The following is a 69,622-nucleotide window of genomic DNA, read 5'->3' on the forward strand; positions in this document are numbered from 1 at the left end:
CTCAGTATCCGCCCTCGCGGCACCATCGCCCACTTCTTCAACAGCGGCCGACGAACCGCTCTCCAGAACACGGGCTGGGCTGGCACCGGCAACAGCTCTCCTTTGTGGAGCCGACCTCCCAGAACGGATAGTATCGGCCATAAAAATCGGCCTCGATACTTGACGAGGTTCACTTACCCTCTCGTCTTCAGTCGCTATCCCCTTGCCCGTTATCAACCGCCGCCTCTTTCTCTCTGGCGGCTCCTCACCTTTGGAAGTCTCCTCCGTAAGCCGCGGGGATGGCACTGAAGGAGTCGCTTCACTTGCAGACGCCGCCATAGGCGCAGCCTCCTGCTGAGGAACCTCAGGAGCGCCATCGCCGAACGAGCCGCAGGGTATATCTTCGCCATCAGAGTCGGTCTCCGCCCTAGGCGAGGCAACGACCTTCTTCTTCTTGGGGGAGCTCCGACCTGCCAACACGAGTAATTTAGGTAACAGAATCTAAGGGAGTTTCTAAACCAAGGCCGAAGAATTACCTGACGGGCCGTACTGTTGAAGAAATGCAGCCCAGGTACGGCATTCCTCCGCATAAGGTATTATTCCTTCCACCCATGATTTAATATCATCAATAAACTGGGGTGGAGAAGCCCTCGCTACAAAAAAAAGAGAAAAGAATGAAATCACAATGGCCAAATGGTCAAGGTCACGAACAGTCATGAATCCTGCAAATAAAGGCACTCACGATCTGGGTTCCACCTTTCCGGGAATCCTTCAGGCTTAGACACCAGGTGCTCCGTCTTGATATAGAAGTACCTGCGCCAGAAGAGGCGGTTGGCCTTGTCGTCAGCCTTAACTACCAAACCCTTCATACCACGGCTTTTCAGTTGCAACACGGTACCCCTCAGGTAACCGGGGCTGAATAACTGTAAGAGATGGTGAACTCAGACGCCGCACTCAGCCTTAGCCGCGTACGTGGTCAGAATCCTGCACACCTTCAAGGTGTAAGGAGTAAGCTGGGCCGGGCACACATTGTAAAAGTGGCAAAGCTCCTCTGCTAGAGGGAAGATCGGAAGACTATAGCCGATCAAAAACGGGTACTCATAAAATTGCAGTACCCAGGCCTGTGCACATTGGCGTAATCCATCCCAGCCGGAGCCATTTCCACATGGTCCGGAATGTTGTGTGTCACTCGAAGGTCGTCTAGATGAGATTGCAGTAAATCGCTACACTCCCAGGGAAGGGCTGGACTTTTCATTTGAAAATCTCTTCGAATATGCATGTCCTTTGGGAGGACGTTGTCTACAGAAAGGGGAACGAGGGTCTTTTTTGCCTCCTCCCCCTCACCACCAGAGGAAGGCGGAACCCTAGATGGGTCAGTGTCCTGGGTCTTTTTACCACCTTGACTACATTTTACCATGATGACTCTGTTTGGGAAATAATGCACTAGCGACGAGAAATATGACTTCAAAGGAAGTGGAGGAATCCCACACGAAATAACGGTTACAGGAAAGGAAGACGAAGGAGTAAATCAGAAAATGCTTTCCAAAAGTTTGAAAGTTGAATCGAATCGAACCTCTCTCCTATTTATAGGGATAAGTTGCGCAGAAATCGAAGTGTCATGATTCAAAACGTGCACGGGAAACCAAAACGTCACATCATCCTCTGATCTGCCTCGGGGGCAAATATAATAATGACGCATACAGGCTATGACATCATTCCAAAAAAAAAGCCACGCGTCAGTGGCTCAACAACGTTATACATTTTACCACAGTCGTGTTGCCGCCCCTGGTCGAGGTCAAATTCTCCGAAGCCGAGGTTTGCATTTCCGCCCATTGAAGATGCCCACCAAATGCATCTCCAACGAGCGGAGGGACTAACTGTATAGGGTCAAATTTGACCGTCGGCATCTCTACGCCAATGGGTACGCCCAGTGAGTATACGCCAACTAACGTAAGGGTACGACTCGGACGTGGGGACAAAAGCGACATCGTTTAGGACTCAGTATCTTCACTAGGAAAACGTTATCTATTTTTGTAATTTTTTTTATTATTTCGAGGAAGGTCTCCTATTATATAAGGAAGACCTTCACATTGTAAAGGGGAGGACTCTGAAATAATACAACTCTCTCATTTTCTCATACTCTCTATTGCTATCTCTAATGAATACTTCCTCTTGAGTTCATATTATCACTATTAGATCTACAACAACAACTTCATTTTTCATCTCTAGGTCTATTATATTTGATTACGATTTACCCTTTCTTACTTTTGATTGTTTTTAAGCTTGCAAAGTATATCGATAACTTTTGAGCCAAACAAAAGTCATAACATCAGAGTATATACTTATAATTAATAAAATATATACAACAACAACAACAACAACCCAGTATAATCTCACAAGTGGGATCTGGAGAGGGTAGTGTGTACACAGACCTTACCCCGACCTTGGGGTAGAGAGGTTGTTTTCGATAGACCCTCGACACAAGAAGATGAAAAGCAACAATAGAACAATAACAACAACATAACCAGAAAGATAGTACTAGCGAGCTACGAATCAGAAAATATACTTGGAAAAGCAATATCAATAATCAGTGCAGCGATAAGGTCCGAGAAAATAGTACGATCACAACATGTGTTGGACTTTAAAGGCATTGAGTTTCAAAGACTTTAAGCATTGGGCTTTAAAGTATAAGAGTGTGAATTGGAAATGGTGGGAAATAAAATGGAGGGAAATGAAAATTTGAATGAAGTGAGCTTTGACTTGCACTTTGTCCCTCATTGGTGAGGGACAACTACATTTGTGTGCTTATATATAAAATCACTTCTTAAAGCTCTTAAAACGAGTTGAAGAGAATGATCCCTCGCGCCGTCGTCGTCGCTCGCTCGGCTCGGCTTCGGATTTGGATTTGGAAAATGATCGATCGATAAGATTATTTTTGGACAAAATTTATTTAATTAATTATTTAATAATTAATTAAATGCCAGATCACTACTGAAGATTCAGAAGGATAGTCTGGCCGCGGTCCTGGCGTAACCGCGGTAGGACCGCGCCAGAACCCTGCTGCAGATTCAGAGGGCCACTCTAGCCGCGGTCCTGGCGTAACCGCGGTAGGACCACGGCAGGCCGCGTAAACTTCTGAAAATGCACCTTTTCCAGAACAAACATCACACCTCTTCCAATAATTGCCTATAAATTCTGAGGCATGGCTTCGTTTTTAACACACCAAAAACATTACAAAACTTCCTTCCTTCTGAAAATACTGCATTCTAATTCGCAGTCTCTCTCTCTCAAATTCGTAAGTGTGATTTTGCTTTGTTCTTTAAGTTCGTTGGTATCCTGCAGTTTGTATTGCCACTGTTGCAGGAAGGTTTATTCCGTTTTATCCTGGGAGGATTTAATCCATTACCTTGGCAACGTGTGAGGGGGTTAAAATTCCTTAAGGACGCACAAGCAAATTGTAGACTCGGAATATTTCTTAATCTTTACTGTTTTTCCAATTTCTTTTATTCTTCTAACAGTTTTTCTGATTTTGTATTTCAACACAGTAGCAACAACAAGCTTAAGGAATTTTAATACTAACGTTTCTGTGTTGAAATATATATTAAACTGTTATCTATATTTTGTATACTAGTTTGGAGACTAAAGCCTTCGTGCTTTCTACTCCAATAATTGTTCTGTCCGGTTTAAAGTATATCAAAACATTACCGGAATAATAAACGTACGGGTTTGAAGTATATAAAAACTTCACCATTGTTACGTGTTGTATGTTTGGTTTGGTATTCAGTTTGAAGATATCAAAACTTCACTGATTTAACAAAGTTCTGTTTTGTTTCCAACTTTACAGAAAAATGACGAATGAAAATCAAACTAATGGAAATGTTGCGGGAATGGGTGCTACTGTTACGAGTGTTGCTGCCTCGTCAAGCCGTTCAACTCCTGCTCATGCCATGGCACCAGCAGAAAAACCCGAAAAGTTTTCCGGTATTGACTTCAAACGTTGGCAAATGAAGATGCTCTTCTATCTTACTACGTTGAGTTTGCAGCGCTTCATCAAGGAAGATCCTCCGGTCCTGGCTGAAAACACTCCAGATGACGAACGATGTCTTGTAACTGAAGCATGGAAACATTCTGATTTCTTGTGCAAGAACTACATCTTGAGTTGTTTGGAAGATAGCCTGTACAATGTCTATAGTGTCATGGAAACATCAAAAGCGTTATGGAATGCGCTTGAGAAAAAGTACAAAACTGAGGATGCCGGACTTAAGAAGTTCGTGGCTGCAAGGTTTTTGGATTTCAAGATGATTGACACTAGGTCGGTCATAACTCAAGTCCAAGAATTACAAGTTATTGTGCATGACCTCCTTGCTGAAGGTATGGTCATTAATGAGGCCTTTCAAGTCGCCGCTTTCATTCAGAAGTTACCTCCGTTGTGGAAGGACTTTAAGAACTATCTTAAACACAAGCGGAAGGAAATGACACTAGAAGACTTGATTGTTCGTTTGAGGATAGAAGAAGACAACAAAAATGCTGAAAAGAAGTCATGTGGAAACTCGACAATAATAAGGTCTAACCACCGCTCTGTAGAACCTGCCTTTAAGTTCCGGGGGCACCTTCTTGTCACAAAAAATGCCAGATGTTAACCTCCATTTCATCCAACCTGCCCCTATACGGTGCGTGACATCCTCGTCGATATCCCTGTTCCCTTGGATAATCGACCCAAGGTACTTAAAACGTTCTTTCTTTGGGATGACTTGTGAATCAAGCCCCACGTCGCTGTCCACTCCCCCCGTGACATCACTAATCTTGCGCTCCAAGTACTCAGTCTTAGTTTCTTCTGTGTTCACCTTACGTTAAGTATTTGATAACAACACGATAGGGGTCCAAGAACTACAAAAAAAATCAAGAAACGTGCAGAAGCTAAAAGAAAATAAAGAAACGAAAGAGGCGGAAATTAAAGATAGATTGAATTCAAGAAAGAGTTTCTTGAATTCAAGAAGTCTATTCTTGAAGGTTAGTCCTAACAACAACAATTAGCTAACGAAGAACTAATCGCCTTTGGTAGAGGTTAAAAATAAGAGATAGATTGTGAAACCCGACCCTTTAGAATAACAACAACCATAAGCCTAAACTTATCACCTTTCTTGAATACCTAGAAGTGATCTAAGATTTCGAAGAATTCATATTACCACCTTAAGTTGAGTCTTGAAGGTTGAAGAATAAATCCAAGAGTATCCACACACAAGAGTGCAAGAAAAATCTCAAAATTTTTCTTGATAATAGTCTGAATAATCTAAATCTAAAAACAAAGAAGACACCCCTTATATAGGTAGGAGGGGGTCACGAAATTAAGGCTAAAAAAATAAGGAAATAAAGTCCTAAACTACTTTGGATAACAAGTTCAACTACCTTAGGAAGAGGAAAATACTAGGAAACTAAAACCAAGCCATTCTTGGAAAGTAATTCCAACAATCTTAGGAAAAGGAAACCATAACCTTAACTAACTAGAACAGCAATAAATATAGTCCCAAAATATATGGAAATAAGTCACAAACCAATCTTGGATAGAATCTTGAAAATTTTGAAGGAAATTTGCAAGCAACTTGCCACCAACTTGCACTCAACATCTAGCACGACTATTTTACCTTTCTTGGACAACAAGTAAGTCCTTTTATGTTATAAAAAGTGGATTTACGTAGTACTTCATGGGCTGCAAGTTTGGACACATTTTAGGTGCCAAATTGGTTCAAAAATGGATTGATTAGGAGATTTTTCAAAGGATGTCTCTTGGGATCCAATACTCCTCTTCTTGGACATAAATTTGAGCCATAAAACAATTTTAACACCTAGCCAATTTACAACCTTTATCCTTGAGCTCTTCTTCCTCCCAATTAATAATTTCTCTATTTGCACTTGAAGCCTGACCTTTTTTTGTAACTCTTTAGCTTGACATCTTGTTAAAGGCTCTCTTTGAGATTTCAAAGCTTTATTCTTGTCCTTGAATTGATTTGAGCTTCCTAGGATTCTATCATTCCCCTCTTCTTGAAGAAAATTCGTACTCGAATTTCGACCTTGTAAGAAAAGAAGACAAGCACTAGTAAATGGCATCCACTAATCTGAAAAAATGGTAAGAATAAAATAAGATAGTGACCATGTGTCCACTTAACCCAATTAAGCCTAATAGGTGTAAATACTCCTTTATAAAGCATGTGGACATCATCATCCCAATAAAATTTATGCCTACTTAGATTTGTCCCATAAAACCTCTCTTAAGGTAGTCAAAAAATGTGCATGACAATAAAATTACAAAAGATTGATCACGCATCCATTTAAAACAAGTATCTCTACCACATGTATCAAATAAGACACTTTTATGATATAGCCAAGTATCAATTACAAATCTCATGAATTCTTCTACATGTAAGCTATTCAACGAAGCATATAAATTCACAAGAAAGTCAGAAGAATAATTCCCAAAATTAAAGTTTCAATACATTCAAGCCCAAGATTATAATATTCCCAACATCAATGGATTCTAAACAATTGCTCAAACTGTCACAGAAAGAGTCATAGATAGGTTCATGAAAGAGTACTTGATTACAAGCGTCACAATAATCATGCATATCCTCTTTACTAGTAGCAAACACTTTTACAAGCTCACAGTCAATATGGCTTAAAGAATAACTCCCCATCACACAACAAAAATCATGTTCTAGCAATTTATCACATGAAAGCTCACTAGAAACTTGAATAAGAGAAGAAAAATATTTAAATCATTCGCAAGCCTTTTCTCATAAGTTTCATGCCTCCTTCTACCAAGTTGGAATTCATAATCATCTATGTCATACTTAATTTCAATGGAAGCAAATTACGCTTGCACTTGAACTTAGATATTACAGTTAGTGACTTGATATGCATCAAATATCATCATCCACAAAAATTATAAAGTCACCGACATAAGAATTAAGAGTATAGTTCATTACCTCCAAAAATACCTTAGGTGTTCTAGAAAGGCCAAGAATACGAATAAACCAATTATACATACCATACTTGGACTTATCTACTAATGGAACAACATCACCTTGTATTCTTTTATGCAATGATTCCAGCTTAGCAATGGCTTTAGGGAACTCCGTGTCATAAACCTGTAAATAAGAATCAAAGTAGTCAAAAAATACGATAACAAAGAATTTAATCAAGCTTTTATCTTCCACCATCCAACAAGAATTGATTTCTCCAAATTCATGTTGGAATCCAATTGGATCCTTTGCTACCATCTCTTGCGCCTCACCTCCCCTTTAATAAGGTCTTTAAACACGTAACTACACAAAATTACAAGAACTAAAACAAGAAAGAGTTAATGGGTTAGGAAGTAAAGAATTTTTTTTTCTTGCTTACACTCTCTTTGGCTTTTATCACAAAACTAATTTTTTCCTCGTCCTTATCCTCTTCTCTCTCACCAAGGTTTTCTTCTTTTTCTTCACTCAAACCATCTTTTTTTTCTCTCTCTCTACCGCGAAGCCTTTTTCTATCTCATGGCCTTCTCTCTCTTCTTTCCTCTCAAGCTCACTCTTTTCCTCCATTGACATCCCACTCTCTTTAGTCAACACAACCTCTCCTTTTTCCTCCCTTGGGATGTCAACATACACTCCCTTACTCCTCTCATTCTTTTCTCTCTCATATTTTTCCATATTCTCTTTAACAGTCTTTTCATCTTCACAAATTTGGGAGGGAGTCAAAGGCCCAAGAATGAGTTTCTTCCCGTTAACCTCAAAAGAGTATCAATTTTTTTCCATGCTATATAAAGCTCTTCTATAGAAATATCATGGCTTTCCTAACAAGATATGATAACTATTGATGGTTAATATCACTGTCACGACCCTAAAACTGACCTGGTCGTGATGGCGCCTATCGTGAAACTAGGCCAGCCGACACAACTCCTGAATTAACCATTTAATCAATAACAATCACTTTTAAGCCTTTAAAAAATCAGATATATCATAATGTAAGTCTAAATGAACAGTGCGGAATAAATACACAAGCCCGACATCGGGGTGTCACAAGTCACGAGCATTTACTAAGGTCTGAACACAATTAAGAATCTAAAAATGTACTAAATACAGTCTAAGGAAGACAAGAGGGAGAAAAGCAGTGCTGCGAACGTCGGGCAGCCACCTTAGTAACTCCAATGACTCTGCCACTAAGCAATCAACACCTGCTACCGGGTTCAACTTTCAATAGTTTCAAACGAGTGAAAAACAACAGTAAGTAAAAATGATAGAACGTCAACAGCCCCTCGGGAAAACATGTACCATAAACCGCCCCTCGGGCATAATATCAACAGAACCAGCCCCTCGGGCTACCTCAAAATCACTCGTAATCAGTCCCTCGGGCATAACATGAATCAACAACCGCCCCTCGGGCAACATGGATCAAGAACAGCCCCTCGGGCTCCAATAAGAAACAACAACAGCCCCTCAGGCTACAACATATCACACACACTGGGTACCCGCGTGTGTACAGACTCCGGGAGGGGCCCCTTACGGCCCAAGCGCAATATCAAGCCATCTCGTGGCATAATCAATATATCACTCACTCAGGGTACCCGCGCTCACTGGGGGTGTACAGACTCCGGGAGGGGCCCCTTACCGTCCAAGCGCAATAACAAGCCATCTCGTGGCATAACCAGACAGGTTCTCGGCCTCATATCAATCACAAGCCACCTCGTGGAATAATAAATCAGGCCCTCGGCCTCTCATATATCACAAATCAGTACCACATGCTGCAGCGCGCAGCCCGATCCCACGATATCCTCACAATACAGGCCCTCGACCTCACTCAGTCAGATCTCACTCAAGCCCCTCGGGCTGACAGTAAAACAAGTACTCGGCTCAAAATCATTTTATGAAATCAAAAGGAGTGAATAAAACCGAGTTATAAAAATAGTAAAAAAATAGCATGACTGGGTGTAAACATTAACCAAAATAGTGAGGTAAAACATTAGTAAAATCCCCTAAGGGTCCAAACAATCGGCACAAGGCCCACACACGGCATTTAGCCCCAAACACAATATTATTTTCCAAAATATAACAATATCAAATAGTTTTCAAGTAAAATACGCGACTTAATAGTCGTACGGGATGGACCAAGTCACAATCCCCGGCGGTGCACGATCCCACGCTCGTCATCTAGCGTGTGCGTCACCTCAAAATAGCACAACGATGTGAAATCCGGGGTTTCATACCCTCAGAACAGTATTTACAATCATTACTTACCTCAATCCGGTCCAAACTCTAGCTCGCGATGCCTTTGCCCCTCGAATCGGCCTCCGGATGCTCCAAATATAGCCAAAATCAGATTCATACCATCAAAATATGCTAAGGGAACAAAGCCCATTCGAAAATATCTAATTTATACCAAAAATCCTGAAATTGGACAAACCCGGCCCACGTCTCGGAACTCGATAAGATTTACGCCAAAATGATCCTCATCCTTCCCCAAGTCTATACATATCAAGAACACTGAAATCGGGGTTCAATTGACCCCTCAAATACTCATTTTAAGGTCTCTTAATCTCAAGCCCTAATTACCCATTTTGCACTGATTTTTCCCAAAATTTCACCACTAATTAGGCCTTTAATCACATATAAACGAGCTATGAAGTCAAGAATCTTACCTCCAAGAGATTACCCTTTGGTTTCCTCAAGAATCTCCCTCAAAAGCTTCAATCCCGTTCAAAAACAGTGGAAAAATGAAGAAGGGTCGCGGATTGGCTATTTAATACTGCCCAGGCATTTACCCTATGCTATCGCGGACAATTTAACGCGATAGCGAAGCGCAAAATTTTCCAGTCCTTCTTTTACCCTATGCGATCGCGGCCATTCCTCCGCGATCGCGTAGACCAAATTTTTCCAACAGCCTTCTCCAACTCTTCTGAATATCCTCTAATATAATGGTCATAACTTTTTGTACATAACTTCAAATTATAATTGGTTTAAATTTATGAAAACTAGACATCAGGGGCTACAACTTTCATTTTTGAATCATCTTCAAATTCCTTATAGATTGTGAGATAAGCTTCCAAAGTCGGGTCAGTGCAGCAGAAATTTTACTTTATGCGATCGCGTGAAGACTTACGCAATCGCATAGCACAGCTCCATTTTTCCAAATTTTCTCTATGCCAACGCGGCCAGATCTATGCTAACGCACTGTACACCCTTGAAGCCAAAAACCAGCAACTAGAAATGGCCTAAAAATGGTCCGAAACCACCCCGAAACTCACCCGAGGCCTTCGGGACCTCAACCAAACATGCCAACACATCCCATAACATCATTCAAACTTAGTCGAACCCTTGAAACACCAAAAACAATTCAAAAACACCGAAATCACATCAAATTCAAGCCTATGAACGTTGAAATTTCTAAATTCCACCAACGATGCCGAAACCATCCAAAACACTTCCGATTGACCTGAAAATTTTCACACACATCCAAAATGACATTACGAACCTGTTCCAACTTCCGGAGTTCCATTCCGACCCCTATATCAAAATCTCACCTATCAACCGGAAAACGCCAAAATCTCAATTTTGCCAATTCAAGCCTAAACCTTCCGCGGACCTCCAAAATACATTCCAATTCGATATCATATACTAACAAGATAAAACTTGGTCAAATCTTTCGAACTTTAAGCTTCAAGCTGAGGATCATCCTTCCATATCTATTCCGATTAACCTGGAATCCAAAACCGACGATTTACATAAGTCACAATACATAATACGGGGCTAGTTATGCCCGAGAACTGGCGAGCGAAGTGCAAAAGCTCAAAATGACCAGTCGGATCGTTACAATCACACAAGATCACATCCGCATACCTTCCAATAGAGAATGGCAATAACACTCTTTTATCTACCTTTACTCATTTTCACATGTAGGGTTCAATATGCTCAACACAAGGCAAGTTCAATTTCTCAACCATATAAGTGCTAATTGAGTTATAGCCAAACTCTTTATCAATTCTAAGGGCACAAATCCCAGACACCACTTTTGTTTGAAAAATAACTTTATTGTTGTCTTCCTTCAGTTCGGTATACTGAAAGTTCGACTTTTTAAGTTGTTGAGTCATAGTTTGCCTCCTTTCTTCATAACTACCTGTTTGAGACATCTTGACAAAAGATTAGAAGAAATATGTATCTCTTCAATTTGGCTTTTTCCCTATAATGCTCTCACCTCTCTTGCCTTTTTCCACTCAAAGCAACTTTTAAGAATAAACCTTACTAGTCACAACCCTTAGTGATAAGAATAGGGGTTAGAAAAAGAAGAAAAAAAAGTGAAGGACAAAACCTAGGAAGAATATGAATTGGTTAGTCGGGAAAAAAAGAATTTTAGAAAACCCAAAACCCACAAGAATAAGAAGTTTCTTTAAACTTCTAGAACAAGGATCCCCTTTTCTTATTTCCTTTGTTAATTTTTGGAAACAAATTAAATACAAAAGAAATTTCTTGGAGAGCAAGCAATTCTTTTCTTTTTTAACAGATTTTGGTTTTTTTTTTTTTTTGCTTTTTTTTCTTATTTTTTTTCAAGTTACTATTCACGATGCTACAGTAACGTTTTTTTTCTTCTTTTTTTTTTTGCTCTTAGTATTCAAGAAATTCCAAGAATTATTAAGAATGACATCTTGATAGAACCGCTCTGATACCACTTGATAACACCACGATAGGTGTCCAATAACTACTAAAGAAAATCAAGAAACGTGCTGAAGCTAAAAGAAAATAAAGAAAGGAAAGAGGCGTAAATTAAAGATAGATTGAATTCAAGAAAGAGTTTCTTGAATTCAAGAAGTCTAAACTCTTTCTTGAAGATTAGTCCTAACAACAATAATTAGCTAACGAAAAACTAATCGCCTTTGGTAGAGGTTAAAAATAAGAGATAGATTGTGAAACCCGACCCTTTAGAATAACAAGAACAACAATAAGCCTAAACTTATCACCTTTCTTGAATACCTAGAAGTGATCTAAGATTTCGAAGAATTCATCTTACCACCTTGAGTTGAGTCTTGAAGGTTGAAGAATAAATCCAAGAGTATCCACACACAAGAGTGCAAGAAAAATCTCAAATTTTTTATTGATAATAGTCTGAATAATCTAAATCTAAAAACAAAGAAGACGCCCTTTATATAGGTAGGAGGGGGTCACGAAATGAAGGCTAAAAAAATAAGGAAATAAAGTGCTAAACTACTTTGAACAACAAGTCCAACTATCTTAGGAAAAGGAAAATACTAGGAAACAAAACCAAGCCATTCTTGGAAAGTAATTCCAACAATCTTAGGAAAAGGAAAACATAACCTTAGCTAACTAGGAAAGCAATAAATATAGTCCCAAAATATATGGAAATAAGTCACAAACCAATCTTGGATAAAATCTTGAAGGAAATTTGCAAGCAACTTGCCACCAACTTGCACTCAACATTTAGTAACGACTATTGTACCTTTCTTGGACATCAAGTAAGTCTTTTTTATGTTATAAAAATGTGGCTTTATGTAGGACTTCATGGGCTGCATGTTTGGACACATTTTAGGTGCCTAATTGATCCAAAAGTGGACTGATTGGAACATTGTTCAAAGGATGTCTCTTGGGATCCAGCACTCCTCTTCTTGGACATAAATTTGAGCTATAAAACAATTTTAACACCTAGCCAATTCACAACCTTTATTCTTGAGCTCTTCTTCCTCCCAGTTAACTACTTCTTTATTTGTACTAAGTCTAATGACCTTGTTTGGTAACTCTTTAGCTTGACATCTTGTTAAAGACTATCTTTGAGATTCCAAAGCTTTATTCTTGTCCTTGAATAGATTTGAGCTTCCTAGGATGTTAATGATATTCGTCCTCAAGTTCAAGATTCATGCACTACTAGTATACAATTATTTTACATTATAAGATTAAATTAGCCTAAAATGGGAGGTATTAATTAAAAAAATGTAATAGCATGCTATAAATTGTACTATTATACAATTAAATATATTTATTTTATGTGCCTATATAGGTTTAAATGTAGCGACACCAAGAGGACTGGACCAAAAAAAAAGGAGGCCACGTGAAAAGGAAAGATTGGATAGAACGCTGAAAAGGAAACTCTGTAAAACGGAAACACCAAATGCTGATAAGAAGCAAATTGTGAAGAGCAAAATCAGCAGCAAAATGACTTGGCTATTAGAGCCGCCTTTTGTTAATTCTTCAATCCCTTTTCACTCTCATCCCCACAATCTCTATATCCGAAACAACTCTTTTTCCAAACCCATTTCTGCCGCCCCCGGAGCTGTAAAGCCTCTGTCGCCGGAGCCGGAGCCGGAGCCAGAAAGCCTTGCATTATCGCTTGATGGCCCAAAAGAACGCCGTAGAGTTGTCCGGTTGGCTTGGGAGAAGCTGGTTCGTTGGTCTCGCTCTTTGCGCTCTAAGGTCAAAACTGACGTCCTTGAACGTACTAATAAGGTACTTACCTCTTTTACTTTCCTAATTTCTCTGCATTTTTCACTTCAAGTATATTGTATGAAACACGTTTTTTTTCAAAATTTTCCCTTATTTTATGAATCTTCTAGTTTTATTTTGTTGTAACTTTAAGATACCGGTGCATGATTATTCCTGTGTGAACAATGAACTTTTTCTTGGTAGAAATAGGGGAAACCAGAATTGACCTGGAACTTATTGCTTTTTATGTTCTAGTTTTTTCCCTAACCTAGTATAATTTCTGAAGTTTTTATTGCGAGGGATAATCATTTCAATTTTATTTTCTGCCTCATTGCCTTTTTATTATTATTGTTTTCTTCAATGGGAAGATGAGAAGAGAAACTAGTTAGTTAGCAAATTTCCTGTAGTAACAGATTTCCATATACCGGAAGTGAGAATGACAAAATGAGAGAGGAGTAAAAGTATCTCTCTCCACTGCCTATCAGTCTATAATGAGCAAGAAATAGAAATTCTTATGACTGATAGTATTTCCTTGAGAACGATTTTCATTTTTACTTTCTTATCCATTTTCCTTCTTTTATTCTTTTCCCCCCTAAAAGCAGAAACAATTTATCAATCCTACAAAGAAAAGCAACATAAAAACAAAGGTCTACAACTCTCCATTAAGAGCACTGCTGTATCAACATTGATATTAGAGCCACGAAAAGGTGGCAGTAAAATAGCTTAGACTGACTTCTAATCGACCTAAGAGAATACCCCTAAGCTAAATAGTAAATACTTGTTTGGCTTAGTTCTCATATCTTCTTACAGAACTTGTGTTCGTTGCTAATATTATGTGTTCTGGAAACATTGGTATCTTTGCTTCTTATTGTGTTTAAACATGGCAGTGTTCCTTTTTTTTTTCCCTCTTTAAGTGACCTATTTGTTTGACTTCTTTATGTTATGCTTCAGCACTGTACTAATTTCCATTCCCATTTTATGCACATATTAAAATGCTTACTCTAGAACATGAACGTTTTTCTACTTATTTTCACTGGAGGGTAGAACTACTTTTGAATTTTTTCTGCCTAGATATGAAAGCAAAGTGTAAAAAACAGAAAGGTTTCCTCTAGCCTCCGTTCACTTATGGTTTCTAATTCAAAGAATACCCCTGAGAATCCACGACGAAAAGGGGGTATCCTTCTATCAACTTCAATTAATCCCTAGATCATCAAGTAATTAGAAATGAAATGCCTCCCACCCCTGCCGCAGAAAGAAAGAAGAAGTAGAAAAAACTGTGTTATTAAGTTTACTGGCTTCCTTTTTTTTTCTTCCATTCCCCCTTGTTGATGGTTCTTGGGGTAATGTTAGTGCTGATTGATACAATATTTAATATCCTTTGGTCCTAGATAGTGGTTCTTGGAGGTGGATCTTTTGGAACAGCAATGGCTGCTCATGTTGCAACGAGAAAGTCCCAGTTGGAAGTGAATATGCTTGTAAGAGATCCTCAAGTTTGTCGATCAATAAACGAGGAACACCGTAACTGGTGAGCTTTTGACATTAATTCTGGTCTTGTATAAACTTTAGGTTTTTAACATAACCAAAAGCATAGCCGTCACCTGGATCCAAACTCCCAGCAAATTCCACTCAGTCGTCCGATAAAAAAGGGTGGTGAGTGCAGAGAGAAAGAGAGAGAGAGAGAGAGAGAGAGAGAGAGAGAGAGAGAGAGAGAGAGATGTTCTTGATCTGTTGGGTCGTCATGTTAATCGGCAAAGCTTACCAGTTTAGGTGTTTCTTATCATCTTTTTGCTTCGTAACCTTTTCCTTTCTCTTTTGCTACAGTAAATATTTTCCACAGCACAAGCTACCAGAAAATGTCATTGCAAATACAGATGCAAAAGCTGCTCTGCTAGGTGCAGATTTTTGCTTCCATGCTGTACCTGTTCAGGTATATTTTATGTTTTCTTAGTTCATCGTTTGTTTATAGTGCAATGAACTCTGCTGGAACCATGGAAGCAAAATTATTATCTCATGTCCTAGTTCTTATTTGCTTGTATTTGCAGCTGAAGATTGTCCATTTATTCTGAATTGCTTGATCTCTTATTTTGCAACTATTGACCTTGAGGTGCATTTACCAATTATATCTTATTGCAGTTCAGCTCATCATTCCTTGAGGAAATTGCCAACTATGTTGATCCAGGCTTACCTTTCATATCTCTCAGCAAAGGTTTGGAGCTAAACACATTAAGAACAATGTCTCAGATAATTCCCAAAGCACTGAAAAATCCTCGCCAACCCTATGTTGCTCTATCTGGTCCTTCCTTTGCACTAGAGCTGATGAATGAACTACCAACAGGTTGTTTGGACTGTTTTGAGTGTTTATTCTGTCATTGCTTGAAGTTCAAAAATAAGTCTTGCTTTGCTTGTGCAGCAATGGTAGTAGCTTCAAAAGACAAAAAAATGGCAAATTCCGTTCAGCAACTTATGGCTTGTAGAAACCTGAGAATCAACACATCAAGGTATTTCAATCAGTGGTCAGAGCAGTAACATTTTGATTGCATGTCTATCATAGAATCTTACCACTATGGCTAGGGGACTTTTTGGGTGGATTGTTGAAACTTGAAGGATCATCAGCTGGAAATAAGAATTCTTTTGTTCTATAAGCAACATTATGAAATATTATTAAGTATTAAAGTTTGATTTTAAAAAAATAAGGAATTCTTCAAAGTTTTAATTTTTTTTATAAAGTTTTAATTGTTAAAGCTCTGATGTCTTTTGTCTGATTGGATCTCATCTGTTTAGGAGGAGCATATATTTGAAACTATTATGGATTGTATTGAAGTTCTGCTGATAAATGAAAAAAAAAAAGGAAAAGAAGACTGCTTTCTTCAGCACGCAATGCTAGATCCACTGTCACCCTTTCTTTCTTTTGGAGGAAAGGAGAGTTGTGCAGAGAGTTCTCCTCTGTACAGAATTAGATACACTGTAATTATTGCAATTTCTGCTGTTGGAGTCCAGGGGGGATAAATGGTCTGGTTGCACCTAGTCCTGGTAACCTACTATGTATAGAAGTGTCTGGAGTACGTTCGAACAAAGTTAACATTTGTAAAGGTTTTGCACTCCAAATGCTTGCTTGTAACTCCTGATGTTACAGTGATGTTACAGGGGTTGAAATTGCAGGTGCATTGAAAAATGTGTTGGCAATTGCAGCTGGCATTGTGGAAGGACTAAATCTTGGTAACAATTCCATGGCTGCTCTTGTTTCACAAGGTTGCTCTGAAATTCGATGGTTGGCAACAAAGGTTATTTGGGTTTCATCACATCTTAAAAGTTTCTGCATTTTCTGTCTATTATTCTTCAACATGACTCTCAAGCAGCTATTTGACTGATTATTATAATTCAAGCATCAATTCCATGTATGAGATAGTAGGCACTGTTATAAAGGTTTCTCGTTCTGTTCCCAAGTAATTTTGCTGCTATCGATTCAAGCATCAAGTCTACATAATCATATTTTCTAAAGAAGCTGTGATTTTGAACTATCAGCTCGATTGTCTTTATCCTAAAATACTGGTTGACACTAATCTCTTTCCATTAAAGATGGGTGCAAAGTCAACAACATTAACTGGTCTATCTGGAACTGGAGATATTATGCTCACATGCTTTGTGAGCCTTTCAAGAAACAGAACAGTTGGAGTTCGTCTGGGTTCGGGCGAAAAACTTGACGATATACTTAGTTCAATGAATCAGGTATAAAAAATCGAGCTGCTGTGTCATTTTGTGGTCTCGTCTGTTCTATCCCGTAACAACTACTACATGTTTAGGTAGCTGAAGGGGTTACAACAGCTGGAGCTGTGATTGCTTTAGCGCAAAAGTACAAGGTTAAAATGCCAGTTTTAACAGCAGTTGCAAAGATTATCGACAACGAACTAACGCCCACAAAAGCTGTTTTTGAGTTGATGAATCTCCCTCAGGTTGCTCCCGTGCTTATTAATCAATTTCTAAAAGGGACTTTTTCATGTCAATATGAATCTAGAAACACTTTTATACAACCTGTATTACTGACACCAATTGTTTTGATTCTAATGTGCAGGTTGAAGAAGTTTAAACAAGGCACTGGCATTAGAAAGATGGCGATAGCTGCTGGGTGAAACCTTAACGCAAATACAACCTGTGAATGACTTAGTTGCTCCATGAGGCTCAAAGTCAACATGTTTTCATAAGGATCTTTGCCTGTTTAGCGGCTGCACATTGCAGACAGTCAGAGGTGGACATAGAGCGGGTTCCATGGGTTCAACTTAAGTCTGAATCCATTGCTTTCGACTCGCCATAAGTACATATGCAAAATTGTTGAATTTTGTGGGAGTATTACATTCATTCTAAACCATCTGACTATAAATCTTAGATTCGTCTCGGCTGACAGTCTCCAAGTTTTATGGTGACCATATCTGTCTTTGAGTTCTTTCACCACGTTATTAGTTATACATGCCCAAGTATGATTTAAGAATTCTGAGTCAAGCTGGAGCTTGTAATTAGTCATCAATAACACTATTTGAATGAATATATTTGAAGGAACTTAAGATTTGTAGTCTCAAAGTTTTTGCATAAGAGTGTTCTGTCAGCTGATCTTTTTTTCTTTTTGTAATCTGATAGTACGCTAATGTTAGTGTGAAACCTTAGGACTATGCTTTCACATGTTGAAGGCAAATATAACTTGTAGTATTAGTTTTCCTTAACCAAATCATGTAGGTAGTTATGTTTTCTCCTTTGTAATAATCATTTTGAACATTAGTAGTTGTCATTCAAATTAGTTTAATAAATCATTTTGAGTAGTAGTAGCTGTCATTTAAATTTGAGGCCATTATGTATCTTTTGTTATGATAGACCAAATCAGTTTAGAAGTATCAAGACGCATATTATTCTGTGTTAAGTGATTTTATGACATTCGATGACAAACGTCTTTGTTTTTTTCCGCTTTTCTTTGAATTTGGAAGTGAAAGTTAACCATAAGGCTGTAATGCGTTGTACTCCTATTCTTTATAAATGTTTCTCTCAATATATGATTTTCCTGTCCGAAAGAAACCATTCCTGTGAAAACTGAATTAGCCAAAAAAGAAATGTTTTTTTCTTTCCTGATCTGCCTACACTATTCTACCAGGTAAAAGTGCTATAATGGTGGATTGACCTTAAAAAAAAAAATTTATCACAATATTTTATTTAATTATATAGGTTAAAAAGTCAATTAATGGAAATCTGAAATATAACAAACTATTTCTTAGATTTTGAAATCACCTAGTGTTCTATCCGTAACAGAGATGTAAAAGTGAAAATCTTACATACATTTATTTCCTAGCGTCAATAATTTCAAAGAAAACCACGCATATCTATATTTTTTCTTCTTTCACTTAGACCAATATTTACAACACAAGAAACAAAATAAAAGACATTTTCCGCTTCTCCAGATTGTCCGTGACATTTGCACAACTTAGGAGGATGAGATGCTATGCGTTTCCTTTGCTTCAAATCCCGTGAATTTTCCACTCTGAATCCAGTCCAATCTCTTGTATTGCTTAATTCAAAAATCAAAACTTTTATCCAACAAGGAAACCATTTTGAAGCTCTCTTAGCCTACTCTAAAGAACCTCATTTTCCTCTCAACACCTCCAAATTCACTTTTCCTGCTCTCCTAAAAGCTTGCGCCTTTCTTCCAAATCTTCTTACTGGGAAAACAATCCATGGCACAATCATCAAAATGGGTCTTCAATATGACCCTTTTATCATCACTTCGCTCACTAACATGTACGTCAAATGTGGGTCACTTTATAGTGCAGTCCAAGTGTTTGATTTTATTTCTGAATGTAAAGATTTGGTTCAAGATGTAACTATATGGAATGCTATGCTAGATGGTTATATCAGAAATGGGCTTAATGAGGAGTGTATGGGTTTGTTTAGAAGAATGCAAGAGCTTGGTGTCAAGTCTGATGAGTACTCTCTTAGTATTATTTTGGGGTTGTTTAATGGTCGTGTCGGTTTTGCCAAAGCAAAGGAAGTTCATGCTTATGTTGTTAGAAACTCTTTTGGTCATGATCCTTTTGTGGTTACTGCATTGATTGATATGTACTCTAATTGTGGTAGGCCAAGAGATGCTTGGTGCATTTTTGAGACTGTGGAAGACAAAGACAATATTGTAATGTGGAATGCATTAGTTCGGGGATTATACGAGAATGGATTATGGAGAAAGAGCTTGGAATTATATACTTTAGCTAAGAATAGGGGCTGCAAACTTATGTCAACGACTTATTCTAGTACTATAAAGGCTTGTTCTGAGGGTGAAGATATGGATTTTGGCAGGCAGCTTCATTCAGATGTTGTCAAGATGGGTTTTGAGGATGATCCTTATGTCTGTACATCGGTGTTGTCCATGTATGCAAGGGTTGGAATGTTGGAAGATGCAGACAAGGCTTTTGATTCTGTATTAGATAAAGAGGTTGAAGTGTGGAACTCTATGATTTCCGCTTATGTAGGCAATGGCAGAGGCGATGATGCTCTGCGTCTGTACAATGAGATGCGATCAAGAGGCATTCCTTCTGATTCTTTCACCCTGTCAAATATTCTTATATCATGCAGCATGACCGAATCTTATGATTTAGGTAGGGCAATTCATGGTGAACTGATAAAGAAACCAATACAGAATAACATCGCGTTGCAAAGTGCTCTAATGACTATGTACTCAAAATGTGGAATGTTAAATGACGCTCTTGAAGTTTTCAGTAGAATGGAGGAGAAGGATGTGGTTGCATGGGGCTCAATGATCTCAGGTCTTTGTCAAAATAAGAAATTCAAAGAGGCATTGGATATATACAAAGAGATGGAGACTGATAATGCTAATCCAGATGCTGATATAATGGCAATGGTGATAAATGCTAGTGCAGGACTAGAAAGCTTACAATTAGGTTGCTCTATCCATGGAATCACAGTCAAGACTGGAGTAGAATTAGATTGTTCAGTAAGCAGTTCTCTTGTAGATATGTATTCTAATTGCGGCCACCCGGAGATAGCTGGAAAGGTTTTCACTGGTGTTCCTAATAAGAGTTTGGTGCTTTGGAACTCTCTGATCACTTGCTATTCGAAAAATGACTTACCGGAGCTCTCTTTAAATCTTCTTCCTCAACTTGTGCAGCAAGGATTGTATCCGGACTCTGTTACACTTACTAATGCCCTTGCTGCTGTTTCATCTTTAGCGATACTGATTCAAGGAAAGGCAATTCATTGTTACCAAATAAGGAATCAAATTCTAGAGGACAATCAAGTGGAAAATGCACTAATTGATATGTACATAAAAAGTGGACGCTTAAAGTATGCAGAGCGTATATTCCAGTACGTATCCACAAGGAACTTAGTAACATGGAATACGATGATTGCAGGGTATGGATCTCACAGTGAGTGCAGTAAAGCTATTAACTTATTCAATGAAATGAGGAAATATGGAGTCAAACCTGATGGCATAACTTTCCTTTCCTTAATTTCCTCTTGCAACCATGCTGGTTTAGTGGATGAAGGCTTTAAACTATTTCACTTAATGGAAGAGTACGGAATAAAACCTCAAATGGACCACTACATAAATGTGGTGGACCTTCTAGGCCGTGCTGGACGCTTGAATGATGCATATAATTTCATACAAAATATGGTGGTGGAACCTGACCGGGGCGTGTGGCTTTGCCTTTTGTCTGCCTGTCGGGTCCATCAAAACGTAGAGCTTGGAGAAATAGCTGCCAATAACCTTCTGAAGATGGAACCTAACAGAGGTAGCAATTACATTCAACTTTTAAATCTCTATGTGGAAGCTGGACTGAGGGAAGAAGCAGCAAGTTTGAGAGCTCTGATGAGGCAGAAAGGTTTGAAGAAAAACCCTGGATGTAGTTGGATTGAGGTGAAAAATAAACTTGATGTTTTCTTCTCAAGTGACTCATCATCCCCAAGGACAATTGAGATCTATGAGACACTGCAAAGTCTCAGAAGTATCATGAAAAAGGAAGGAGATTATGAGATTGAGGCAATATGAGATAAGCACAGGAAATATTTTTCTTTACCTAGTTAACGGACATGTGCGTTAACTAGGCCGTAAGAGGGAACTTGCATTTTCAAAACTGAGGTACGCTCAAGTGTCACCCTATTGGAGCATTGATTTGCCATGTTGAATGATTAAGACTGCTGATCAATCTTACATTTCGCGATACATTAATATTATTGACAGACGATGCACCAATTCCCACCGGGAAAGCTACAAGCTTGGAAGTCAGAACTTCCTAAGATAGGGGATTGTTGTGGTCTCTCCTGCTCTATTTCCAAGGGTAATTCATTTAACAAGAGTCACTGTCACAGGCAGAGGTGGACTCAAGATTCGTTCTCACTGGCCACAAGACAATAAGGGTGTGAATCCAGTTGGTTCAGTCAGTTTTAGGTCAGTTCGATTCAGGTTACTAGATTTTCAGATCGTAAGGAGAAACTTTTGCTGAACCGAAATACGTTCAATACAGTTTGATTTTTATCTCTTGGTTCATGTTCTATTAACCGATGTTGATAGAAGGTAGTAGATATCCGATGAAACAGTCGAGGTACACACAAGTTGGCTAGACACTAGCATTATAAAAAATATTAGAAGACAAATGATAAAGAAATGCTTACAACCCAGGAAACCATGCTCCTCAATCAGATAATTTGGTGGAAGAATAACTTTATTTCGAATATATTCTTTGTTTACTTAAATTGTTATATTAAATTTCTTGAGATATTTTTCCATATTAAATCTCAAAGTTTAGACAATTCTTCGCAGTTGCCGTTTGTTTTGCTGAACTCTTTTTTTCTTTGGAAGATTGAGAAGTCTGCATACAAGACGGGAAGAAACAAAGTGGTTAGTTTCACGTTTTTGAGTTTCACCAACTATAATAGTAAAGTTACAATTATTTTTTGTCACATTAAAATAACAAAATTTACCCGCTAAAACTTAACCTTATAATAGTAGAATCAGCTTGATGGGCATGTTTTATCGTTATAATAAGTAAAATTTGTGATTTTATTGTTATAGTTAAAAAAAAAAAAAGTTCAATTACTTTAATGTGAAAATATTTTGTGAATTTACTATTATAGGGTAAAATTTAGCGACCTTACCATTATACTAGGTAAAATTTGCTTAATTGACCTTACTGTTATACTAGATAAAATTTGTTACTTTCACTTGACAAATAATAATTTTGTGATTTTAATATTACATTGCCAAATTAGAAGCAAAATTCATGTGCCGCAGGAAAAGGGTCCGCCATCAATTACAAATTGCCTTAATTTGAAATTGGAAGTAATGTGTTCAACATTCCGACCAAGGGTCACCATAATGTGAGTCTTTTGGAGCGACTGGTAAAATTGAAAAATAAAGCTTACAGGAAAAAGAACAGACAACAAAACAAACAACCCCCCCCCCCCCCCCAAAAAAAAAAAGGAAGGGGCGGAAGAGAGCCTCAGGAGCGATACTGCGGAGAAATGACGAACAAGATTTAGACGCCATCGGCGAAAGAAAATCACCAATCTTTCAACATTAATGCCTTAAAGTAATGACATCTATCTACAAAGAATTGATTACTTCTCTTAAAAGAAGAAATTCAGTGTTTTGACCAGGGGAAAATTAGTACTACACATCCCGTTGTCCTTGAGGAATCTAATGATACAACACATCAATAGAACTTTCAATCATATATTTCAGTCGGAACTTTAGCCGCCTGGGGGGAAAAAAAATTTACAGGATTACCTCAAATATGCTGCTGAGCCTAGTTTTACTTCTGTAACTTACATTCCAGATGATGTTCGGTTTACTCTTTGCGCACCCAATCTAGGAGCAGGTTTGGTACCTCGGCCTCGCCCAATTGAAGGTCTCGCTGTGGCAGTTGGTACAGGAGCTGCGATAGCAGCCCAGGGGTCATTGTCATCAAGTGCTCCACTTCTTTTCACATTCAAAGGTTTTGCCGAAGGAGCTGGGGCTGCTATGGCAGCCCAAGGGTCGTCATCATCAACTGTTCTGTTTGCCCTCGAGTTTGATGGCTGAGAAGTTGCTCTTGGAGCAGGAGCAGCTACAGAACCCCACAAATCTTCATCATCATCTTTACTCATCTTAGAAGTGGTTTTACCCCTCAAACCAGTAACTGAAACAAACATTAAAGAAAAGAAATTAGCTGACCTGACGATCAAATGATATGCTTCCAATTTCTTGTCTTTTATTTCCTTTTCTAATTCCATCATTGTGGTTCTCTCCCTCTCTCTCCTTTTTATTGCAGCAGTCAAAATCCTCCCAGTCATACCCCAAGGGATTTTAGATTCTCACCTATATTGCTCGGACTCTCCGAAAATGATCACCGGGTGCATGTCGGATACTCCAAAAGTAGTGTATTTTTGGAGAATACGACACGGGTGCGGCAATATTTTGGAGAGTCCACGCAACATAGATTCACACTGTATGTGGATACGCATACGCTTGCCTTTAGTTATACACGAACCAAGGAGATTCTAGAGACGTATATATTAGATGTAAGCTTTTGTTTCCACTCAAATTTACCAGGCATTATTACTACCTTGTGGTTTTGGTTGAGAGACAGGACGTCTTTGAGCAGCTTGAATATTTGCCAGAGAAGGAGATGGTTTTGGCTCTTCTTGTGGCTCGATGTCATCCCAACCATCTTTGTCACTGCCATTACCCTCATGAATTCCATTTTCAAGTTCTCCCCATCCATCAGTTGACGTTGGGGATACAGGTACAGGATGATCCGCCGCGTCTGCTCCTACTCTTATATGGACCGGTGTCATACTTGAACTATCTGCAACTATGTGATTTGGAGAATCAATATCAATAGCAATTCCAGAGACAAAGGCATCATCATAAGCATAAAACTCATTTTTGAAATAAGCAATGTGACAATAATCTCGGTTATCCACTAAGGGCAGTAGCATAATTAAAAAAAAATTGGCACGAGGCATACTTGAGCTAGCATCGGAGACTGCAGAAGCAACAGGCACACTAGCTGGAGCATTGGAACTCTGTTCTGAGGCTTTGCCACCTTTATGGGTCAGAGAGCTCATAGCCCAACTGCATCAAAGCAATGAAGGCATACTATTGAAGAAGACAGGGAAGAAAAATGCAAACTGCATAATGGAAAAGGAAAATTGTACAGCTTATGTAACCATCACATTGAAATTCCACAACATTTCATAACATCGTCATTTCTAGTAGTAATTCTCACTAAAAATTCACTAATGCACAATCAATGCCCTTCAAATTGACATAATCACAGCAAAACACTGGAATTACAAGTTAACATATTCTTTCGCCATACTTATATCCAAATTCAGGTGAATAAGCTTTAAGATTTGATTGTTTCAGCTTGTATCCAAATCAGAGTTATGGTGGTCAAATGTTGAAATAGAAGCAAAATAACACATAAGAACAGAAGCATACCCAAGCAAACCCGCATTTCCAGGAATTGATGAAGTTCCCATGCTTGTAGTGCTGGTATCTCCGGTGCTTGTCTGTATATGCCCAAAACAAAAATATTATACATGGTCAGGGTAAGGGAGGAAGAGAAGGAGGTTCGCATATAAGTGAAAATGCAACAAAAAGAATCAGTGATGAGGCACTGATGGGAGGAGATATTGACTACCATGAAAAGAACAAAATTCATACATATAGAAAACTCATGCAAGCCAGTAATATAGTTCTGGAATAGTCATAATAGCAGAAATATATGTTGAGTTTACCCAAAAAGCCCACCAATGTGGTAAAAGGTTAGAGTTCAAGAGAAATAAACAAACATGAGTAAGTTGAACGTAAAAAAAATATTTCTGAACAAACGCGAAAATTTTCATGCAACTGAAGGAAGACTAATGTCGAGGTTTATACAGGTAAACTGCGAAAATCTCCCCCACAAATGGCAGAACGACACGGCCCGCTGAACGGTATATGACCGCATGGATTAACAAGAAGAAGAAACTGTTGTTCTTCTGGATAAGAACAAGGGCAGTCTATGCCTGCTGAACAGTTCATGACTTCTAAGGGGAAATCCTTTTTCTTTTTTGCCCTTTATGTGGTTGCGCAAAAGTTAACCCACAAGGTAATATCATCTAGTGATCTCTCACCATAACTTCACAGAAAGAAAGCTTTTAAACACAAGACTATAGTTAGAAAACATTATGTCCACAAAAGAAAAATCAAGAAGAATATATACCTTATCATGGTGTTGCTTGACTATTTGCAAAAATTGGTCAACTGCTTGGAATGCTTTTGATCGAACATTGCTGTTTCATCAAAAAGGGAGCAGTGAAACCAGGAGTGTATGTGCAGAGATACACAGAACGAGTTGCAGAAATATTCGGAATGAGTCATCTATCTATATTATATTAAAAGCACGAAGGTCCTTAGCGAAATGTCGTTCGCCTTTTTTACCCTTTAAATTTTAATTATTCACTAGACAAAATAGTCATTTAACTATTTTTCTAATATTTCAGACTTTAAAATTAAATAATTATTTTATTTAATTTTTCCTTATTTAAATTGCGTAGGGATTCCAAATATTTAGGTTTTAAAATCCATTATGATTTTTCTAACTTATATAAATCCTTTCCTTATTTGAATCATGTAAAATAATTATAATTCTTTCCATATTATTTTTTCTAATATTTAGGACCTTGCAAATTTGATAACTACCCTTTGACATGACATTGAATTTTACAATAATTTGATTCTTAAAGAAGGTGTATTTTTAAAGCTCTTGTGTTACCTTTCAAGATAAATTTTGAAAACTATGCGTGCAACTACAAAAAAGTGCCAATTTCTTTTTAAAATTTAAAAAGTCTAATAATGGTTTTTAAGCCCCCCAATTATGAAAAAAGAGAAAAAGAAAATTATATGTTGCTCCATCAAAGTTAGACAGGTAACTTTAGTTCATAAGCATGTCACTTTTTCACTTCTTTTTTTTTTTCTAATTTTTTATTTTCATTTAATATATATTAACAAGAGTGATATCTCCTACTACTAATTATGGATGAATTTTTCGGGTTGATTTCTATAATAAAAAGTGTGAACTATATCTTAATTAGCTTCTTAAGAAACGAACTATTAAATTTTATAACACAAAAAAATTAAATAGTTAATGTTACCAAAACCATTACTAGGATATGATTATATAGAATATGAATTCATCATGTTTGTAATTTATCAGAATTATAAAATACTCATATGCTTACTCTCGTGCTTTATTAGAATATCGAAATCACGTTAAAATTCTCTCAACACTAAGCATTTTTCTTAATCTTTTCAATTACTTCTCTTAAATACTTTTGATTATATCCTATAATTTTAATTACTTTATAAATTCATAAACAAATGTTAATGAAAATTCAAACACAAAATTAAAAAGTGAATTAAAGATGGGTTATTTTACTTTTTGAAAATAGACTTTCCTTTGGATAAAAATGTAGTTAAATACTTAAAATTTTGGAATAAATTAATATTATAAATTGAACCAAAAATAAAACAATTGTTTTCTTTAATGTTGAGAACAAGATTATTTTCTCATTGAAATAACTTATTAGCAAAAGAATTAAATTCAATGTTTGTTCCTTTTAATGTATTTTCGGAACATGTTAGAGACAATATAGGGAATATGCACGAAACACATTGTCTATAAAGAACTATTAAGTGAAGTAATATTACAAAAACATATAATTAACTCAATTTATTATTCATATGTGTAAGCTGATATCAAATCACTTTGAATTTAACTAATATATACATAGGAAAGCTACAAGGACAGGTTATCGATAGAAGTCAATGGCATGTTCGATTACGGAGAAGTCAAAAGTCAAAGATTCACTAAAACTAGATACAACTATTTGTCACATATAAATTATATTTTGTATCTTTATTTGTCATAATTTAACTTGTGGAATTAAAATAATATATTTATAAGTTGATTGAGAATTTTTACAGGACGAGTTTCTTCCTTTATTGAGTAATTAGCTATATAAGATCAATAGCTAAGCTTGTTTTGTAATTTTTTCACTTAGTGAATAATAAAATTTAATTATTAAAAAAATCTAAATTAGATCAACAATCATCATTTTCAAAAATTTATACCTTTTTTTTAAACTTTTATTTTATAATTCAAATGAATGTTAATATAAAATATGCACAGTTTTTTGAAAAAAAAAAAAATTATACTCATACACGCGCAACGCGCATATCCTAAAACTAGTCGCTCAAAACACAATAAAGGTTGAGAAAGTAAGATCAAGCAAATAAACATCAAATAATCTTCAATGCCATCTGGGCAGGGGAAAATAAATACTCCCTCCTCCCAATTTCTAGACACTTTCCAGTTTGCGACATTCCAAAAATGTTTGATAGCATTCCATCGATATTATTTGATCCAACTTTTAAGAATTCACATTAATTTATCTTTTCAAAATTACCTTTATATGTGATGTTTTCTTTATAAAATTAACTTTTCAATCATTATCCTAATAGCCTTAAACTACCAGAATAATACAAAAGCCAAACTGATGGAATAGACGGAGTAGAAGAAATGGAAGAAGTTTTGAAGTCCCATCTGTAGATTCAGTTTGCCTTTGGCACTAGCACAGTAGCACACAAGCTAGAGGCTTCACAAAGTAAACACAAGCTAAACTTTATTTTTGATAACCAATAAATCCATATTGTTCCAGGCTTCCAGCTTCAGAACTTGGTGGATAGTAAAACGGTCCTCTACTGCAAATGTCTTGTTTTCTTAAAGTTTTACCAATACGGCAATGTCTATAAGCATCACGACAGCCAAAGAACACATAATTGTGTCACTAATTTAGATTGGAGAACTGACTCAACCAGTCTAAACATTAATGTATCCACAAAGGATACAAGCAATCACAGCAATGCAATACCAATAACCTAAACCAAGGACTCCCATGCGTAAACATCCAAACTGAATACAAACCACAGAAACACATCCATGGAGTTCGAGCATATAGGCGTCCAAAGTAGCTCCTGGTATCAAGATCACTAATTCATAGCAAGCAAGACCAACAGAGAAGACAGCCAGGGACCATTGCCATTTTAAACTGCTAGCTCGCTTACATTCCTAAATTTTAAGCATTAACCAAAATATTCTTAAACAACATCACAGAGTAACTATTACAAACTACAAGCTGTATTTAACTACTTTGAAGCATAGTTACATTTTGATATATGAAGAGCAATTTCTGACATCTTTTGATATATGAGAGCAACCTCTAACATCTCAAGAAAGTAAGAATAAATCATATTTAGACCCAGCAAAATAACTCCATTATAAGGAAAAAGCGAAGAGTTTCATAAATATTTTTCCTTAACAGTACGTGCTAAAATAATGTGGAAGAGAAGTGCTAAAGTAATGTAGTATAAACATAAGGATTAAGAAAACAGCAAACGTAAACTACTAATACAGAAGGATACCTGTCTGGATCAATGGTAAGTACGACAATATTAGGTAAAATTCTAGTTGCAATCTCAGTCACGTCATAATAAGAACTAGTAGCACTCAACGCCATGACACCTGCCACAGAATATTTACATTCATTAATGTGAATAGAGGAAAGGAGGAATACAAATGGCAATCAAAGTTAAATAAGTTCGTCGCAAGACCAACAAAAGTTCTCACAGAAAAATATCAACTCAAGAAGATTCATTCAGCTAATCAATATGAAGTCAAATGCAAAAAAATGTATGTTCCTACCTGCTCCTCGAGCGGGTGAAAATGTATCACGCAAGGCACGAACAGTGAACGCATTTATTAGAACTCTTTTCCTCGTCTACACACAAAAGAACCACCAATTGCCATCACAACGGAAAAGAGGCCTTGGAAAAGTATTAAAATGGAACTGTAATAGAATCTGCCCATTAATGTTTTCTTTACACATAAGAAGTGTTATCAATATAAAGCAAACCCCTTAGACATTTGAAAAAATCTATTCACTTATATGAATTCTGCACTTGTATGAGAATCAGACAAGCAACTTCTTACCCCCTCATTGAGGTAACTGGCTATGTTTCCAAGCAATATGGTAGTGTTTGTTCTAATTGCTGGTTCTTCATCGACCTAAATGAATAGCAAATAGAAGAACAAGAAACTATGAGGCAAAGAATTAAACTAGCACAAAAAAAATACTTAGTAGTTTTGCACCTAAGATGCATACCTGTAGCTTGGAGAGATACTTCAACAAAGACCCCGATATAGTGCGATGTGACAGCTACAATGAAAATTGAAAGGATTAACATCAGTTCGAAAGATCCTAGGAAATAACACAAGATGCAGCTGCTTATAACTGGTAAAGCATGAAGATTTTAAAAACAATAATATATCCATGTCAGATACCATATGATAGATCAAGAGTTGGACATGTGCTAGAAACACATTAACCAACTTCTGAGTCGTTTTTGTTGTAACTGTAATTAGCATGTTTTAAAAATGACCTTTTGCCTTCAATGCAAGGACGACATAACATATGATCATTTTAATTTTGTAAAGGATGGATACAAATTTAGAGAAGAAAGAAGCATAGGTTAACAGATGGAAGAAGTGTGTCATGCAATATTGATTGTTTGTTATGCAACATGCATGTTATATGCCGATATCACATCTTCTTTTACCCGAATTCACATTTTTTAATCCAGAATTGTAGTACACAATCCAATAACCATTCTAAAGATCATCAACATCTTACTTCTTTTGTGGCACTCCACAAAGGCGGATCTAGGATTTAAGTTGTATCATGTATGAGTTCAACCTTTAAGATTTTTTGCATTGAACCCATTGTATTATTAAAGTCAATGTTATCAAAGGCAAAAAGCGGAAAAAAGCTCTACGGTCTTTTGGGGCTTTAAGCGCAAAGCACAAATAAAGTGTGGGCTTTAACGAAGAAAGGCGCAAATACAGAAAAACTACAAATACGTATGTGTAGTTCAAGTATAATATCTATAAGCATGAATACCAAATATATGGACAAAGAAATTGAAAAAAAATTACGATAAGGTGAAATATCAATTGTTTAGTGTCACCTCTTTCGGATTACGCTCGTTAGCAAAGAATAATATGCCTTAGAGCCTTGATGACAACACTGAAGCGCCCATTAAGCGAGGCGAATCGCTCAATATGTTTTGAGCCTCGCTTCAGGGCTTAAGCGCGCTTTAAGCGCGCCTTTGATAACACTGATTAAAGTTACGTGTTCATATTACTATTTATTGCATTATTAGTGAATTTTTATACATAAGTATGCTCCGCCTCAAAAGTACTAGGTTCAGTTGAACCCGGTGCCGATATATTGCATCTGCCTCTGGCACTCCATATAGGTAGTGCTTTTCTTTCATTTTTCTTTATAACCGAGAGATCCCCGTAGCTAGTGGTGCAAGGTTCGAAACTCAGTGGATAAGTGACCCCTGCCTCTACCTTCTCCACTGTAATACCAGGTTTTTGTCAATAGGTTCGAACCCGTGACAGGCGCCTAACCCAGACATCACGCCCTGCGCTCTAGACCAAAGACCTGGGGGCGTAGGTAGTGCTGTTAGATGACCATAGATATTTAGAGTGGAATGTGGAAGCTTAGAATCAAGAAATACTGATTGCCCAGACGAAAACTACCTTGAGGAAAGTATCAAGTTATCAAGCAAATAAATGCTTCAGTTAAGGTACCAAGTTATGTGTCAACATTTAGTTCTGACCCATTTGTAAAACTTAACCCAAAAGTTGAAAAGTTACCAGCAATTTGAAATAACAAAAAAAAAGACATATGTTAGAGAATGCACATACCTTAGGAGCTAACACAAGCATAGATTTAAGAGTCAACTCCCGAAGAAATGAAGATGTGTCAGAGAACCCAGTAGCCACATGAGCATACACCTGATCAAAAGTATTATCAGCCATACCCACGGTATTATCAGCCATACCCACGATGTAAGTGCAAGAGGTTTTTCGCCTCTTGGACATGTGCTTCAAAAAGGGTAATTGTGTGCTCGAAATGTATAAAAAAATGCATTCACTAGTCCCATACCTGCTCATCAACAATTTGTGAAGATAATGACTCCCCGTACTGATCAATGTGCTGCAGTAGACTGACTCGGATAGCGCGATCATTGGCAGCAAAGAGTTTTACAATAGTTGGTAGCACCTATATTAGAGGCATAGCATTGATATGTAAGTCAAAAGAAAACCCGCGAGAGAAGATGTGATCATTTTGCTGGATGAAGAAAATACTTAATATCACGAAGGAATGGGAGAGAAGGAAAGTGTTCAACCTTGATACTAAACTCTTCATTTGAAAGCCAAGAACCCATTTTTAACAATGCCGTTAAAGCAGGTGCAGCAGCTGAACCAAATTCTAATGCAGAAGCTAGCAAAGGAAGCAACTGCAACAAGACATTGTTTGATTTGCTTTCATTTCACACACGTCACACTGAACCAAAATGTATCGTGCTAGAAAAAAATTGGGAATACCTTCTTCAGCACAATTTCACGCGGAAGTTGCTCTGCAAGATTCGGAAGCTTACGGAAGAAAGTGTCCTTTTCAACACTGTCTTTGAGATTAAGAATTTCCATGAACTGTATGGTCTCCAATAACTTATTTTGGAAATATTCTGCCGATGTATGATTAGCAACATTAGAAGAGATACAGCATGTGAATGATACATTAGAGAGAGCAGAGTAATGATAAGACTTCAAGGAAGATACATATAAGAAGAAAAGAAACAAGACTTGGGATAAACCCAGAGGGATAACTACAAAAGCATACCAGATGAGCAAAAGCAAATTTTGTTCACATGCTGAATGAACAATTGTATTGAAAAACCAGCAAATTAAGAGGAACATAGGCATAGAAAATATTGTTCACATGATGAATGAATAGTGGAAGCACCAGCTGATTAAGAGATATAATACAGGCATAAGAAGCTGAACTTCAGTAAAACAACTCAAATAAAACTAATCTCATTCAGCTAGACTAAAGTCCAGAAAGAAAATACAATAGAGTCAGAGACAACTAACTAAAATGAGGAAACAGAATAGGGTTCAGAGAAGAAATTAAAACTCGAGGAATAGACAACTTGGAAGATAAGATGCAACACACGCAGACCAGGAGAGATATATACATTTAAGCAAATGTGTAAGTAGAAATTCCACGTTCATTTAGCTATCTCCACTGGCTATAAAGATTTACAACAAAAAGTCTCTGTGAGAATGTCAGTAGGCCAAACCAAAATTGACGCGATAAAAGGAATAGGTGACATGATTAACTTTGTCAACGATAGATATTAATTAAAGGTTAGGACCATGCCATGACTACCACGTAATAAAATCTCCACGTACTCTTTAACCATGAAAACAACATAACAAATACAGCTGCTGTTTCATGTGAGCTATGCAGAATAAGTTGAACTTTTCTTCATATGTAGTGGAGGGTAGGGAGTTAAAAAAATCACAACAGACTGCAAATACTACATTCTACCTCCAGACAACTTTGATTGGCAGATTAACCAAAAGTGATCGCTAGCCATTTTCCGATTTCTAGAACGATAAACCCACTTCAATGTGAGTCTCTGATGGGAAGCATTAACTCAGAAGCAAGTCAAAGCAAAGTATCAGACGTATCTAGAGCTAACATCCGCAGTTAGAAAGACTTAACCCAGACCAGCACAGCAATTATATTGCGTGACATATATTGATGCAAATAGAGCAATCATCACATCCATTGGGAAAAATAATAATTAACAATATAGCAAGTTAGAGTTAATAGTGATACCATGTAAGCAGTTCAGAGAATTAAAGAAGGAAATTTAAACACCAAACTCAAATCAAAACAAGGATAATTACCACCATTCTCCAGAAGTTTTGATGAATTCAATCTGCGAGCAGGCATAGAACTTAAGAGACGTTGATAATCTGGAAGTAGAGACTGTGAGACAGGAACATAAGCCAATTGTGACCAGATACAAGAATATAACAAGAAGAGTCAAGAGAATACAAATGAAAACCAGAAACTTAGCAGCAATACCTTTGGAATGGACGCAGTATTCCGCAGCTCCTCTGTTTTGCTCAACTTTGTACAAGAGAAGAGTTCATAGATGAGACAGCCTAACAATACCCCCGGAGCAAAAGATTAGTTCATGGTGATAGAAAAAAATTTAAGAACCTATGCAGCATTTCAAAGACTAGCCAAAAAGCTGACATCCATTTGCATCGGAAGATTGTGACCCACCCACCCACCCACCCCCCCCCCCCCACACACACACCAACACACACGCCCCAGAAAAATAAAAAGTAAACAAAAACTCAAAACGCATCGCAACAACGATCTGAAAGAGGGTATGGAATTTAGTCATTAACCAAGAAAAGGTTGATAGTCTGAGTGCTTTCTAGTTTTAAATGAAAAGGCCAGTAACATTGACAGGCCACTGGCCACCACAACAATATTTAAAGTTTAAATGCCCAAATGTGAAACCTAAGTGTAGAAATATAAACTAATGACTTGTCAAATTAAAGAAGATATCTAGCTTGCACGATCTGAAACCACAGATACGAGACTAACCCAAACCCCAAGAATCTATAGCCCAAGGAGGAGATTTTCTGATTGACGTCCAATCAGACTTGAGCATCTCCATGGGTTTGTACTGTGCACCAATAAGCCAATCATATTGCTGAAAACAACAACAAAAGGTAAAAAAATAAATGAATAAATAAATAAATAAAGGCCAATCACTGAACTGCATTGGCAAAGAGGAGAGGAAATAGCAATAACTCATTAGGCACTGCAGAACAGATGATGCTGTGACAAATTGTATAAGATAGAATCTAGTTCACCCAGCAAAAACGAAACAGTAGAAGAAGAAAGAACCCAGCTATATATCTTTTTTATTTTGATAACTGAGAAATTCCCGAGGGCCAGTGGCACACGGTCCGAAAAGAACAACCCAGTTATATTTTAAGCACTAAATATAGCATAACACAAATTTTTCAACGTAACAGCACAATTTTTTTTAAAGTCATAAATGTTACAGCACAATTTGGTCATTAAGAATCAATGCAACCGAAGAAAACTGCAAAGTAAAGAAAACTACTATTCTTTAGCTAAGAGGAAAATAGGAAAGGATATTCATATTTAAGGATAATTAGTTCATTATGTACTTCGCTTGAACAGAAGAAAGTAAGTAGCTAACAAGTGGCAGGGTCTAGAAAGAGCACTTGTTATTCTGTTCAGAATTTAAATTGAGATAATATGATATGAAAACTTAAAAAGAACTCCACTAATTAAATCCTGAATCAGAGGTTACCAGCATTGGTCCAACAGAAGACTCATTATTCCCATCAAACTCAGAAAGAACGTCAAAGGCATGCAACTTCCAGTCTAGAGTTTGAGTAACGACGACACTAGCCACGCAAACATTGCCATGAACCTGCGAGAGTAAAGCACGCGTTGAAACAATCCATCAAATACAAGAGTAATCAGGTAGAGTTTGGGGTGGGGTGGGGGGGGGGGGGTTTGACAGGCTCTGGGAGACTGAGACACACCAAGGACCAAGGGTGGAGATTGAGGCAGCGGATGGCTTACCACAGCTTTTCAATTTTTTTAACATTTGGTCTCTAAAAGTCTACGTCTTTTGATTATATTCCTTGAGAAAATACCCTAGCACCAAAAAAAAATTGAAAATTTTCCTGTAAAGTCTCCCTTCCTCCAATATCCAGGTTCTGCCATGTCCAAGGACTAAATTATAAAGCTTAAGGATACATCTATCCCCAGACCCCACCTTGTGGGACTATACTGGGTAGTTGTTGTTGTTGTTGTTAAGGATACGTCTAAACATTTTACCTTATCAAAAAAAAAAAAGATACATCTAAACATCTAATGTACAGAGCCGCTGCAGTTCAACCATTTCAATATTCAGATGCATCAATAAACAAACCTATGGAGCAATATCATATTCAGCCAAATAGTCAAAACTCCCAAATCACATCCAGATAACATTGGTACATGTGATCCTTCAACAGGGAAAGCAAATCAATTCCATTAGATATTGACTTACAAGTTTACAGTCATTATTCAAGAAGCTAACAGCTTTGGCTATTCGATGCAATCCCCATGCGTAATACTCATCTCTGCCACATCAAATGAGATGCATTAAACAGACGTCAAAAGTAAATAGCATGTTGAAGAGACATGGGGATTACAGTGGTATCCTACACGCCAACGAATTTACAAGATCAAAATATGAAGGCATAACAACACACAAGCACACAACTAAACAGCCAACCAATCAACAGTCTGTCTCAGTTACAGCTAATCCAACAAAAACTGCCGCAATACCATGGTAATTAATAATATCAATTGAGATGAACCCTTCAAAAGTTGATTTGTTTAACATCATTTGACCTCAATTCACCAAAATTAAAATAACTCAAACCAAAATCAAAAATCTCAAACCAAAATCAGATTAAAAAGATAGTAGCATGCCCATAGATTTTTTTTCTTCTGATAACTGAGAAATCTCGAGCCAATCGCGCAAGGTTCCGGGCAGTGGATAATGGGTCTGCTCCTCCACCCTTCTCCACTTAAATATCAGGCTTTTTGTCTATGGTAGGGTTTGCCTAACCGATACATCACATGTTGCACCCTTACCACTAGACTAAGCCCCCGTGGCAGATACCCTTTTTTTAGTCTGAAGATACCTAATTCACTTCAAATAATTTTTCAAGTTTAAAGAAAATGACAAACTACTTCGCTAGCGTTTGCCCATAGATCCCAAATTTATTTTGAAAAATTTGATTTGGATGAAGTTTGGTTTGAAGATGAAAATGTGTTTGGACATACGTTTTCAAAACATATTTCCCAACTTTATTTTGGAAAAACATGTATATAATTCCCAAGTTTTGGGATTTTGGCCCAAAATCAGCAATTGGGGTGATATTGGGATTTGGGGTTTGGGATTTGGAATTTTGCCAAAATGTGAGCAAAATTTATGGCCAAACATGAGTTTTGAAAATAAATCCCAAATTTATTTTGGGAAAACTCATGGCCAAACGGGGCCGCTTCCCCTTTCCTTTTGGCTTTCCCATAAATGAGTAAAGTTTGTGGACCCCAGAACTTCCCAATCTAATATGTATTTTCAAGTATTGACTCGATAATCTTAGCACTAGATCTCTGATTTTAATATAAATACTATCTTACCAGTTCAAAAAAAAAATATTGACTCAATAATCACTCCCAAGTGAAATAAGATTAAAGAACGGATAGAGCAGGTAACATTATTTGTAAATGTTAAAACAAATCTATTTTGCAAATACTATTGTAATTGTTAATACAAATCTCTTTTGTGACTCATTGTGTCTTGCATCTCTCGGTATAACTATTTTGCATGCCTCTTTTTTTTTTTTGGAGGAAGTAATGTGTTTCATTAAAAAAGCATCAAGGGGATGCAAGGTCACAAGAGGCAGAATTACAAAAGAACCAAATACAAGAGTGCATTGTATGCCCCAATGCAATGTCTCAATCTAGAACAAGAGAGCTAACAAATTCCAAAAAATGGTCAGTACATTACTGGGGATAACTTTGTTGCATGCTCAGGTTGAATCACCTTCTCCTATGCCATAGAGTTCACAAGATTCATGAATCATGAGCAAAACGTACAACCAACATGCACAACCACAAAAACAAGAAACCACTTCAATTGTTCTTGATATTTTGATTTCCAAGGCCATAAGAAGAAGAATGATAAAACTATATAAAAACGCATGGGTGAGCTACTATGATAACGACAAGTTGCAAAAAAACTTCCACTCCCTAGCATCCTTGCATAAATCGAATAAAATCCAGTACAATATTTTAACACCAAAACAAAGGGAACTTTACAACAACAAAAAAGGGAACTTTTAGCACTTCTTAAAACCGCCTGACAAACAATTATGTGGGTCAACATCTCAACCATTCTTTTAAATAGCAAATGTAACCTTGGTCAAAGAGGAGAAGCAACTTCTCAGAAAAATACCACTAGATACACGATTGTCAGTCTAAAACCACATTCATTCCTCATGAATCTGGGCTAGATGCCAAATAAAAGAATATAGATTCCAGTTATAGGCAATAAGCACATATCATATATTCCTATAAATTGCTGTCACGGAACTACCATATTTCCCCATTATTAGAACACAGAGAGTCAGGCAATCAAGCATCGGAATCGTAGAGTGGAAAAGAAGCCAAAGTACATTCATACCTCTGGGTACCTTTTAATCCTAATTCCTTTAGCTTCTCCGAGAGTGGCATGACAGGTTCAGTAACAATATAGATGGTAACCTTGGTAGTAGAACCATCAAAATTTTCTGCTTCGGTGCTGTGAAGAAATGACAAAATATTTGGATGCCTAACCTGAAAAGAAAAACAACTGGCATTTAGAAGAACTCTGATGAAAGGGAAGAGAGTACTCCAAATACAAGAGAATGCAAAGTCTAATTGTACTCCCAATATACAACCAATAATTAGCTTACGGTGCGAAGTCGCTTGACTCCATTTCGGCCAGCAGCTAAATGTCCATCGTTTGCATTACTCCCCGTAAGTGCAAATATTGAGACAGGAGTGCCATCATCCTGATATAAGAGAAAAGATCAACTTCCCTATTTGCATGCAGAAGAGGATGACATTCATTTTTTTCTTTTTTGGGATAAGCATAAAAGCATTCAATATGCTACCGGTTCATTAAGGTATTTAAGTAGAAGGAATCTCACGGGTCACAATTCTATCACATAAGGATTTATTATTCATGGCTAAGCAACATGTATTGATCCATACAGACTTAGTCGAAATAGAACATATTGGAAGTAACTTTTCAAGAAAATAAAATAAAATAGAAAACCTTAGAAGCAAAAGATTCATGTAGGCGATATCAATTAATTGAGATAAGGCTTAATCATGGTACACGTACTTTCAGTCCAGTTTTTGCTAGGAATATTTACTCTGTTTAGAGAAGGTATGTCAATAGAAATCTAAGAGAAACTCTTGAAATAGAGAAACCTAAACTATTGCAGATTGAAATGAAGCGGGTACAAATGGGTTTGGAATGGATAGTGAGGATTCGTATATCCAATTCCAACTAGCTTGGGGTTGAGGCACAGTTATTGTTGATGTTATACAGCAACAAGGATTATGTTGCATACAGTGGCGGATCTAGAGGGTAATGTGCGGGTTCCCGAGAACCCAGTAGCTTTTGCACAGTCCTTGTATATGTATTGAAAAATTCATTGATATATCTATAGATATTTGATTGTGAACCCAATTGATAACTTGAGATCGTTATAGGAACCCATAAACTTCAAAGTCTGGATCCGCCTCTGGTTGCATAAATACCCTTTCTTATGGAGCTCACTCACTAAGCTGTTATCCTTCGGCTTCTCCTCTCTTTCTTTTTTTACCTTTACTTCTGAATGGAACAGGGGAAGAGACTGACGTGTTTATTCCAGAGAATTTCATAAGAATAATCAAAATAATATAATCCAATCTTCCATTAAAAAAAATTGTAATATGGTAGCGAAGTATTGTTTATGATTAAGATGAAAACCTTTTTTTATTGTTCCTCGATATGATCCATTTAACAAAGGATCATACACTTTAGGCACGTATTCTTTTTTAGTACCATCATTACACAATCTAGTTCCTGAGATATTATAAAATGAAATTGTGATCTATTTCTATTAGGCAGAGGCGCATCCAGGATTTCAAGAGAATGGGTGCACCCAGGGCGAAGCTATGTACGACGAACTGACCACCATTCGCCGAAAAATTATACTATGTGTAGGGTAAACTATTACTTGTTGTTTATTAAAAAAATAGACTTTGAATACCCTTGCATAGCCCACTGGCAAAGAGTGTTAAACATGTGAACACCCTTATTGAATTTTCTGGCTTCACGACCGTTGTTTTTTTTTCAACCCAACTTCACAAATCAAAGAAAAAAGATAAAGAAACAAAAGAAGAAGTGAGATTGATAAAGAAACTAGAAAATATGTGACTTTTGTTTGCAAAAAAGTTGGTATTTTGCTGATTTGCAGAAGACTTAGAGCGCTAGAGAGTTTTGTGTGGAGAGGTATTTTTAATTTAGCGATTTCGAAAGTCTAACTAAAAGACTAAATAAGCAGTTGTGTAGTAATAAAGAGAGGAAAAGAAAAAAAGAACGTGCGTGCTAAAGAGCATGGGAAACTTTAAACTGCGGGCCCAGGAGGATGGGTATGTAGCCAATTTATTAATTAAAAAGTGAAATAATGGATAATGTTAAAAAGGGAATTGCAGGGATTCGAACCACCTACCCAGTAGATAGAAGGTGCACTTCTCTACCGGTGCATTACAATGTTCACTTGAGTATGGGTTCACCCATACAAATTCAAGTATTTTGTGCTGAAATTTACTAATGCTATACAAGGTTTAGGGAGAGGAGGATGGATTCACGTGAACCCACCCCCTCCCATGTAAATCCGCCCCTACTAGTGGGGTACATGAAAGAAATAGGTTAATTAGTAGATTGTGTCTCACGCATATATCTTTAATAATTCATATCATATTAAAAAAAAAGGCCATAAACAAAAGAAAAAATTATTGCAGTAAGAAGTGATAAACACCCAGCATCAGCATAAATTCTTTCTGAAAACTATGAGAATTCATTTTTGAAAATTTCATTTCCAGATAAGAGGCTTTATTCATGGACCATTTTGAGAGAAATAATTTTCCTGTGGATCATGTATCATTGCAGTAATGAAACATCTATTAGCTGGATCCTAGTATTGGATAAAATCAAGAAAAAGAAAATACAGGCAGACCAAATGATTAAGAATTATTTTTTTCCCTGCACACCTCGTTTCATGCATAAAATTGCAGAATGAACATATTTGGAGATTTTAAAGGCGACGTTATAAAGCCTCTCTTGTGTCGTCCTATAAGTGTTAAAAAAAAACTACACGCAACAGTAATTAGTAACTAAATCAGTAATCATCCAGAATTCACTTATGTCTCATTGAATTTATCAGAGCACCAAACTTCAAGAAAAGTTGGGGAGATGAGATTACCGAATAAGAAACAAAACGTCATCTTTTTAATTGTATGCGTGAGTTTCATGTAATTTGGAAGAAATGTTATTCTGAAAAGTAAGAAATGGATAAGGAACAGGTAATGTGCCATCTCACTAGATACAGACCCGATGCATCACTTTCCTTTGACCTCCAACGACTTCAACAAACTATCTTAGAAGACATGTTCAGATCAAAATGGCAGCGAAATAATTTAATCATTGATGAGAAAGTTAAAATATCCCCAATGGTTAGGCATCAACACATCCACCAAAGGCTCCATAAAAAAAAACGACCAACATCGTAGCAACGACTAATGGACAGTGGACTTACTGTACAATCTAGCCTAATGTAGAAGAGAAGCTACTCATTTCGCCCGTCTTAGACATTTATTGTCACATCTCTCAGAATTTTCGGTTGAAGAACTTTAATGCCTTAAAAATAAAAACGTTTCTTTCTCAAGATAGGCAGGCAAGGAAGGTCAATTCTCTCGTGGTCTCTGGTTGGTCCTACGCGATCTAAAAGGAGTGCACCAACGGCCATGAAAGCTTCCTATCAGATATGCGCAAATGAGGAATATTGATCGAGATTTTTTTTTAATGGCTGAGAAATCTATCTAGGGCCAACCCTTAGGACCAACCCGCAGCCCTCAGAACTCGAGGACAATGGGCCACCGGCCACCCCTCCTTCTCCACTTAAATACCAGGCTTAGTTCGCATTGCGCAGGGCTCATATTTGTGACCTAACTCACAAGTTCCTCAACCTTTGCCAATTGAACTATCGATCTAGATATTATCTTCAAATAGTTACTATATAAAAGGTTAAACCAAAATTTTCTATATTTCTTTTTTCTTAAGCCTGTGACATGCGATGACAGGGTGTGCCAAAACAAGTTATCCATATCATGTACATGAATATGGAAAAAAAATATGAAAATTGACTAGAAATCTCAAATTCAATTCCAAGGCTGGAGTTCCCAAGTGGAGCCATTTTTCGTACAAATTCTTTATTTCTTTTTTTTTTTTTTTGGGGGGGGGGGGGGGGGGGTTACCGCTAAAAATGAAAGCNGGGGGGGGGAATAGGTTGAAGAAATTATTATGCATTAGGAAGCTAAAAGAACCCTCAACATTTCCTAGAGTACATAATGCTAGCAGAGAAAACAGCAGAAGATGTAGAACTGAGTCAATTTCACAAGTCATAAGTGTACCATTTGGAATGGTAATCATTCCATCACTTGAGTTACATGGATGAATATGATCTCCAAAAAGAGCAAGCACAGGAAACTATCCCCAAAAACTGTCTACACAAATAGAATTGGGGATCTAATGATGCATGGGACCACATAACTGGCTTGAAGATACTATTAAGTGCTTCGCAATATGATCACGTGTTTTTTCTTCATTAGGCAGCTTAAAGAAGATCTCTCAGTCAGACTTGTTTATCACAAGTATAAGACAGTTTTCAGCAATCAGATAATGCACTTGAGCAAAATGCAATTCAAGAGATGTCCAAATGAAAACCAGAATAGATCTACCCAACCAGCTGTGCCACCCTGAGTATAGTGGGATACTGCTTTTTTATTATGAATCAATCCAGCAGCTAACCTGTAACTCCTAAGAACTAGCAAAGTAACAGAAATAGAACATATGTATACTCCTAAATTCTGCCTGAAAGATCTCCTACGTTGCATAATTTAAAATTCCAATGCGTACGTAGTCTTAGTACGATCCATTATGTAAAACAAAATTAATCTTTTCCTAAGCATGTTCAGAACTAAACGTGATAAATTCCACAATTAAAACTCAAACACTTGCGGAAGGGCAGCGCACTGATAATAGGAAACTGGTAATAAAACATCAAACCAAAGCAATTATCAGCTCGGATAAATGAAAATGAGATAAGATAACTGCATAATTGAGTAGAGGAAAACGGAGAGAACTAACCTTGGAGGTGCCACGGTAGTGAACCCAAGATCCCCAAGCAGAGGAATAAGGTTCGCCGATGTTGTAAGGCAGATCCTTGAGTCCCGTCCCAGATCCGCCGACGACGCCTTTCAAAAACTTGAACATCCTCTTAACTTCCGATTAAACGCACCGATCTCCGATCGAGGAAAGAGGGAGACAGGCCGGTAAACGAGCGAGGATTGATCTGCTGGTTTTGGAGAGTTATTTTGTGCAGCGAAGGAACTGAAAAAGTGAAAATTGATATGCTTGATTCTGTGCTCCGTGGGTCTATGACAGCCTATGGTCGCTCTGATCCTGCACCGTCAACGTTGTCGAGGGAAAAAAAATTACAATGTTCTATTTATGGTGAATGTCTATATTTAGAAAGATTCTAGGTTTATTACTTGGTGGCTAAGTCACATCACACTATAAATAGAGGGTTCTATTCCATTGTAATTCATCCCAAAGCAATAAGAACTCTCTCTCTCGTTTTCTCTGTAATGTTCTTCTTCTTTTATTGTTTCATAACACGTTATCAGCACGAGACTCTAACCAATTGAGTAGAAGCTTTGAGATTGAGCATAATGATTGTCAATTATTCCATTAACTTCCTTCATGATTAAATTCTGGATTTAAGGTAAGTATTTTACTTTATTTTTCTCTTTTAAATTCTTGAAATTCTATAATTTGATTTTATATACAAGCAAAGACAACAAGGTTTGATTATAACTCTAGTGGAGTTTGTAAGAAATTATAACCACCTGAAGTGGTAAAATTTCTATACCTCGCCATGGTCAAATTCATGTATGATTGTGGGCAAAGAATTGAAAACTCGTCCCATTGAATTTGCTCCATTTTCATTCCCTTAAGAGAATGTGATAGTAGTATGTGATAAGTCTGAAAGAAGACAAAATTATTACTATGAATGTATCAATGGATATGGACGTGGCAATAGACGAAACTATAATCGTCATTATTGTGGTAATGAGAACAATAAGAATTCTCAAAATAATCCTTCACTTTGTAAAAGTAATATTTGTCATCGATTTGACGTAAGATTTCGTAAAGCGCATACAGATGACTATGGTCCATTCATGATGTGAATGTGAAAAAATCTGATTTATGAATACATATTCATTCTTGAAGAATATGAACGTGCTAGTGGTAGTGAATATACCACACTCACCTCTAGAATGAGGTTTGAGTGGAAATAAGAAAATAATGCCATTATTATGGCATGAATGATCATTGGTCACATAACTATTGTACGCCAAAATATTTTGGCGATGTGATTATTAAAGGGCAACGGTAATGCAAGGAACAGATCTTGTATAAAATTGTGACTATGACCATAATGGTATAACTTTCCCTTTAAAAGAGATATTCACCATGTTGATGTTGATGAATAAGTGGTAGTACCAAATTAATTGAGAGCTCTTGAAGAGCCAATTATTACTATTTTGGAGAAATAAAATTGTCTTAGTAAGTCTCAAAGAAACTTATTTAGTTTCTAAAGTATTCGCGAAAGCGGTTGGTTATATTGAGACTATAAATAAAGGAAAGATTTAATATTTTCTATTACTACAACTTGTAGCAGGGTAATATGTATGTGAAAAGTTACCCGTTTTTCTCCAGTTTGTACTACACAAATAGACAAATAACACAAATGAAGTGGATGTTTATTGATATAAAAACTCATATCATAATAAACTTGGAGTTTATTGCTAATTGCACACGTCATGATGTAAATTTGAAGTTTATCAATATTGATAATTCATTCAGTTGGCATAATTGGTTTACCCATATCAATTTAAGTATGATGTGCAAAAATAAAAGAGAATTCGCATAGGTAAATATTAAATAACTAGAAAATTTTTTACGAATTCTCTTATGTTGCCTGTTCTCATTAATTAATATACCAACTAAAATTAGGATTGAATCCCATGAATGCTGGAAATATCAAAGGTGAATATTGGCTCACTCACTTGCCATGTATACCACATAAGGTGCATCTATGAGATGGTTACATGTGCGATTATTATTAACCCGTAACATAGTGTTTGCGAGGTAACTTGCTCAATGATTTGATTTAGAGCATAATTTCCAGATTTTTTATTAAAGATAGTTCATCTTGATAACTTGGTTTACATCATAGTTGGTTTAGCAAAATGATTTATTGAGTGCCTCCACTTAATAGCTAAACAATTGCTTATAAGAACAAAGTTATCTATATCAGTTTGATATAGGTTATATACGAAAGTACATTACATTCTCCCCTCACAAGTGGTTCAGGGTCAGGAACCAAATAATTATCTTATTATTGATGTGCGGTGTATATTTTGATTAACACCATAATGCACAAAGATGGATTTCCAAAGTTGAGGAAGTAAGTTAGTTTTTCTAACATGAGGGGGAGACATAATAAACAATTGAGAAAAAGTTACGTCGAATGAATTATCATTTCTACATCTATATCCTCGAATAAGATAATATGAACTTGAATCATAAAGACAATTCAGTTTCAATATATTGCAAAGCATGCCAGACGCATTTACTGACCCAAACAAAGTAACTGTATTCTCGTTGTAAATGCTCATATTAGAATAAGTTCTAGAAGGACAAAGTCTATGGTACGTTTAAAGCGTATAGACAAATCGGTTTCAGATAAACTTCTTGATAAAGAAGATAAGAAAATGATCATAAATAAGGCAAGTGATCTAGAATATCACATGACATAACACTTCTTAAAATCTCATGAGAGATTCAGGTACCTGAATATATGAATGAAGAGATCTCTATGTTATGTCTTTATGAAAAAATAAGGTGATAGGAACCGATATAAAATGTTCGTCGTCGACATCTATGATAGCGCTAAGTATAGATGAGGATCTTAAGTCTGTCGCCTACAGGCACAAAAATATTGGCCAAATGGAAGAGACACAATTCAAATAGAATTGGTTTCATAAAAGACATGTAGTTTTGGACATATAGTTCAAACACTTGAAAGTATTAAGTCAATGATATGTGCAATTAGTTTTCGATATCTTATTTGTCTATCATGACATGAAAACTTGTGCATCTAATTAAAGTATATTATATGACTTATATGACTTAACTTATATGACAATCCTTGAAGGATTTAAATCGGTTAAAGCATATACAATGGTCTTTAAGTACCACATCCTAAGTGCAATTCGTGCACATATGTATCTTGCTATAACTATAAGCATGATAATATGATAGCGAGAATCTCTATGGAGATATTGAAAAGGCCATTCAACGGCATTTTATGAAGATTTCAAGGTGCAACATATTCATTCAAGTTCATATGACCGATTTATTTATCAAATCTGTACCAACGATCTATTGAAAATGGTGCACAAGATTGGAATGTGAAGGCTCAAGGATGTGAATTGATGCTCTCATCGGGGGAAGTTAATACGCATTGTACTTTTTTTTTCCTTACAAGGTTTTGTCCCACTGGTTTTTTCTTGCAAGGTTTTTAACGAAGCAACCAAAAGACGTATTGTTAGATATGTGTACTCTTTTTCCTTCTCTATAAATTTTTTCCCACTGGGTTTTATTTTAGTTAAGGTTTTAACGAGGCACATTATCTGTTGAATAGACATTCAAAGGGGAGTGTTATAAATAGTATTTTATTTATGGTGAATGTCTATATCTAGAGAGATTCTAGGGTTTATTACTTGGTGGATAAGTCACCCTCTCCCTATAAATAGAGGGTTCTATTCCATTGTAATTCATCCCAAAGCAATAAGAACTCTCTCTCTCTCCCCTTTCTCTGCAATGTTCTTCTTCTTCTTTTATTGTTTCATAACACTATCTATATTTTTCTATTATTTGTGTGGCACTTTGCTTGGCTGACTTACAAGTCTGTCTAAGGCCTCTTTTTTTTTTTTAAGATTAAGACGTCTGAATCTAAATACACATCTGAATATCAAAATGTGTATTAAGATTAAGACTGAATCTGAATACACATCCGAATATATTAAGATGTGCATTAAGATCTGAATAGAAATAATTAAAACTGTTTGATTTTTAACATCTGCATGTATAAAATTTATCTTTATTTGAAAATTAATAAACATAAAATTCAAATGAAATACTAACTAATCTAATATTCTATCAATAAAATATATAGTTTTTTAAAATATAATAGTTGTTGGTTGTGATGACTAACAGGTGAATGCCGACTAGAGGCGGTGGTTGGTGGTAGTTTTGGTTGATGGTGGTTCATGCTAGTAGCTAGTAATGATTGGTAGTGGTGGCGATTATGTGTCACGACCCTAAAACTGACCCGGTCATGAGATGGCGCCTATCGTGAAACTAGGCCAGCCGACACAACTCCCGAATTAACCATTTAATCAATAACAATAATTTTTAGGCCTTTAATTAATCAGATATCTCATAATGTAAGTCTAAATGAACAGTGCGGAATAAATACATAAGCCCGACGTCGGGGTGTCACAAGTCACGAGCATCTACTAAAGTCTGAATACAACAAGGAGTCTAAAAATGTACTAAATACAGTCTAAGGAAGACAAGAGGGAGAAAAGCAGTGCAGCGAACGTCGGGCAACTACCTTGCTAACTCCAATGACTTTGCCACTGAGCAATCAACACCCGCTACCGTGTTCAGAACTACCTGAATCTGCACACAAAGTGCAGGCAGTAATGTGAGTACGCCAACTTTGTAAGTAATAAAAGTAAATGAAAGTTGAGCAGTAAGAAAACACGTAAGCCACGTCATAACACTGCAGCAAAAGCAGTACGTTTCCAAAACGGTACAGAAATCGTTTACTTCGTAAATCATACTCAGTTTCAGTAAAACCTTTTAAAACCAAATTTCAATAGTTTCAAACGAGTGATAAAACAGTGAGTAAAAATGATAGAAACGTAAACAGCCCCTTGGGCAAAATACCAACAGAACCAGCCCCTCGGCCTACCTCACAATCACTCGTAATCAGCCCCTCGGGCACATAACATAAATCAAGAACCGCCCCTCGGGCTTAAATATGAAACAACAACAGCCCCTCGGGCTACAACACATCACCCACACTGGGTACCCGCGCTTACTAGGGGTGTACAGACTCCGGGAGGGGCCTCTTACGGCCCAAGCGCAATAACAAGCCATCTCGTGGCATAATCAAACAGGCTCTTGGCCATATATCAATCACAAGCCACCTCATGGCATATTAAATCAGGCCCGCGACGCGCAGCCCGATCCCATGATATCCTCACAACACAGGCCCTCGGCCTCACTCAGTCAAATCTAACTCAAGTCCCTCGGGCTGACAGTAAAACAAGTACTCGGCTCAAAATCATTTTTGAAATCAAAAGGAGTGAATAAAATCGAGTTATGATAATAATAAGAACATAGTATGACTGAGTGTAAACATTAAACCAAAACAGTGAGGTAAAATGGTGGTAAAAGCCCATAAGGGTCCAAACAATCGGCACAAAGCCCAGACACGGCATTTAGCCCCAAACACAATAATATTTTACAAAATATAACAATATCGGATAGTTTTCAAGTAAAATATGCGACTTAATAGTCGTACGGGATGGACCAAGTCATAATCCCCAACGGTGCACGACCCCACGCTCGTCATCTAGTGTGTGCGTCACCTCAAAGTAGCACAACTATGTAAAATCCAGGGTTTTTACAATCATTACTTACCTCAATCCGGTCCAAACTCTAGCCGCGATGCCTATGCCTCTCGACTCGGCCTCAACTAGCATCGAATCTACCCAAAATCAGTATCATAACATTAGCATATGCTAAGGGAACGAAGCCCGTGCGAAAATAATCAAATTGCATTAAGAAACCCGAAATTGGCCAAACCCGACCCCCGGTCCCACATTTCGAAATCCGACAAAATTAACATCAATGGAATCGTTATCCTCACACGAGTCCATACATACTAAGAACACCAAAATCGGACCTCAAATGGCCCCTCAAATCCCTGATTTACACTCTCCAATTTCAAGCCATAATTCTCCAATTTTAGGCTTTAAATCCCACTAATTTTATGTTTAAACAAGTAAGAATCAACATAGGATCAAGTTTTTGATTCAACAATCTTACCTCAAAGAAGTTCTCTTGAATTCCCTCTTCAATCTCCCCCAAGAAGCTCCAAAACCGACTAAAAAATGGTGGAAATAGACCAAAAATCGCGAACATGGGTATTTAAAACATTCTGCCCAGGCATTTACCCTATGCTATCGCGAACAAACTAATGCGATAGCGAAGCACAAAATTTTCCAGCCCTTTTTTTACCCTATGTGATCGCGGCCCTTCCACAGCGATCACGTAGAACAAAATTTTCCAACCGCCTTCTCCAACTCTTCCGGACAGCCTCTAGTATAATGGTCATAACTTTTTGTACAAAACTCCAAATTACAATTGGTTTAACTTTCTGAAAACTAGACATCAAGGACTACAACTTTCATTTTTGGATCATTTTCAAATACCTTATATATTGTGAGATATAAGCTTCCAAATTCGGGTCAGTGCAGCAGAGATTTTACTCGATGCGATCGCTGGAAAAGACTTTTGCGATTGCATAGCACAACTCCATTTTTCCAAATTTTCTCTATGCTAACGCGATCAGATCTATGCTAACGCACTGTACACCCCTGAAGCCAAAACCAACAACTAGAAATGGCCTAGAAATGGTCCGAAACCACCCCGAAACTCACCCGAGGCCCTCGGGACCTCAACCAAACATGCCAACACATCCCATAACATCATTCATACTTGTTCCAACCTTCGGAACGCTCAAAACAACATCAAAACATCGAATCACCCTCGGATTCAAGCCTAAGAATTCAAAAACTTCCGAATTCCGAATTCGATCAAAAAGTCTATCAAACCTCGTCCGAATGACCTGAAATTTTGCACACACGTCACAAATGAAACAACGGACCTACTCCAATTTCCGGAATTCTATTCCGACCCCGATATCAAAATTTCCACTGCCGACCGGAAAATGCCAAATTTTTAATTTTGCCAATTCAAGCCTAAATCTACCACGGACCTCCAAAATACATTCTGGACGCGCTCCCAAGTCCAAAATCACCTAACGGAGCTAACCAAATCATAAAAATCCAAATCCGGGATCGAATACTATAAAGTCAAAAGTTGGTCAAACCTTTCAATTTTAAAGCTTCAAACTGAGAATTGTTCTTCCAAATCTATTTCCGATTATCCTGAAAACCAAAACCGACGATTTACATAAGTCATAATACAGCACACGGGGCTAGTCATACCCGAGAACTGGCGAGCGAAATGCAAAAGCTCAAAATGACCGGTCGGGTCGCTACATCCTCCCCCACTTAAACATAAGTTCGTCCTCGAACGTGCCCAGGGTTGTTCTGAAACCCATCAAATCGCTGTGTAACCTTACCATGCACATACCCGGGGGTGATCCCACGTCACCCTATCTTATATAGGTCCGATAACACAATGTAACTGAAATCTCGCAATCCAACCTAGCCCATAAACCTTTGAACCACATTTCCACTTCTGAAATCATCTACAAGATCAGAATCTCACATCTATACTCTGAATAAGCCCGAACCATCTGTAACAAACCATACCTGCAGCCTCAGATGCAATTACATGATGTACCACATAGCTCAAACTCTCGTAGCAATAACTTCTGGTCACAGCAGTTGCTCAGAACAACCGAATATCGATAATAAACCTCTTATCAAATAAAGCCTCATTCCAACACTTCCGTATACTGCCAATGATAAATGAAACACGTAGAAAGTCATAACCATTCCTCAGATCAACCATTCGTGAAGCCACTTCTCCTTTGGCAAGGACCATAGCAAATTTCTGAGCCGAACATCGATATTATCCTTCCAACACGCTGAAACCGAATCCGTTTGTATTCATTCTAGATCCCAACGATCTCATCTAATCCAACACAACTACTCTGGTGAAATGACACATCATTACAATCTAAAGCCACAACTCGTACAATCCGCGCACCAATAAGCAACAATCCGAACGTACTCAAATCATGAAAAATGACTCAAATGAGAGAGTCGTACCGCAAGCTCACCAGTACCACCACACACAATGCTGAGAACCCGTCACACATTGTAGAAACAGAACACACGAATCTAACCCGAAGGGTCATACCTCCACATAACTTCGCTGCAATGCGCGACCTATTCGACCACTGGTCCACATGAAACACCTCAAGTCACTACGCTCAAAATCGACAACCACGCGCAATTTGATGTCTAGAACCAAAGCAAATCATCATAACCACGGCAAAGCAATTGACATAACATTACACAAACCCGAAAGGACACAATCGATGCGCCATCTGCCGAGCAATACCCAATACTCTTCTCGCTCGAATCCCACTGAGAGATTCCAATAAAATCGCACCACATGTGCCTATAACCAACAAATCCTAACGCCTCGCAACACGGAAAGGTAACTCATAGATCTCCCCAGATCACTAATAAGCTCAATAACAATCGAATCAACATATCCCTCAACAAAACAACTCGGAGTCAACCAAGACGACTCGATGTAGAACACACATCCCTATTGGCCTACCAATGAACCCCTTTATCAAGGAGTTCCTGAAGCTGCTCCTTCAACTCCTTTAACTCCGCCGATGCCATACGATACGGTGTCCGGTACCAAATTAATACCGAAATCAACAACCTTGTCCGGCGACATGCCCGGTAGCAGGAGACACATCCGGAAAATCCCTCACCACCGGAACTGAATCAATGGTAGGAGTCTATGCAATGACATCCATCACGAAGGCCAAATAAGAAAGACAACCCTTCCCAACCATCCGCTGGGTCTTCAAAAATGAAAGCACCTTACTGGGAACATAACCCGTCGAACCTCGCCACTCAATCCGTGACATTCCTGGCATAGCCAACGTCGCCGTCCTAGCGCAACAGCCAAGAATAACACGACATGGAGACAACCAGTCCATACCCAATATAACACCTGTCACGGCCCTAAATACAGACGTCTTCGTACCGATCCGCAAGACTCTACTAAACCTGCTCATGACTCGTGAGACCTATGTAACCTAGGCTCTGATACCAACTTATCACGACCCTAAACCCGGACCCGGTCGTGATGGAGCCTCTCGTGAAGACAAGGCTAGCCGACGCATTCCCGATTCATATTTAAGCAATTAAGATAATAAGTATTAAGTCTTTAACAGATTAAGATCCCAAAATAAGGTAAACAATACAGTTTGCGGAATAAGACATAGCCTGACATCGGGGTGTCACCAGTCATGAGCATATATAATAATACTACAAGCCTGAAAGGGTCTACTCCACTATTACATAACTAAAGAAGGAAATAAGATAGAGGGAGAATGCACACAGGGGTGCAGGGAAATAACCTAGTGAATCTCCGAAATCTGCTGGACAGCTCTCAACCATCGCAAGCAGGACCTATAGTGCCCGACTCTACACACAGGGGTGCAGGGAGTAAAGTGAGTACTCCAACTCAGTGAGTAATAACAATAAATGAAGACTGAGCGATACAAAATCACATTAAACACAACAATAAGCTATAAGAGGCAGAATAAAATCAGTAAACATAATCAAATAGTGAAATCTTGTAAAGCACCTTTTAAGCACTTAAGCAAATAAAGGAAAAATAGCTAGAAAAGGTAAACACATAAGAACCGCCCCTCGGGCACAATAATAACAGAATCAGCCCCTCGGGCAATATCATAGAACCATACCAGCCCCTCGGGCTATATCTCATATCACAATGGGTACCCGCGCTCACTGGGGGTGTACAGACTCCGGGAGGGGCCCCTTACGGCCCAAGCGCAATATCAAGCCATCTCGTGGCATCAACAATAGGCTCTCGGCCTCATATCAACAAGCCACCTCGTGGCTTACAATCTCGGGCCCTTGGCCTCATAATCATAATTAGTGTATAAATGCTGCGACGTGTAGCCCGACCCTAAGTATCCTCACAACACAGGTCCTCGGCCTTACTCAGTTAGAATCTCCTAAGCCACTCGGGCAATAGTAAACATGATACTCAGCTCAAAATATCTTTTAAAAATATCACTAAGGTGTTAAAACAGAGTAAACATGGTTGAGTTATGAAAACAGTAAAATATAGCATGACTAAGTGAGGAAAAGACAGTAAAAATCCCCCAAGGGTCCAAATAGCCGGTACGAAGCCCAAATATGGCATTTAGCCCAAAACATGATAACATCAAACAATTTGCAATCAAATACGCAATAAAATAGTCATTCGGGATGGACCAAGTCACAATCCCCAACGGTGCACGACCCCACGCTCGTCATCTAGCGTGTGCGTCACCTCAACATAGCCTAACACTATGTAATCCGGGGTTTCATACCCTCAGGACAACATTTAAAATCATTACTCATCTCAATCCAGCCTAAACTCTAGCTCGCGATGCCTTTGCCCCTCGAATCGGCCTCTGGATGCTCCAAATCTATACAAAATCAGAACGTAACCATCAAAATATGCTAAAGGTACAAAGCGCACTCGAAAACAATCGAAAAACAACGCAAATCCCGAAATTTAACCAAACCCGACCCCCGGGCCCACGTCTCGGAATTCGATAAAATTCACATCAATAGATTCCTTATCTCCCCACGAGTTCATACATATCAAAAGTTCCAAAATCCGACCACAAATGGTCCCCCAAATCCTCAAGTCTAGGTCTCCAATACCAAGCACTAGTTTCCCCAATTTTAACCCTTAAATTCCATTAATTACAGCTCTAATCCGTGAACTAATACCATAGAAATGAGTTTTAGGTCCAAAATCCTTACCTCAATGAAATCCCCTTGAAATCCTTCTTCAAATCGCCCAAAAAGCACCAAGAACCGACTTAGAAATGGTGGAATAGCTCAAAAATCGCAAAGGAAATAACTTATACCTTCTGGCCCAGGCTTTTCGCACCTGCGGTCTAGATATAACACCTGCGTAACCGCTTTTGCGGTCCCAAGCGCCGCATTTGCGGTTTCCACTTACTTGACCAATTTCCGCTTCTGCGATTAAATTACCGCTCCTGCGCCATCGCAGGTGCACCTCTTTGCCGCTTCTGCGGTTTCAGCTAACCTTCAACCTGGCTGCATCTGCGGCTCTCTTTTCGCTTCTGCGAGACCGCACCTGCGGTCCCCTAGCCGCAGGTGCGGTTATGACAACAATGGGAAACTTCAACTATCACAACCAACTCCAGATCTTTCCGCCAACCATCCGAAATCACCCCGAGGCCCCCAGGACCTCTACCAAAAGCACAAACACATCATATACTACTACCAAATATACACCAATCTTCAAAACACTTCAAACAACATCAAATCCACCAAATCACATCGAATTCAAGCCTAAGGTTCTAAAATCTTCTAAATTCCGCTTTTGATCAAAAATTATACCAAACCACGTCCGAATGACCTGAAATTTTGCACACACATCCCAAATGACGCAACGGAGCTACTGCAACTTCCGGAATTCCATTCCGACCCCTATATCAAAATCTCACCTATCAACCGGAAAACGCCAAAATTCTACTTTCGCCAATTCAAGCCTAAATCTACTAAGGACCTCCAAAACACATTCCGATCACGCTCCTAAGTCCCAAATCACCCCACGAAGCTATCCGAACCATCAGAATTCACATCTGAGCCCTCCAACACATAAGTCAACATGCGGTTGACTTTTCCAACTTGAGCTTTCTTAAAAGAGACTAAGTATCTCAAACCTTCTCAAAACCTTTCCGAACCCGAGCCAACCAACCCGATCATATATAGAACCGATAAATAAAGCAAATAGAAGCAGAAATGGGGGAAACAGAGTGGAAACTCATGAGACGACTGGCCGGGTCGTCACAACACCAAAATCTAGCATACTAAGCAAAAAGGATCGACTCGGGTCTCCAAACCTCCAATAGTTACCACATAAAGACCGATATACGCAGTCCACAACCACGACCTAACCTGTTTATGAGGACTCCCAGTCTCCAAATCCATACAACACGCGAATCACCATATCCGATCCCAACTCCACCGTTCGAATATACAACACACCTCTAATACCCAATCATTCCACGAGAGGTACTCCTATAATTCTTCTGTGCCACCAAGCAAACTCGAATATCATCAGTCGATCCAATAAGAGAGTGCCGTAATACTAATGAAGTATCCTCAACTCACACACATCGCCCTTTCTAAAACGTATACTCTCATCAAGCCATACCAGTTAGTGATCTCATTTATCTAGTCATCTGAACTGTCCATGCTACCTAAGAATTTGTGACATTCCTTTCAAAACTGCACCGTGACCTTACACATGCAAGTCTCAATCCTACACAAAATACCGCATACACCATACCATCCTAGGATAAACATGAGAACTTCATATCCCTTCCGAGCAACAAGCAGCTACATACTCAACTAGTCAAGAACTTTCCATTGATCCCATCTAGAAGAATATCGCTACACATCCCATGCTCCTCACGCTCGTAGCAAATATACATCTCTAACCGTGGTAGAAACCATCAAGAACACTCTGAATTCCATTTGCACAAAACTAAACCGTCAGGACTGAATCCTTCTAACTCAACCAAGCTACGCAGGCCACTAAAACCCAAGAGCATTATCGTGAAACACCTGCAGAAACTCATTACCTCGTAAGCATCCAAAGGACTAATCATATCCTTACCATGCCGTTCCGGCCTACCACCAGGCTATCCCATCAATCCGAGTTTCCTTCTGATTTACCTTCAACTTGATACTCCTTCTTGCTATAACACCATAATTCCTCAACCCAAACTCACCACAAGGGACCCAAGCATAAAACATAATGGTATAGAAATGCCACAAGTTTTGACATCCTCCAATGTAAACCCCCATTCCTAACCAAATATACATCTTGAAGATTTCCATCTGCTACATGTAAACCTTGAATCCTTCAAAACCATTCTCGGGAGTCATCCACCCTACTCAGGTTTCAATTAGGTTGATCAAATGAACCGAACGGCCTGTGACCTAATAAAACAACAACACCTATGGAAGTAACCCCACCTTAATGCAACCAAATAAATTCTCGCTCTACGCACCGTACATCCTTCACCAATAACAACTCAAGTCATTCCGTGATTCTCATACACCTATAAAGCATAACATAACCTTTATTAAGATTCCTTTACTCGAGCGATCCTAGATCTCAACCCTGCAAGCCACAACTGATTCACTAGTATACCTCAAACCGAAACCAATACAATACATAATCGTGCAATCAACTAATCAATAGCAGACTTCCCCACTTGGCTCAAAGCCATAGATTAAAACACACAATAACTCATAATGCATATACTCTATTACTGCCATAATACCGTGGTGAGATTAAACTAAATCCTTCATAAGCTCATGCAACACAAACCATCTAGTACTTCAAATCATTTGCAAATCTCGCATTCAACCTCGTAACAGTTAAGACCACTCTTTTAAGCGATCCAAATTCAAATTGCAACACATATATTTCACGGGTACAAGAGGTCTTCCAACAAACAGCAAAACGGATCACACAAACTTCAGAACACTTCGCAGGAGATAACCCACCTGCTTTGCCTCAAACTAACATCTCTTCATACTCCCCCATAATCATACTATTACTCGATCACTTACCTTCCTAAATCTGAACTTACCCCCACGATGTGGAGTTTACTTCATTCCACAACTAGACAACACAAAAAGATCCTTCAATATACCCATAACTCGAGGCTACATATCAAACCAAGATGAAAACCAAGCACCAAATCGTTCTTCCTACCCTCAAGTAGACTCTTCTTATCACATCTAAATCATATGAACACATCACGCAGTCACATCATGCTCATCACATAGCCATCACTTCCACTAATAGGGACACTATCAGATATATAAGTCCAAAAGCACGTGCTCACACAATCAACACCTCAGTGCTCAAGCTACAAGCAAAGCCCGGCCTCAAGTCCTCCAGACTGGCCGAACATCAGCACACAGAAATCACATCTCGCCCCTCAATTAGGGAAATCACAAGCCGTCGATGCACAACTGATTCTGAGCGCTCATGTGCGCATAGAAATGTGTGGAAGGAGTTCAAAGAGTTACATTTCAAGCTATATCAATGTCGCACGATAAGAATTCAAGAATGTGGGATTTCCTAAAGGTTCTGCAACTATCCGTGGATAAGTATAGACGTCTCCGTACCGATTCGCGAGACTCTACAAAACCTGCTCATGACTCGTGAGACCTATGTAACCTAGGCTCTGATACCAACTTGTCACGACCCTAAAACCGACTCGGTCGTGATGGCGTCTATCGTGAAACTAGGCCAGCCGACACAACCTCGAATTAACCATTTAATCAATAACAATCATTTTTATGCCTTCAATTAATCAGATATCTCATAATGTAAGTCTAAATGAACAGTGTGGAATAAATACATAAGCCTGACATCGGGGTGTCACAAGTCAAGAGCATCTACTAAGGTCTGAATACAACAAGGACTCTAAAAATGTACTAAATACAGTCTAAGGAAGACAAGAGGGAGAAAACAGTGCTGCGAACGTCGGGCAGCTATCTTGCTAACTCCAATTACTCTGCCACTGAGCAATCAAGACCCTCTACCGGGTTCAGAACTACCTGAATCTGCACATAAGGTGCAGGGAGTAATGTGAGTACGCCAACTCAGTAAGTAATAAAAATAAATGAAAGCTGAGCAGCAAGAAAACACATAAGCCACGTCATAACACTACAGCAAAAGCAGTACGTTTCCAAAACAGTACAGAAATCGTTTACTCGTAAATCATACTCAGTTTCGATAAAACCTTTTAAAAATAACTTTCAATAATTGCACACGTCATGATATAAATCTGAAGTTTATCAATATTGATAATTCATTCAGTTGGCATAATTGGCTTACCCATATCAATTTAAGTATGGTGTGCAAAAATAAAAGAGAATTCACATGGATAAAATATTAAAGAACTAGAAAGTTTTTTACGAATTCTCTTATGTTGCCTGTTCTCATTAATTAATATACCAACCAAAATTGGGATTGAATCCCATGAATGCTGGAAATATCAAAGGTGAATATGGGCCCACTCACCTGCCATGTATACCACATAAGATGCATCTATGAGATAGTTACATGTGCGATTATTATTAACACGCAACATGGTGTTTGCGAGGTAACTTGCTCAATGATTTGATTTAGAGCATAATTTCCAGATTTTTTATTCAAGAAAGTTCATCTTGATAACTTGGTTTACATCACAGTTGGTTTAGCAAAATGATTTATTGAGTGCCTTCACTTAATAGCTAAACAATTGCTTATAAGAACAAAGTTATCTATATCAGTTTGATATAGGTTATATACGAAAGTACATTGCATTCTCCCCTCACAAGTGGTTCGGGGTCAGGAACCAAATAATTTCATCTTATTATTGATGTGCGGTGAATATTTTGATTAACACCATAATGCACAAAGATGGATTTCCAAAGTTGAGGAAATAAGTTAGTTTTTCTAACATGAGGGGGAGACATGATAAACAATTGAGAAAAAGTTACGTGGAATGAATTATCATTTCTACATCTAGATCCTCGTAAAAGATAATATGAACTTGAAGTTCATAAAGATAATTCAGTTTCAATATATTGTAAAGCATGCTAGACGCATTTGCTGACCCAAAGAAAGTAACTATATTCTCGTTGTAAATTCTCCTATTAGAATAAGTCCTAGAAGGACAAAGTCTATGGTACGTTTAAAGCGTATAGACAAATCGGTTTCAAATAAACTTCTTTATAAAGAAGATGAGAAAATGATCATAAAGGAGGCAAGTGATCTAGAATATCACATGACATAAAAATTCATAAAATATCATGAGAGATTCAGGTACTTGAATATATGAATGAAGAGATATCTATGTTATGTCTATATGAAAAAATAAGGAGATTGGAACCGATATGAAATGTTCGTCGTCGACATCTTTGACAGCGCTAAGTATAGATGAGGATCTTAAAGCCTACAGACACAAAAATATTGGCCAAATGGAAGAGGCAGAATTCAAATAGAATTGGTTTCATATGAAAGACATGTAGTTTTTGGACATATAGTTCAAACACTTAAAAATATTAAGTCAATGATATGTGCAATCAGTTTTCGATATCTTATTTGTCTAGCATGACATGAAAACTTGATTGCATCTAATTAAAGTCTACTATATGACTTATGTGACTTAACTTATATGACAATCCTTGAAGGATTTAAATCGCTTAAAGCATATACAATTCTTGGTCTTGAAGTACCACATCCTAAGTGCAATTTGTGCTCATATGTATACTGCTATAACTATAAGCATGATAATATGATAGCGAAAATCTCTATGGATATATTGAAAAGGCCATTCAACGGCATTTTATGAAGATTTCAAGGTGCAACATATTCATTAAAGTTCATATGACTGATTTATTTATCAAATCTATACCAACGATCTATTGAAGATGGTGCACAAGATTGGAATGTGAAGGCTCAAGGATGTGAATTGATGCTCTCATCGGGGGGAGTTAATACGCGCTGTACTCATTTTTCCTTACAAGGTTTTGTCCCACTGGGTTTCCTTGCAAGATTTTTAACGAGGCAATCAAAAGACGTATTGTTAGATATGTGTACTCTTTTTCCTTCTCTAGAATTTTTTTCCCACTGTTTTTTTTTAGTTAAGGTTTTAGCGAGGCACATTATCTGTTGAATAGACATTCAAGGAGGAGTGTTATAAATAGTATTTTATTTATGGTGAATGTCTATATTTAGAGAGATTCTAGGGTTTATTACTGTGACGACCCGGCCGGTCGTCTCATGAGTTACCACTCCGTTTCCCCCATTTGTGCTCCTTATTGCCTTGTTCATCTGTGTTTTGAGGTATCGGGTTGGTTGGATTGAATCCGAATTGGTTTTGGTGAAGTTTGAGACACTTAGTCTCTTTTTAGAAGGCTTAAGTTGGAAGAGTCAACCGGATATTGACTTATGTGTTAGAGGGCTCGGATGTGAGTTTCGATGGTTCGATTAGCTTCGGGCGGTGATTTATGACTTAAGAGTGTGATCGGAATGGGTTTTGGAGGCTTGGAGTAGATTAGGCTTGAATTGGCGAAGTTGATATTTAGGCGATTTCCGGTTGATAGGCAAGATTTTGATATAAGGGCCGGAATGGAATTCCGAGAGTTGCAGTAGCTTCGTTGTGTCATTTGGGATGTGTGTGCAAAATTTCAGGTTATTTGGACGTGGTTTGGTAGGGTTTTTGATCAAAAGCGGAATTTGGAAGTTTTTAGAAACTTATGCTTGAATTCGAGGTGTTTTGGTTGATTTAATGTTGTTTGAAGTGTTTTGATGATTGGAACAAGTTTGAATAAGGTATTGGGATATGTTTGTGCTTTTGGTTGAGGTCCCGGGGGCCTCGGGGTGATTTCAGATGGTTAACGGAGAAAATTGGATTTGTGTTGCAGCTACTGAAGTTGCTACTTCTGATATTTTCGCACCTGCGGTTTGGGGACCGCAGGTGCGGCGTCGCATATGCGAACGAATGGCTGCAGATGCGGATTTGAGAGGAGGAGTCAGGAATCGCAGATGCGGAAGAGGGACCGCACCTGGGGAGTCGCAGATGCGGCGAGTGAACCGCAGATGCGGTGTTTGGTCCTTTAAGTGATTTCCGCAGATGCAGAGGGAAGACCGCAGATGCGGTACCGCAGAAGCGGTTATTGTGCCGCAGATGCGAAAAGGACTGGGCAGAACATATAAGTTATTTCATTTCGCGAGTTTGAGCTATTCCACCATTTTTAACTTCGTCTTGAGAGCTTTTGGACGATTTGGAAAGAGGATTTCAAGGGAATTTCGTTAAGGTAAGGATTTTGGACCTAAAACTCAATTCTATGGTAGTATTTCATGGATTTAGGGCTGTAATTAAAGGAATTAAAGGGCAAAAATGGAGGATTAAGGCTTGAGTTTAAGAGGGCTTTAAATGGGGATTTGAGGGGTCATTTGGACTCCGATTTTTGTATTCTTGATATGTATGAACTCCTGGGGAGATAAGGAATCCGTTGGTGTAAAAATTTCTGAATTTCGAGACATGGGCTCGGGGGTCGGGTTTTGGAAATTTCGGGATTTGTGCCCTTTATTGATTGTTTTTGCTTGGGCTTTGTTCCCTTAGCATATTTTGACGTCCTCGTTCTGATTTTGGATAGATTCGATGCGCGTGGAGGCCGATTCGAGGGGCAAAGGCTTCACGAGCTAGAGATTTAGCCGGTGCGAGGTGAGTAATGATTGTAAATGATGTTCTGAGGGTTTGAAACCCCGGATTGCACATCGTAGCGCTATGTTGAGGTGAGACACACGCTTGTTGACGAGCGTGGGGTCGTACACTATTGGGGATTGTGACTTGGTCCGTCCCGGTTGATGATTTTACCGCGTATTTGACTGAAACTTATTTGCTATCATTATGATTTGGGCTGAATGCCATATTTGGGCTTCGTGCCAACTATTTGAACCCTTCGGGGCTTTTATTTGATATTTCCTCACTGTTTTGACTTACTATTTGAACTCAGTCATGTTACTTTCCACGGTTTTACTACTCAGCCATTTTTACTCAGTTTTGAGACTTAAATGATATTTTTAAATGATGTTTGGGGTAAGGAACACTGTTTTACTATTGCCCGAGGGGCTTGGGATGATTTTTGACTGAGCAAGGCCGAGGGCCTATATTGTGAGAAAAAACTGATACTGATTGGAGGCCGAGTGCCTGAGATATGTACGCCACGAGGTGGCTTGATTGATATGAGGCTGAGGGCCTAGATTTGATGCCACGAGATGGCTTGTTATTGCGCTTGGGCCGTAAGGGCCCCTCCAGTAGTCTTCATACCCCCAGTGAGCGCGGGTACCCATTGTGACGTGAGATTGAGCCTGAGGAGCTGTTATTGTTGTGAGATTTTGCCCGAGGGGCGGATGTGGTGTTACTGTGCCCGAGGGGCGAACTTCTATTTGATTACTTTCCCTTAATTACCTGTTAATTACTTATTTACTTGTTGTAAGATGATTTTTATTTGACTTTTCACTGTTTTACTGTTTCTTAAATGATTGTAATGCTTCATTGTAGAATGCCTTGTGCCTTACGTGTTTTCTTACTTTCTGTCATTATTTATATTCGTTACTCACTGAGTTGGAGTACTCACTATACTCCCTGCACCCTGTGTGCAGATTCAGGCATAGCTGGTCCCGCTCCCGAGTGCTGATTCATTCCAGCTTCAGGCGGATCATTCGAGGAGTCTTTAGGTAGCTGTTAGCATTTTGCAGCCTGGAGCTCCTCTCTATCTATTTCTTTTACAGACTTAGTTCAGTATTTTAAACTCTGTTGCATTTGAGGATTTGGTATTGTTAGATGCTCGTGACTTGTGACACCCCGGATAGGGCTGTGTCGGGTTGTATTTTTCGTTACTTATTATCATTAAGCCATGTTAAGACTGCTTTTATGTTGTTTAACTACTTTAACAAGTGAATTGGGTTTAGTTGGTTGGCCTTGTCTTCATGAGAGGCGCCATCACGACCGGGTTCGGGGTTAGGGTCGTGACAAGTTGGTATCAGAGCCTAGGTTACATAGGTCTCACGAGTCATGAGCAGGTTTAGTAGAGTCTCCCGAATCGGTACGGAGACGTCTGTATTTATCCTCGAGAGGCTGCAGAACTTTTAGGAAAAACTTCACATTCTTGAAATTCTTATCGTGCGAGTTTGTTGATCCGAGTACTAAACTTCTGTTGTTCTATTCTCTCACAGATGGTGAGGACACGCGCTACCGGACAGGGTGGACGACCACAGTGCCACCAGCTGCGACCACTAGAGGCCGAGGACGCAGTCGTGGTCGTGGTAGAGGCAGAGCAGCGAGGGCAGCGCCAATAGATCCACCAGCTGCCCCAGTTCAGGACCAGGTCCCAGTTGTGGACCCTCCAGCAGCACCAGCTCAGGCACCAGCTGTGCCTATTGTCATTCTGGGTCTTCAGGAGGCCTTGGCTCATATCTTATCAGTTTGCAGTGGCCTAGCTCAGGCGATTTCAGCCACTACAGCCGCAACTACTTTACAGGCCAGGAGAGGCAGTCAGACTCCCGCCGCCTGCACACCTGAGCAGGTCGTGCAGGGACTTCAGACGCCAGGGGCACATCCAGCCCAGCCAGTCGCAGCTGCTCAGGACTATGTAGTTCCTGTCATGCCAGAGGATGAGCAGCGTAGGTTGGAGAGATTTGGGAGACTTCAGCCTCCGACCTTCAGCGGAGCAGAGGGCGAGGATGCTCAGGGCTTTTTAGACAAGTGTCAGAGGATGCTTCGTACGACCGGTATTCTGGAGACCAACGGGGTCGCTTTCACTACTTATCAGTTTTCAGGACCTGCATTCACCTGGTGGGAGGATTTTGAGAGGCGTAGGCCTGTTGGTGCAGCACCCCTTTCCTGGCAGTAGTTCTCCATTCTCTTTCTAGAGAAGTATGTGCCGCAGTCTCGTAGAGAGGAGTTGCGTGGACAGTTTGAGTGGTTGCGTCAGGGGGACATGATCGTGTCACAGTATGAGTTGAGATTCTTTGAGTTGGCTCGTCATGCCATCTGGTTGGTCCCGACAGACCGAGAGAGGATCAGGAAGTTTGTCGATGGTCTTACTTATCAGCTCCGTATTCTTATGACCAGGTAGAGGGTGACTGGTGCTACATTCGAGGAGGTTGTGGATATTGCCCGAGGGATTGAGTCTGTCCGTCGCCAGGAGAGAGAAGAGAGGGAGGTCAAGAGGCCTTGAGGATCTGGTAGCTACAGTGGTGGTCCTTCGAGGAGCCAGTTTCAGCACGGCAGAGGCCGACAGTTCCGACATGGTAAGTCTGATCGCTCAGGTTATTGAGGGGCGTCATCGGGTCATGGTTCCCACAGTTCACACCAGGACCATTCTTCACTTAGTGCCCTCCTAGCTCAGATCTCATCCCGTGCTCCATCTGTTTAGGGCTCTTCTACACCGAGTGCATCTGCTGGTCACTCCGGTGCGAGAAGTTCCCAGCAGTCCCCTTTTCCAGCACCTGGGAGTTGTTACGAGTGTGGCGAGATGGGCCACATATGGAGGCAGTGTCCCCGTCGTGTTGCTAGTTCATCCCAGCAGAGGGGCCAATCATCAGCTTCAGCGCCAGTTGCTCCACCACCACCCGCCCAACCAGCTAGGGGTGGGGGTCAGTCAGCCAGGGGTTGCCCCAGAGGGGGAGGTCGATCAGGGGGCGGTCAGGCCCATTTCTATGTTATTCCAGGCAGACCTGATGCCATCACTTCAGATGCTGTTATTACAGGTATTATTTCAGTCTGCCACAGAGATGCCTCTATATTATTTGATCCCGATTCCACTTATTCTTATGTGTCATCATACTTTGCTCGTTATTCGAGTACGCCCCGTGAGTTTCTTGCTTTACCTATTCACGTATCTACCTCGGTGGGCGATACTGTTGTTGCAGACCGTGTGTACCAGTCATGTGTGGTGATTATTGGGGGTCTGGAGACCCGAGTTGATCTTTTATTATTGAGTATGGTGGATTTTGATGTCATTCTGGCATGGATTGGATATCTTCGTGTCGCGCTATTCTGGACTGTCATGCTAAGACAGTCACATTGGCTATACCGGGTGTGCCATGGATTGAGTGGCGAGGTGTGACTGATTACGTTCCTAGTAGAGTGATCTCTTTCTTAAAGGCCCAGTGCATGGTTGGGAAGGGTTGTCTTTCGTATCTTGCCTTTGTGAGGGATGTCGGAGCTGAGACTCCCAGTATTGATTCTGTCCCAGTTGTGAGGGATTTCCCTGATGTATTTCCTGCAGACCTGTCGGGCATGCCACCGGACAGGGATATTGATTTTGGTGATGACCTAGTGCCGGGCACTCAGCCCATTTCTATTCCGCAGTATCGTATGGCACCAGCGGAGTTGAAGGAGTTAAAGGAGCAACTTCAGGAACACCTAGATAAGGGGTTCATTCGGCCTAGTGTGTCACCTTGGGGTGCGCCGGTTCTGTTTGTGAAGAAGATGGATGGCACTATGAGAATGTGCATTGATTATAGGGAATTGAACAAGGTAACAGTTAAGAACAAGTATCCTTTGCCTCGCATTGATGATTTATTCGACCAGCTTCAAGGAGCGAGGGTATTCTCCAAGATTGATCTCCGTTCGGGTTATCACCAGTTGAAGATTAGGGATTCGAATATTCTTAAGACGACTTTCAAGACCAGATATAGTCATTATGAGTTCCTGGTTATGTCTTTTGGGCTGACCAATGCCCCAGCAACGTTCATGCATCTGATGAACAGCGTGTTCCGGCCTTATCTTGACTCATTTGTCATAGTTTTCATTGATGATATCCTGGTACATTCACGTAGTCAGGAGGATCACGCAAAACATTTGAGGGTTGTGTTGCAGAGATTGAGGGAGGAGAAGCTTTATGCAAAGTTCTCCAAGTGTGAGTTTTGGCTCAGTTCAGTGGCATTCTTGGGACACGTGGTGTCCAGTGAGGGTATTCAGGTTGACCCAAAGAAGATAAAGGCGGTTCAGAGTTGGCCCAGACCGTCCTCAGCCACAGAGATTCGTAGTTTTCTTGGTTTGGCAGGCTATTATCGCCGGTTTGTTCAGGGATTCTCATCTATCGCATCGACCTTGACCAAGTTGACTCAGAAGGGTGCTTCATTTGTATGGTCGGACGAGTGTGAGGAGAGCTTTTAGAAGCTCAAGACAGCTTTGACCACAGCTCCAGTGTTGGTTTTGCCATCAACTTCAGGTTCATATACCGTGTATTGTGATGCTTCGAGAGTAGGGATTGGTTGTGTGTTGATGCTGGAGGGTAGAGTTATTTCTTATGCTTCTCGTCAGTTGAAGCCCCATGAGAAGAACTACCCCGTTCATGATTTGGAGTTGGCTGCCATAGTTCACGCGTTGAAGATTTGGAGGCATTACTTGTATGGCGCATCTTGTGAGGTATTCACTGATCATCGTAGTCTTCAGCATTTGTTCAAGCAAAAGGATCTTAATTTGAGGCAGCTGAGGTGGTTGGAGTTGCTTAAGGATTATAACATCACTATGTTGTACCATCCGGGGAAGGCTAATGTGGTGGTCGATGCTTTGAGCCGAAAGGCAGTGAGTATGGGGAGTTTGGCATATATTCCAGTTGGGGAGAGACCTCTTGCGGTTGATGTTCAGGCTTTGGCCAATCAGTTCGTGAGGTTGGATATTTCAGAGCGCAGTCGAGTATTGGCTTGTGTGGTTTCTCGGTCTTCCCTATATGAGCGCATCAGAGAGCGCCAGTATGATGATCCACATTTACTCGTCCTTAGGGACAGAGTTCAGCCTGATGATGCCAGAGATGTGACTATTGGAGATGATGGGGTGTTGAGGATGCAGGGCCGGATTTGTGTGCCCAATGTAGATGGGCTTCGGGAGTTGATTTTGGAGGAGGCCCATAGCTCGCGGCATTCTATTCATCCAGGAGCCGCGAAGATGTATCAGGATCTGAGACAGCATTATTGGTGGAAGAGAATGAAGAAAGATATTGTGGGATTTGTAGCTCGGTGTCTCAATTGTCAGCAGGTGAAATATGAGCATCAGAGACCGGGTGGCTTGCTTCAGCGGATGGATATTCCAGAGTGGAAGTGGGAGCGGATCACTATGGATTTTGTAGTTGGACTCCCTCGTACTTTGAAGAAGTTCGATGCTATTTGGGTGATTATGGATAGGCTGACCAAGTCCGCGCACTTCATTCCTATCTGTACTACTTATTCTTCAGAGCGGTTAGCAGATATATATATTCGGGAGATTGTTCGGTTGCATGGTGTCCCAGTTTCCATCATTTCAGATCGGGGCACTCAGTTTATTTCCCAGTTTTGGAAGTTTGTTCAATGAGAGTTGGGTACTCAGGTGCAGTTGAGCACAGCTTTTCACCCTCAGACGGACGGGCAGTCCGAGCGCACTATTCAGATATTGGAGGGTATGCTACGTGCTTGTGTTATTAATTTCGGAGGGTTATGGGATCAGTTTTTACCGCTTGCACAGTTTGCTTATAACAACAGCTACCAGTCGAGTATACAGATGGCTCCATATGAGGCCTTGTACGGGAGACGATGTAGATCTCCAGTTGGTTGGTTTGAGCCCGGTGAGGCTAGGCTATTGGGGACAGATTTGGTTCAGGATGCTTTAGATAAGGTAAAGGTGATTCAGGAAAGACTTCGTACAACGCAGTCGAGGCAAAAGAGATATGCTGACAGGAAGGTTCGAGATGTGTCGTACATGGTTGGTGAGAAGGTTCTGTTGAAGGTTTCGCCCACGAAGGGTGTTATGAGGTTTGGAAAGAAAGGGAAGTTGAGTCCGCGGTTCATTGGGCCTTTTGAGGTACTTCGGAGGATTGGGGAGGTGGCTTATGAGCTTGCTTTGCCACCCAGCTTGTCGAGTGTGCATCTAGTTTTCCATGTTTCTATGCTCCGGAAGTATATTGGAGATCCGTCTCATGTTCTGGATTTCAGCACGGTTCAATTGGAGGGTGATTTGACTTATGATGTAAAGCCAGCAGCTATTTTGGAGCGTCAGGTTCGGAAGTTGAGATCGAAAGATATAGCTTCAGTGAAAGTGCAGTGGAGAGGTCGGCCCGTGGAGGAGGCTACCGGAGACCGAGCGGGAGTTGCGGAGCAGATATCCTCATCTATTTGAGGCTTCAGGTATGTTTCTTGACTCGTTTGAGGACGAACGTTTGTTTAAGTTGGGGAGGATGTGACTACCCGGCCGGTCGTCTCATGAGTTACCGCTTCGTTTCCCCCATTTCTGCTCCTTATTGCCTTGTTCATCTGTGTTTTGAGGTATCGGGTTGGTTGGATTGAATCCGGATTGGTTTTGGTGAAGTTTGAGACACTTAGTCTCTTTTCAGAAGGCTTAAGTTGGAAAAGTCAACCGGATGTTGACTTATGTATTAGAGGGCTCGGATGTGAGTTCCGATGGTTCGATTAGCTTTGGGAGGTGATTTATGACTTAGGAGTGTGATCGGAATGGGTTTTGGAGGCTTGGAGTAGATTTAGGCTTGAATTCGCGAAGTTGATATTTTGGCGATTTCCGGTTGATAGGCGAGATTTTGATATAGGGGTCGGAATGGAATTCCGAGAGTTGCAGTAGCTTCGTTGTATCATTTGGGATGTGTGTGCAAAATTTTAGGTTATTCGGACGTGGTTTGGTTGGGTTTTTTATCAAAAGCGGAATTTGGAAGTTTTTAGAAACTTAGGCTTGAATTTGAGGTGTTTTGGTTGATTTAATGTAGTTTGAAGTGTTTTGATGATTGGAAAAAGTTTGAATAAGGTATTGGGATATGTTTGTGCTTTTGGTTGAGGTCCCGGGGGCCTCGGGGTGATTTCGGATGGTTAACGGAGAAAATTGGATTTGTGTTGCAGCTGCTGAAGTTGCTGCTTCTGATATTTTCGCACCTGCGGTTTGGGGACCGCAGGTGCAGCGTCGCATATGCGAAGGAATGGCCGCAAATGCGGATTTGAGGGGAGGAGTCAGGAACCGCAGATGCGGAAGAGGGACTGCACCTGCGGAGTCGCAGATGCGGCGAGTGGACCGCAGCTGCGGTGTGTCACGACCCAAACTGGAGGGCCATGACTAGCACCCGACCATACTTACCGAGCACCAACATACATTTTATCTAACCTTCTTTATTATCTTTTAGGGTTGACGAGATCAATATAAATGGTAGACATGGGTCGTGGACAACCACCAATAAAATATGATGGCATGAACATACATAACATGGGATGAATAGACAATCAAGAAACTATATATAAGGTACGAGCTACCACGCTACCATGAGAGACTATACAACAAAAACCAGCCGACAAGGCCTACCAAACTATACATGAGTCGACACCTGTCTATGAGCCTCTAAAGGAACATAAGTGTTGCAATATAGCCGGAACAGGGCCCCGACATACCCCTAATGTCTATAACAAAAATTCATATCAAGACCACGGCAAGTCTGAAGAAGGTATCTCGCCAATCACCACTGAACTGGACAGCCTACTATGGTGGGGAAGCTGCGCCTGCCTGTCTATCAGGACCTGCAGCACGACATGCAGCATCCACAAATAAAAGGACGTCAGTACGAATAAAGTACTGAGTATGTAAGGCAGGGAACCATAAGTACGAACAGAAATGCAAGCAGAGATAGAGAATAAACAACCTATAACATCTGGGTACCTCTGAGGGCTACTGACATGAAATGCGTGATACATATGTATATATACATAAACTTTTAAAAACATTCGCCTCTGTGGGCATCATCATCATCATATCGTACCCGGCCATAATAGGCTCAGTAAAAACGTACCCGGCCATCATAAGGCTCGGTAAAGTCGTACCCGGCCACGTAGAGCTCGGTAAAACCCAACCGATCAGTGGTTGCATAATAGGTGCCATACTCGGCCGTCTATAGCGCGGCTCGGTAGAGTAAAATAGATACATATATATAATGCATGCTCGACTCATGGACTCACGTTCTAAACCTTTCGGAGTGACGTAAGGTCGGTATCCTCTGTACTCGTTACTAGGACTAACTCTTCACCATGAACCTTATAAGAATCAGGAAGTACCAATAACATTGATAACATAAGAATAAGAGAAGAAACATCAACATCATTCGTTCCATAAGAGGGGAAACAATGTAAGTACTGCTAGCTTCTAAGAGTAGAGTATCTTTGGAAGCTCGTTCATTACATTATGTACAATCGGAGTCGTGCAAAGGAAGGAAAGGGATAGCCTCACATACCTTGTATATACTGCCCCAATCTCAAGCTATGCAATTTTCACGACTCCTTAGTCTACAATAAGAGAAACGATACTATTGTTACCATTCAAGCGTCATAACTATTATGTATCGACCACAACCTATTTTACGATGAAACGGACAGCACCTCCCCTATATATATGACTTCACACAATTCCAAACAATCACCAAACAGCCTAAACAACATCAAT

The 69,622-nt window shown here is 39.1% G+C and overlaps 3 protein-coding genes across 5 annotated transcripts; 2 read left to right on the forward strand and 1 right to left on the reverse strand.

Moving 5' to 3' along the window:
* Positions 1–13,053: 13,053 nt before the first annotated feature.
* On the forward strand, positions 13,054–18,041 carry LOC109214485 (glycerol-3-phosphate dehydrogenase [NAD(+)] 2, chloroplastic). 2 transcript variants are annotated; one of them, XM_019378405.1, is made up of 9 exons: positions 13,054–13,463; positions 14,828–14,964; positions 15,261–15,366; positions 15,573–15,774; positions 15,850–15,937; positions 16,573–16,720; positions 17,016–17,165; positions 17,240–17,389; positions 17,509–18,041. In XM_019378405.1, the coding sequence occupies exons 1-9, from the start codon at positions 13,173–13,175 to the stop codon at positions 17,521–17,523; spliced, it is 1,287 nt and encodes a 428-aa protein (XP_019233950.1). In that variant the 5' UTR covers positions 13,054–13,172; the 3' UTR covers positions 17,524–18,041. The 2 variants fall into 2 exon arrangements, with proteins under 2 accessions (XP_019233950.1, XP_019233951.1); XM_019378406.1 differs by having other exon boundaries at positions 13,164–13,463; positions 14,832–14,964.
* Positions 18,042–18,725: 684 nt separating this feature from the next.
* Positions 18,726–22,181, forward strand: LOC109214486 (pentatricopeptide repeat-containing protein At2g40720). Its single transcript, XM_019378407.1, has 2 exons — positions 18,726–21,567; positions 21,670–22,181. The coding sequence occupies exon 1, from the start codon at positions 18,919–18,921 to the stop codon at positions 21,475–21,477; it is 2,559 nt and encodes an 852-aa protein (XP_019233952.1). The 5' UTR covers positions 18,726–18,918; the 3' UTR covers positions 21,478–21,567; positions 21,670–22,181.
* A 759-nt stretch (positions 22,182–22,940) lies between these two features.
* On the reverse strand, positions 22,941–42,865 carry LOC109214484 (probable inactive serine/threonine-protein kinase scy1). Of its 2 annotated transcripts, none has more exons than XM_019378403.1 (21): positions 42,517–42,865; positions 38,009–38,107; positions 37,738–37,889; positions 35,551–35,623; positions 34,801–34,923; positions 34,059–34,167; positions 33,525–33,604; positions 33,344–33,425; positions 31,973–32,112; positions 31,774–31,884; positions 31,530–31,646; positions 31,289–31,378; positions 29,679–29,732; positions 29,507–29,581; positions 29,219–29,294; positions 28,939–29,038; positions 25,679–25,748; positions 24,913–24,983; positions 24,437–24,543; positions 24,032–24,274; positions 22,941–23,605 (listed from the first exon to the last, which is right to left on the reverse strand). In XM_019378403.1, the coding sequence occupies exons 1-21, from the start codon at positions 42,640–42,642 to the stop codon at positions 23,253–23,255; spliced, it is 2,451 nt and encodes an 816-aa protein (XP_019233948.1). In that variant the 5' UTR covers positions 42,643–42,865; the 3' UTR covers positions 22,941–23,252. The 2 variants fall into 2 exon arrangements, with proteins under 2 accessions (XP_019233948.1, XP_019233947.1); XM_019378402.1 differs by having other exon boundaries at positions 24,032–24,280.
* Positions 42,866–69,622: the final 26,757 nt, after the last annotated feature.

Source organism: Nicotiana attenuata, unplaced genomic scaffold, assembly GCF_001879085.1.
Source record: "Nicotiana attenuata strain UT unplaced genomic scaffold, NIATTr2, whole genome shotgun sequence".
Taxonomy (NCBI): Eukaryota; Viridiplantae; Streptophyta; class Magnoliopsida; order Solanales; family Solanaceae; genus Nicotiana; species Nicotiana attenuata.

What these genes read in the sequence shown, in the direction of transcription:
- LOC109214485 (XM_019378405.1), top strand. Translation starts at nt 13,173, where the DNA reads ATGACTTGGCTATTAGAGCCGCCTTTTGTTAATTCTTCAATCCCTTTT. An exon ending in TCCATGCTGTACCTGTTCAG is followed by an intron (nt 15,367 to 15,572) that starts GTATATTTTATG and finishes ATCTTATTGCAG; the next exon opens with TTCAGCTCATCATTCCTTGA. An exon ending in TTCGATGGTTGGCAACAAAG is followed by an intron (nt 16,721 to 17,015) that starts GTTATTTGGGTT and finishes TTTCCATTAAAG; the next exon opens with ATGGGTGCAAAGTCAACAAC.
- LOC109214486 (XM_019378407.1), top strand. Translation starts at nt 18,919, where the DNA reads ATGCGTTTCCTTTGCTTCAAATCCCGTGAATTTTCCACTCTGAATCCA.
- LOC109214484 (XM_019378402.1), bottom strand. Translation starts at nt 42,642, where the DNA reads ATGTTCAAGTTTTTGAAAGGCGTCGTCGGCGGATCTGGGACGGGACTC. An exon ending in CACAAATTGTTGATGAGCAG is followed by an intron (nt 31,379 to 31,529) that starts GTATGGGACTAG and finishes ACTTTTGATCAG; the next exon opens with GTGTATGCTCATGTGGCTAC. An exon ending in GGAAATGCGGGTTTGCTTGG is followed by an intron (nt 24,544 to 24,912) that starts GTATGCTTCTGT and finishes GCTTTGATGCAG; the next exon opens with TTGGGCTATGAGCTCTCTGA.